The 72,089-nt window shown below is 29.8% G+C and overlaps 5 protein-coding genes and 1 long non-coding RNA gene across 7 annotated transcripts in view; 4 read left to right on the forward strand and 2 right to left on the reverse strand.

Moving 5' to 3' along the window:
* Positions 1 to 1,586: 1,586 nt before the first annotated feature.
* On the reverse strand, positions 1,587 to 3,697 carry LOC137808034 (Bifunctional inhibitor/lipid-transfer protein/seed storage 2S albumin superfamily protein). Its single transcript, XM_068608930.1, has 3 exons — positions 3,059 to 3,697; positions 2,617 to 2,646; positions 1,587 to 1,867 (listed from the first exon to the last, which is right to left on the reverse strand). The coding sequence occupies exons 1-3, from the start codon at positions 3,378 to 3,380 to the stop codon at positions 1,773 to 1,775; spliced, it is 447 nt and encodes a 148-aa protein (XP_068465031.1). The 5' UTR covers positions 3,381 to 3,697; the 3' UTR covers positions 1,587 to 1,772.
* An 11,424-nt stretch (positions 3,698 to 15,121) lies between these two features.
* Positions 15,122 to 16,125, forward strand: LOC137808035 (21 kDa protein). Its single transcript, XM_068608931.2, has one exon. The coding sequence runs from the start codon at positions 15,297 to 15,299 to the stop codon at positions 15,921 to 15,923; it is 627 nt and encodes a 208-aa protein (XP_068465032.1). The 5' UTR covers positions 15,122 to 15,296; the 3' UTR covers positions 15,924 to 16,125.
* A 4,881-nt stretch (positions 16,126 to 21,006) lies between these two features.
* SCO1 (Translation elongation factor EFG/EF2 protein) lies at positions 21,007 to 25,242 on the forward strand. 2 transcript variants are annotated; one of them, XM_068608933.2, is made up of 5 exons: positions 21,024 to 21,396; positions 21,796 to 23,210; positions 23,674 to 24,186; positions 24,747 to 24,927; positions 24,966 to 25,242. In XM_068608933.2, the coding sequence occupies exons 1-4, from the start codon at positions 21,153 to 21,155 to the stop codon at positions 24,912 to 24,914; spliced, it is 2,340 nt and encodes a 779-aa protein (XP_068465034.1). In that variant the 5' UTR covers positions 21,024 to 21,152; the 3' UTR covers positions 24,915 to 24,927; positions 24,966 to 25,242. The 2 variants fall into 2 exon arrangements, with proteins under 2 accessions (XP_068465033.1, XP_068465034.1); XM_068608932.2 differs by having other exon boundaries at positions 21,007 to 21,396; positions 24,747 to 25,242.
* Positions 25,243 to 36,693: 11,451 nt separating this feature from the next.
* On the forward strand, positions 36,694 to 41,100 carry BETA-VPE (beta vacuolar processing enzyme). The gene is made up of 9 exons (XM_068608934.1): positions 36,694 to 37,277; positions 37,357 to 37,521; positions 38,843 to 38,999; positions 39,244 to 39,329; positions 39,420 to 39,619; positions 39,793 to 39,841; positions 39,933 to 40,142; positions 40,296 to 40,502; positions 40,762 to 41,100. The coding sequence occupies exons 1-9, from the start codon at positions 37,053 to 37,055 to the stop codon at positions 40,942 to 40,944; spliced, it is 1,482 nt and encodes a 493-aa protein (XP_068465035.1). The 5' UTR covers positions 36,694 to 37,052; the 3' UTR covers positions 40,945 to 41,100.
* Positions 41,101 to 65,911: 24,811 nt separating this feature from the next.
* The window catches only part of LOC137808040 (NAC domain-containing protein 7), a 6,402-nt gene continuing 224 nt past the window's right edge, over positions 65,912 to 72,089 (forward strand). Inside the window, exons 1-4 of the mRNA XM_068608935.2 lie at positions 65,912 to 66,666; positions 68,728 to 68,910; positions 69,016 to 69,287; positions 71,175 to 72,089. The exon at positions 71,175 to 72,089 is cut by the window's right edge and continues 224 nt beyond it. Of these exons, the coding sequence (XP_068465036.1) occupies positions 68,751 to 68,910; positions 69,016 to 69,287; positions 71,175 to 71,828 (1,086 nt within the window). The 5' untranslated portion in view covers positions 65,912 to 66,666; positions 68,728 to 68,750 and the 3' untranslated portion in view covers positions 71,829 to 72,089. The remainder of the gene's footprint in view (positions 66,667 to 68,727; positions 68,911 to 69,015; positions 69,288 to 71,174) is intronic.
* LOC137808041 (uncharacterized) overlaps positions 71,077 to 72,089 on the reverse strand; it is a 3,631-nt gene continuing 2,618 nt past the window's right edge. The window contains exon 2 of the long non-coding RNA XR_011080642.2: positions 71,077 to 71,816. This is a non-coding gene — a long non-coding RNA (uncharacterized LOC137808041). The remainder of the gene's footprint in view (positions 71,817 to 72,089) is intronic.

Genomic DNA, 72,089 nt, shown 5'->3' on the forward strand with positions numbered 1-72,089 from the left:
GTGGTATTACTTTAGTTGCATAGACTCTTGTTTAGAAGTACCGATCGTGATCGGTACTTTTAATATTTTTAATATAAAAATATATAAAACAAAATAATGATATCAATATATTTATATCAATAATATAAAAACTTGTAAACGCTTATATATTCTTTTAAAAATATTGGGCACCTTATTTATCATGGGCCCTCAACTATCGCACCCAGACGAAGCCCAAGACCAACCTTTATTACATTTATAATAATCAAATTAAAATATTATATAAAAAATAGCCATGATAAAAATTATTTCGTTAACATTCTAGATTTACTAAAATCAAATTAATGTTTTTATAGAAGGTAACCCAGGAGAAGACATATTAGTAATACTAGCGAAAACATACTGGTTATTGAATATGTGTATTTATATCTTTATTAAATTAAAAAATATATAATTTTATGATTTTTGTGAATAATTAATAAAAAACAATATACTTAATATATATGTATATTTTTGTAAAATAGTATTAAATAATTATATATTCGTTATTTAAAAAAAAGTTATTTATCTATTTTAAAATAATAATTATATAAAATTTATTCAATTATTTATTCTATTAAATAAACAAATAAATTATTTTTAATTTATTATAAAGTAAAAAAAAATCAATTAAAATAAATATAAATAATTTTTATAATTTTGTAGACAATTTTTTATTTATTTTGTAAATATTTTTTTTGTATGAGTAGTTATTTTAATTTTAAAAACAATTACTCAAAAATAAAACGATAAGAATTTATATCCACCAAAATGATAAATCCCTTATAAATAAAGATAACTTGTATGTTTTTTTTTTTTATTGTATTATAAAAGTACCCACAATAGAGTCCACATATAATTTTATTATCCGAGTTTGCTCACACACGGACTAAGAACTCTCTCCAACATGGTTGTTTCTTACTGTACCTCCATAGGTTCTTCTCTCCATTATGACTGTTTTTTACTATATTTCCATAGGTCATCATCATACAAAATGTGAAAATATTTTTTTATCATCCCCAAATAATAGCTTCTGGATTATGTAATCCAGATATGTATTTGAAAAATGACTTCCGAATTACATAATTCAAAAATTAATTATACATTTGAAAAAGGCTTATCGATTATGTAATCTGGAAGCTAATTATGAATTTGAAAAAAAGACTTCATGAATACATAATCCAAAATATCCAAAATATTACATAGAGGTATTTTTTAAAATACAAAAATTTATGGAGGTGAGAGAAAAATATATGGAGGTGCAGGAAGAACAGTCCTCCGACATTTGCCCTTCTTTAAAACATCAATTTTATTACGCCCACACTGGGCAAACAATTCCTTCAGTGTTGCATACCATTTTTACTTTATGTATTTCTTAGCTCATTTTAACTTTTAAATAGACACACACACGCATTGTTTTGGTACTAGCTGAGTTACCTGTAAGAAAACTGGGGAAGAGCTTGTAAAGATAAAATAATACTAATAATTCATAACAACAACAGTCCACTGTATATAAATATATGAATGATGGAACCAAAAGCAGCACAAATAAGTGTAGCAGCAAAAAATTGAGAAGAAGAATGAATGTCCATTCCGTAAATAAACTATTTTACTCAATTGAATCATAGGTTCCTAAGGAGGGAAAAACACAAGAAAATACAATAAAATGACTGAATAGTGGAGTGAGGAGATAGTACAAAAGATAGGTCGAACATATATAGGAGATAGGAGGCTCCCAAGGCTAAAATGCCACCTTAATTAAACAGCATAGATACCCAAAACATGAGGAGGAAAGAAATCCCGCTGAATGTCACTTTGCCTGCTCCTCCTTTGTCACCTCCAGTAGTGGCTGCAAGCCCAAAATTTAATGTTTATGAAGGAACAAAATAAATTGTACGGTACAAACTGCAATTTTCAACTACTTCCAAATTTATTATAGATGAGTGCCTCACAAGTTTATTTGACAAATAATCGTTTTGTGGTTACTATTTTTTGTCCAACGGAAGGTTCTGCCAAGATACCCCGTGAAAGATAGTGGGTGAGAAAAACGAGAAAACGAAATTGCATATTTACGCTTTATGGGTGGTTGAGACTTAAATTCAAGCTGATTAATACCTATTGCATTAAGTTAATCTCAGTTCCCTCTTGCAATATCTTTGAGATTTGCCATTTCATTTTAAAAGTTATTTGTCATAATGGATACGTCGAATGGAATGAGAAGGGAGAAAATGTTGTATTAAAAAAAGTGAGAGAAGCGGTAGGTAGGTAGACAAGAATACGCGTCATTTAGGCCATTTCCAAATTCATATTTGACTTTTTCATTTAATTAAATTTTAATCATATTTATCAATTCAATATGAACACTTACCAAATTATTTTACTAAATTCTAAACTAAACTGATCATAATTTTAATTTAATGAAAGTTTACTATGAAATTTAACCGCAAAAAATTCTTCGAAAATTATTAAAATAAAATAACAAATTTATCTGGAAAATAATAAAACATATGTCTGTCAGATTATCGGAAATGTATATTCATGAAGGTGATGAAAGTCTATAAAATGAATAGTGTATCAGATGTTGAAAGACGTTTTTACCTGGGGGTGCGCTTGAACCTGGAGATGGAGCTGAAAATTTGCAAGTAAAAAGAACAGAACAAAATTAGTACCACAGTGCTAGAATAAACCCTAATCAATGCACTCATGCTAAAAGACACTCAATAATACCCATCAAAATCAGAAACGCTATGAACAGAAACTTTGGACAGAGTACAAAAATACCCAGCAACCTTTTTTCCCTTCTAATCTAATAATAATACATTAATAGATCTAAAAGAACGATTCAATTTGTTCAAAAAAATTGTAGGATTATTGGAAGTGAGTAATATTTAAACGCAGACAAGAAAGGGAAAATTGAAGTGGAGAGTAAAACTGAGGAGGCAGAAGAAAGTAAATCAATAACGAAATCATAGGCATGAGAGTGAATTGAATTTTTTGAACGGAGTGGCAAAATAGGCATAGAAAAAAAGGATATACGTACCACCGTTGTTGCAGCTGGTGAGATCACTAGTGACGCCGCAGCGGCGACTGAGAGCGAGAGCGTCATCGATAGATATATTGAAAGTTTGAAGCAGGCCAGGGGTGTAGAAAAGGTTGCAGAGGCAAGCGAGCTCGTTTTCGACGGTTCGTTTGAGTGGGTCGCAGCAAGAACTGGGTGGGGTACTGGTGCTGGAATTCAAGTAGTCCATGCATGGAATCAGTTCTTGGGCGCAAGTGGCGCTAGTTCCAGATTGCGCCTCTGCCAAACTCATCGTCAAGGCCAAAACCACCACCAACGACATCAAACATTTGCACCCTCCCATTTTTTCTTGTCTTTTTTCCCACTCCAACGATTGATCCTGTCTGTGGGAAAGCTTGATTTCAGTGTCTGTGGACTATGGATCTCCTTTGCCCTCTCTGTATTTTACCGTTCGGTTCCTTTTGGGGTTCGTTTTGTTAGGTGAGAGGTGAGAGGTGCGGTTCTTTTCCAGCTTTATAGATCCTGTTGTTGCCTCGCTGGCACGATGATGTACGCTATGATGAAATTCATGGTAAAATTGAAATGTCTACGGTGATGTGAGAAATTATTGGTGGTATGAATTACCCATACTTTATGTCCATGTACGCGTCGCTTCATCCTATCATTATAAAAAGGAGTAAGGATATTTAAATATTTTCAGGGTAGTGTTGATTAAAACACTTTCAAACGATATTATTTTATGACGTTTGAATACACTTTGTAGATTATGTAATTTATTTTAATCTCTTTTGCTTTTTAAATAATAGGTCATTAATACATCAATACATAATAATGTTAGCAAGTGCTTTATAAATAAATGATGCAATAAATAAGCAAAGGTTAAAAATATATAAATGTTTCTCATCAAAATACGCGCTCTGAACACAAACTTTGGATAGGTATAATTGTAATAGATATAAAAATGTTACGTCATCAAAAGATTAAAATGAAAATAATATTAAATTAAAATTTAATATATATTTGTATGCATATTAAATATTAATATAAGATATATTTGTTTTCAACTTTTAGAATGTTTATTTTATTTTTAGTTCAAAACGGTTGCAGAGTTATGCATAGTCGTTTAAAATAGTTTTTAGTTGAGAATTTGTATATGATACATTTTTCAACCTAGGTTTAAATCATTATTAACATAAAAACTTTAAAACTGAGATCTTATACGAATATTTGTTGCAACAATTTTCATTATTTAAACTCTATAATAGATATGTAGAGTTTTATAGATACATTATATGTTTTGCATTTTTTATTATTAAACATATTTTTTTTATCATACAACATTATTGCGTATTGAGAATGGGAATTTGAGAACTATAAACATCAAACCATTTTTTTTATTGATAAAATCAATAATAAAAAATTATTTATATGAAGAAAAATGTTTCCAAATTATCTTTAAAAGGAGAGATAGAATTTATATAAACTTGTACTAGGATCAAGACATGTATTTGTAACATCTTACAGAATATTATATATAAAGTTAGTAAAGTTGGATATAAACTCTAAATCTTAAATTCTCAATATTGAACAAACAATTTATCGGTGCTAAACTCAAATATTACTAGTTAAGACAAAATATGATTTTATAAAGTTGTGAACTTAAAATTGTATTTATTCGGCTTGATTAAAATTGTAGTGCCATTGATATTATTTTTTTGAATGATATTTTTTTTATTAAATTTATTTACATTTTTTTCGATTGATATGGAAAATATATTTTTTTAACTAAAGTGAGATATGTTTATTTATATTAATCAAAAAAATTATTTGTTAACATTAATAATATTTGTTTAACAATATCAAACACATTTTTTTAATTAATGTCAATTGAATTATTTTTTCAATTACTATGGTGGGATTTTTTTTTTAACAAGTAAGTTGAGAATTTTTTTTCAACCAATATTAGTAAGATTTTTTTTTATTGATGTCAATGAGACATTTTATCAATTAATATAATTATTTTTTTTGGCAGAAGTTATTTTTCAGCTAACATTATTTGGAATATTTTTCATCTGAAGCATGCTAGTTTTATTTTTTCCTCAACATTAACTATTGTTTTCTTGGTCAATGTTAACATAATTTTTTTTTCATGTTATATATAATTTTTGCTTTATTTTTTAGTTATGTTGGTAGGGATTGGTTTTCAATCAACTTTACCAATGCCAACTTTTTTTGAAGTTGATTATTTTTTTATAATATCGAATGAGGAAACTTTCAGACAGCCTTGATTAGAATTATTTTGGCCAATTTTAAATTTAATGAGTGATTTTTGGCCAGATCAATTACAAAGTAACTAAAGAATATTAATAAACTATGTCAAATAAATAATCTCAATCAATGTAAATTGAAATAATTGTGATATACATCCACTTAAAACAATATTATTATTTTTTATTAACATTGATAGAAAAGAATCTTCAAACTTTGAAAAAAAAACCTTGATCGACATTTATTGAAAAAAAAAATCATGGTTAAATATTGTTTAATATCAAGATAAGTTTTTATATTTAGTAGTATGGAAATGCTTTTTCGAAAAAATAAAATAAGTTCAATAAATTTAAATTATTTTATTTACATAGAATATTTGAAAAAATAAAATGTAATTCAAATTTTTAAAAAGTATAATCCAAACACATGTTAAAGGTAGAGGAATGTAGTGATAAAAAAATAGTTGGAGTGACATAACCAAAAATGGAAGATGTTTGAAGCTGATAATGGTGATATGATATAGCGGAAATTGGTCCAAGTACGGTTAAACAGGAAACTTGTTATAGTCTTAGATTAGAGTCGTAACTTTTAGTTTTTTCTTTCTTTCTATATGCCTATTCAACAACTATAATTATCACATTGACCAATTGTAACTAAATAAAATAAGAAAAGATTCGAGAAGCCAAGAGACGCGGAAATGAAATTAAAAATGATAGAAATCCATATAAAAGGAATTCTTCCACATCAAGAGAGATAGTTAGAGGGGAGGTTTCATCACAAAACAGTCATGTTGGAAAGGTCTTATGCACAGCCACCTATTGCTTTCTTATTTTTCAAGATGAACAACGTTAATGAAATTTCGTAACAGTATCTTTGGTCATAACGTGGTTTTTTCAGTTCTGTGTGGCGAGAGGAACATTGCATCACATATAAACCAAAAAAATGAGAAAGTAGAAAAGTAAAAACAAAAATAGGACACAGAATAGGAAAGTAATAAGTGCAGTTTAGAAAATTATGACGTGAAATGGTGTGAACAAAGAGAAAAGAAAAGAATGAGGGAAGCGTTTGACATTGACTAAGCACGTATACCCATTAAACTGTAATCAGGTCGCAATCACTTAACGCGCAAACCTCTCTAGCGGCGGTCAACGGTCAACACCGAATGCTGTAACGGCGACACGCCACTAACTAGCGTCCAGCCGTCCAATTTCAACTCCCGTTCCAAAAAAATTCTACCAATTATTTTTTATTCAAATTTTCAAGGTTTCAATAAATTAATGATTTTTATAAATTATCTTCCTTTAACTTATTTTTAAATATACGAAATAAACACAAAAAAACATAATGAATAAGATGGGTAATATGTAGAAAATATGAGAACAAAAGCAAAAATATCATATTAGTGTTGAGTAGATTACTGGAAAGATTGTTATAAATATATTCTTGTCTTTATCACTTTGGTATCTAGAATAACATGGACTATTAAATATTATTATTATTATTATTTGTTTATTTTTTTATCAAAAAATTTATTATAATGTGTTAAAGATCTCAAATTAATTTATAATATATAATTAATGATTGTAAATCTTATTTTATAAAGTTAAATTAAATTTAAAATATACTTTTTTTAACATAATATTAAAATTATTTTAAGGTGAAAATAAAATAAATGACTGTGTGTTAAAGGAGTATCCAAATCCAAGTTAGAGAAGGATAACACAAAAACAAAGAAATTGTGGTTTTATTATTATAAACTAGCCAATACTTCACATGCTTAAATAGTTAGTAAATTCGTATATAATTTTTTTATTATATCTTATAAATATATAATCGAGTATACATAATTTTAATAGTGATAAGGACTATTAGCCTAAATATTATCTTAATATAAACCTTTTTGTTGCCGCATAGGTGCTTTTTCATTACTTTGATTTTGACTGAATCAAATGACTTAATTTTGTAATAAATATTTTAGATATTTTTTTTCTGGACCAAGCTCATATATTTTATTAATTTTTATTTTATTTTATTAATTTAAATTATTATTATATTATTATAAATAGTGTTAAATGTATGTTTTTTTGGTCAAATAAACTTTTTTCTTATGAAAAAGATATGTTCTTGTATTTTTCATAGGCTACAACACTTCACATGCAAACGTTAATTCCACCATGTGCAGTCACACCCTATGAAAACCATCAATTACAATGGAACAAAAGTAGTGTCCCGAGATGCATTACTTTCACACAGGAGAGGTTGGAATTACATAGATGCTTATTTAAAAAATAAAGAATGAGCTTAAAATTGTACTTGGAAAAAGTTAGTAGAATGGAGTTAGAGTCACATAATCGTCTCTCAACTACCTTGTACGCAAAATTAAGACCATCTAAAATAGAAAAGTAATAACTGGTTTTTGCAAAGACCCAAATGAAACAAAGCACTTCCTAAATTTTTAAAATTAAGAACTTTAAACATGCTTAGTAAGAAAAGAAAAAATAACTTTGGTATGCTAATCATATAAGTGTCAAAAAATCTAAATGTGGTTAACAAAGGTAAATAAAAAAATATTAAGGAGTAAACTTGGAGTTTAACTCAATCTTGTAAAACCAACTTATAAAGTGAAGTTCACACCCATTTATATATTATAAAATGTTTTTATTTCTAGTCGATGTGAGATCTTCAACATACTCCCTTACACTGAGATCCTCAATTTATGCATGAGACTATAATTTATGGGTGGTCCGAGAGCAAATGACACGATATGATGAAAACCCGTTCAACCTCGAAACATTCGGCTAAGAAGATTGGAAGCAGGAAAAGGATCTCAGAAGACTCTAATCTCAGGGACAGTTGAATTGATAATGAAATGCTGTACAAATTGGTAGCTCATTTGTCTTCAAATTCTCATTCTCAAGTTTGCACTTCTATTAGTGTTTTGTTTGAATCTTCTTAGAAGTTGGTCACACTTCTTTTAAGCCTCTACCTCTCCTCTTCATTTCATCTTCTCCACACTTCAATTCAACCACTTTCAAGTCCATTTTTCCGCAACATACAAAACTACAACAAAGAAGAAGCCAAAACAAGCTAGTTTTGCATCACGATAAGCCCGACAAACTTTCGATATGATAGACTCTAAATAACTCTGATACCATATTAGGAAATAGACTTTAAACCTAACTCGACCTTATAAAAGCTTATAATGAATCTGATTGGGTTTCTTGTCCCAAGACAAGAAAGTCAGTCACCGATGTCTCCATATATTTCGGGAAGTCTCTTATCTCCTAGAAATCCAAAAAACAACAAACTATCTCCAGAAGATCTTTTGGCAGAGTACAAAGAAATGACTACTACTACCCATGAAATACAATGACTCACCTATCTCCTTCAAGAGCTTAACATTTCATTCACTCAATAGTCATCCAATACTGTGATAATCAGTCAACCATATAGATTGCATCCAGTCAAATTTTTTCATGAATGCACAAAGCACATTAAGATTGATTGTTATCTAGTTCGAGAAAAGCTTAATATTTGGTTGATCAAACTACTCCCCTTCTCCTCCTCCATGCAGACTGCTGACATCTTCACCAAGCTTCTACCTTCTTCTTCAATCAAAATTGGGATTGAAAAATATCTATTCCTAACTTGAGGGAGTGATAAATGATTTTATGTTTGAGCCTTTTTCGTTTTGCACCACTTTGCTTTTTGGACTGCTTGTTTTGGCCCATTTTTTCCTTTACGTTTCTGCTTTTAATATCCTTAATTTCCCAATAAACTTACTTCTTCAACAATACAATTTTACACATTTTCTCTCTCGTTTCTCTTTCTCTTTCTCCATTTATCTATGTGCATTTCTTGCTTAGGGTTTTTATGATTCTTGCTTGCTCCTTATTTTCTTAATTCTTTCTTCTTCATTTCACCTTCGCAAAATAGTTGGCAATACTAAAGATTATCTCTATCCTAAATCCTACATCGACTATAGATTAAAATATTTTATACTATATAAATAACTGCAGACCTCACCTTATAAACTAATTTTATAAGGTTAAATTAGGTTTAAAATTTACTCTAAATACATAATAAATATATAAGATAAGAAAACTATGAAAATAGTAAATCTCTTACCTTATAGACATTATAGACAGTAAAATCTTAATGAATTTGGTCATAACTCTGATCATAGTATTATGTTCTTTTACACGTGACTTTGATGCATTGCTTGTTTTAGGTGACGTTGGATTTATGGAAGCAATATTTGTTGATGTTTGTTTTAGCTGATCAACGATGATATACTAAGGAAGAGAAAAGAAGTAAATTAATTGAATATAATTGACATAATAAAAAAGATGAAATAATAAAAAAGACAATTGACATTTACAATATTACTTTATTATCCTTATTTTATAACACAATACACAAAAAGTTCAAATATTTGTGCACGCTTGGTTCCTCTACCACCAAAGCGAATATATAGAGAAAACTACTGTTAACATTAAATTTCTTCTAGGTATTTAAAATTTGTTATTAATAAAAAAAAATTATAAATGAAAAAAAAAATTATTTTCTTAAAAAAATCATCATCAAAAAGTAAAAAAAAAAAAAAGTGTTGAAAAATAAATAAATAATAAAAATAATAATTCCATATTACTTTTTACACCCCGCATCCTTTTCTCACACTCCTTTATTTTTCTTATTTCTGTTTTTACCACCTCAGCCCACTTTCAACTTCTTCTGTTCACACTCCCTCTCATACTTCACGCATCCCGTAACCCACCTTGTTTTCTTTACTCTTCATACCCCTCTCGCTCACATTTTGCACCCCTTGCACCCACTTGCCCCCTCTCACAAATCCATTTGCTCACTCAAACCCAGTCACTCACTGGATATACACACTCACACTTTTATAAGAAAAAGTAATATTAATAAATTAATTTGTAATATCTTGCTACTTGTGAAAGTATTTTTCGCGATAATATAGAGAAATTTATTGAAGTTTTCTCTGCATTTCTTGAAGTTCAGACTACTCTGGTTGCTGAGTTTGTGGTACATGCTATGGAGGAAGTTCAAAAGATGGGTCTTACTAATGTCTGGATGGAATGTGATTCTGTTTTGGTTTGTGTTGTGTTTATTACTAGAACCAATGTTAATTAAATGTTTTGTAATCGATGAAATATTTGTCTTAATTAGTGTTGGAAAACCAGGTTTAGGGTTACTCATATTTTTCGTGAAGGAAATGTGTGTGCTGATAAGTTGACTAATATAGAATTTGTTCATAGAAAATCTTTTCATTGGTATAATAAGCTACCATCTTGTCTGTTCTTAGAATCTTTTATGAATATATATAGTTTACCCATGTATAGTTTTGGTTAACATATGAGTTTTGGGTCTAGTATCTCCATATTTTTGTATTTTGTTTAATAATATTTTTTTTAATGTGATGACAAATAATTATTGTTACTTGAGGTGTAATCATAACTGAGATGTCAAGTTGCATAGTGATGTCTAACATAAAAGTTTTTATTTTAAAAAATTAATTTGTAATATTAATTAATTTTATTTCTTTAAAAAATATTTATAATAAATATCAGACATTAATATAAAAAATTAGAAGTTATTGTTTAAATAAACATTTTCACCAATTCGGGCTGGTTTTGTACTTGTTTAATAGGTTATTGTCATATTCACACGGATTCGGTGCCAAAAAAAAAAAAAAACACGGAATCGGAAATTTTCCATTCTGTATAAAGTTAAACCAATTCATCCAGTCCGATTTTAATAATAATATGGTCAAACACCAAAGATGGAACTTAAATTGCATTCATTTTCCTTTTTCTTTTAAAATATGATTTATTGTATTGCTTGATGTAATTGTGCAGCAATTGGCGCAAACGCACCATTGAAGAAATTATTATTTTTCTTCTTCTTAAAAGTGCTTATAGAAAAAAATAAAATATTTATATATATATATAAGATTTATTCACAGTAATTTGATATTTGTACCTACTAATTAAAGATTGAAGTTAGATATTCAATTTAGACAGAAATACGATTAAAGATTATTAATTTTAGTCTCTAATGACAGATGAAGAAGAAGAAAAAATAGTTTAATTAATACTAAATAAGTAGCCCCTGCTGGTAATAAAAAAACAATATAAGTAGAGCTAAAGTCTAAAATTGGGCAATGTACCCAACTTTAACTAAATTTGAATTCACAAAATTCCTAGTTTTTTTTTCTCAGACCACTTTGGTGTGTATCCTTTTGTTACAGTCTTTTAGTTTGAAAAAGAATATATATATATATATAACCATATCGTGTTGAAAATGCAAAATGAAATAACCACATGTGTTTTCTTTTATTCTTTTCACATCTTAATCTTGAAAGTTTCTTCTCTCTCCCAAACTAATTTTTCAATTTATCTTGCATTTGTTTTATAAGGATCTTGCGCATTGGAATGCAATTTATTTTTCAAAAACCAGAGTTGAGAAATGGAAAATAAAACCTAATATATACTTTAAATCACTCACCAGATAAAAGAGACGTGAAAATTAATACCCATATAAAAGATTAAATTATTGCATTGAAAAAAAAATTAAAATATCAAATTTGTTTATCTTTCTCTTTATATATTCTTTATCTTACTTTTTTACGTAGGACTTTCACTTTTCTTTCAATTTCTTAACATTTATTTGTTTAATTTTCTCTATTTTAGATATCTTTATCTGCTTATGATTGTCTCAGAGAATTTTACTGATTATGTTTTTATCAGAGAGCCAAGTGTACGTATGAAGTACGAAAAAGAGTGACGATATTATATATTTGTTCCCCTTCTCTTGAGTATCTTAGGATGTGATAAAATAGGGAATACGATAACTCAAAATTGTATAAAGAATAATTATGTAATTAAATTATATAAAAAATATTAAAATAATAATATTAAAAAGTTATAATATAGTTGTATAGAAAATGTGAATTGTGAATATATTATTATCCTAAAATAGCATTTGATTCAACAGAAAATGTAGATATAAATATTGTTAAAAATTATCACACATCATTCAGTATTTAAAAATATATTTAGACTTAACATATTAGTTCATTTAATAAGTACAAATAAAATAATCATAGGTTACTATTATTTTTTTAAAAAAAATACTATAATAGTGAGTCATTATTAAATATTTAAGTTAAAAACTATAGGAAATTTTTTATTGCTAAACAGGTAATTTTATAAAATAAAATAAAAATAATTTGTCAGCAACCGAAAGAATGATTGAAAATTTTATTTCCCCTAAAGTTGTTTTAAATATTCAAGTGTCAATACATAATTATCAAACCAAAATACTAACATGTAAGCTAAGTTAACATATTATAATATAGTTAAATTTAGAAGTAATATAAAAAATATTTTTATATTCACAATTTTGTCATCACATAATTTATTATCACAGATTAGAATCGTCATAAATCATCATAAAATATAAAATATGATTTTTCATTAGTGACTTCTCTGCATACCAAGCACATTTTCTACCTTATAAAAAATAGAGAGAAATGAATAAAATCATTCCATCACTCCATGATTATCCGAAAAACAATATCTAGTACTTAGTATTTGATAATAACAATTAATTTATGATCAAAATATACCTAAATATAAACTTATTCCACAATGTTGATTCCAAATGATAACTTCCGTATAATTATGAGTTCCAACCATTATAATTGTGCATACAGTACATTGTCATATCATAGCTACGAAATAGTCACAAATTTATTCCTTCATCATTCATGCAAAAAATAGTGAATTTGTTGTAATATATTTTCTCAAGTGATATAGATATAATGAAATATCAACTATTTTGTTATTTGCTTGAAATTTTATAAAGGTGATCTAATTTATATTGCGCACAATAAAAAAATATTAAATGATGTTCAAATCAATCACACAGAATCATTTTTATGATTTGTAATGCAATGATCATAACTAAACAAGATTGTTTATTTAACGACATTATACAATTGTTTTACATTTTCAGAAAGTAGTAATTATTTATCTCTCTGTCACTCTCTTCTTATTTATATTTTTCAATCTTAATTTTTTTCATTAATTTTACGTTTTATAAATGTAATTTGTCTGAGAATAATCCCTATGATTATTTTGGTCATGATAGAATGAAAACATGATGAACACATAGTTATGTCACCTTGTATATACCACTTTATACAATATTGCTTTTTTACCTTACAAGAAGACGATGTTTGATTTTCTTTTGATTGTGTGACAATTCACATTTGAACATGCATGCTAATATATTAAATATTCTTAATTGGAATAGATAAATAATATAGGTATAATGTGGTAGATAATATTCTTAATTAGAATTATACCACGATTAAATTCTCAGTTGTCACCGATAAGATGTAATAGTGTAATTTCCTCTCTCCATTTTCATTCTCTTATTTGCGATTACAATTTAAAGAATAAAAGAGGATCAATTGTAGGGGAGTTGTATTTATTCTTGATGAAACTAAAGTAGTATCTGAGGTGTAATTAATTAAGACTGCGGTGTAATTATACTATAATATTAACATTATTAAATAGAAACTCTTTTGTGATCCTTTTATATTTATTTATTATTTATTAATTAAAAAAATCTAAACAGAAATTAATTTTAAAGAAAATAAATTATTAGTTATTATATTAATTAAATTTTATATTATAATAGAATAACAAATTATTGGTATCTAACATAATTTTTATTATTAATAAAAAAATTATAAATTAATTTTTAAATTGATACTAATTAGTTATCAAGATTTTTAACTATTAATTTTAGAACAAAATGTTGTTGATAGGTAAAATTTAAAATTGATAGTTAAAATCTTAGTAACTAATTAGATACTAATTTAAAAATTATTTTATAAATTTTTATTAATAATAAAAATTATAATTTTTTAAGTTTATAACATAATATCTTAATTAATTATTTTTTCCTTTAAAATTTATTTCTAATAATTTTTTTATTAACAATAAATAAAATAAATTAACAGATAGAGTATCCCAACCCATATACATAACCATAAGATTACTACTCCCTTATGTCTTAAAACAAAACACAACCATTCAATGGCTTAATCCCAACCCAGATTTTTTTTTAGTATGATATTTATTATTTTTATTATTATTATTATTATTATTATTATTTTTATTATTATTATTATTATTATTATTATTATTATTTTCTAACATATAAATAAGGAATTAGTGTACTGTAATATTATAGAAATAAAAAATAGAGAATTTGAATTTAAAGAAAAAGAAAAAGGTTATAAAAATAAAAATTAACAATCATTTTAAAGTTTACCATATCTGAATAATTGGAAATATCAAAGTTCCCTCTCTTGCAACTTGCAACTTGCAATTTGTTACCTAGCCTTGTCTACCAAACCTGTTTTTATTATTCCTTTATTAGTTTGTCGATTTGGTCCTAATCCAATCAAACACAAAGTCAGTCAATGCCGTGTGGAGGCGTGGACCAGAGACGTAAATCAGTATTAGGCAGGGATACACAATACAACCTAACAACTGTGCATGCTATTTGCTATTGTTTCCTCACATAGATTTTCTCAAAACAAATTCATCTGCATTTTTTTCAAATATATTCTCTAGATTTCATCAAATATATAAATATTTTACCAACAATGGCTCATTCAAAGGAGCCTTAAGACGGATACAAAAACATGTGGATTCAAATAATGAGAAAAGAAAGAGTATATAGAAGTGCTGGCTTTACCAGTATCCACTGCAGAAAGAAGGGGTGCAATGAATCAGATTACTTCTAAACTCAACAATACAAACGTGGAAAAAAGGATTTCTATATTAGAAAAAAAGTAAAAATTTGGCACTCTTGCAATCCCTATATAAGGGAGCATCACATTGCCATCGTAAGAGCAACCAAACATTCCATTCTTCAAAAAATCATAAGCATGGCAACAAAGCTACTGTGGCTTTCTCTGCTCATTCTAAATCTGGTCATTCACATGTCTAACACAGCAGAATCCGCAACTACGAAGCTATCCAACCCAAAGGCGACAACAGACTTCATCAAGTCCTCATGCAAGGAGACGCGCTACCCGGTGGCGTGCGTTCAAAGCCTCTCAGGCTACGGCAGCAAGATTGGGCAGAGCGAGGAAGAACTAGTGACCACTGCCCTGGCCGTGAGCGTATCAAAGACTCGATCGTGTGCATCGTTTCTTAAGAAGATGGAGAAGGTGAAGGGAATGAAAGTAAAAGAGTACAATGCGGTGCGAGATTGCATAGAGAACATGGATGATAGCGTGGAACGGCTTAACCAATCGGTGAAGGAGCTCGGCCTCCTGGGTAAGCCGAAGGGGAAGGATTTCCGGTGGCACATGAGTAATATTCAGACTTGGGTTAGTGCTGCTATCACTGATCAGGACACGTGTCTTGACGGCTTTGATGGGCTCCACCTTGGTGCTAATTTCAAGGCTGCCATTAAACCTAGGGTTCTGGATGCTTCTCAACTCACCAGTAATGCTCTTGCATTGGTTAATCGCTTTGCCTCCAAATACCGCACTACTCAGACGCCGTGAACATGTCTGCTTAAAACATTAGTTTCTTCAACCGCATTTTCGTGCTTTACCCCCATAATAAGTCTGCATGTGGTTTCATAGGTTCATGTTGCCCTATGTAATGCATGCAGGCAGTGTAAGTGTAAATGGGGCAATATAATTTGTTTGGTTCAATTCTATCGTGATTAATAAATTTGTGATTTTGAAGGCGTTTTGAGTAAAATCAAATGGACTTGCTAATTTCTTCTTAGTGGCTGCTAAAAAGAGCTTCTGCACATGTCTTTTACCTTAAAACGCACGGGATAATGGACATAATTGAAGTATGTTTATGAGAGAATTATTCATTACCTATGTTTATTGGGGAAAATTTATAATGCATTTTGAAAATTATACAAATGGGTAAATGGGTAAAAAATTAAGAAAATTGGCATTTTTGAATCAAACTTGTTAAGAGAAAAAGAAGTTCTTCACCTCCATATGTTTTTGGACATTCTATAAGTTTTATAATTTCAAAAATATTATTTTTAAAAAAAAAAGTTAAAATCTTAGAAGATTTGGTTATCGAGACGAGTTTTCTGTATATTTCATATTATAATTAATTCGGTGATTCTTGGGATTACACAATTCAAAATCTAACACAATCCAAAATTAATTGACTATTCAAAACTTGTTTCCAGATTCGGTAAAATATTCCAGATTAGTCAATTCATAATGCAAATTTATATTTCAGATTATATAATCCAAAATGTGTTTTCAAAAATATATATTATGGATTACGTAATTCAGAAGTCAATTTATGATTCAGGAGTGTTATCCAAATTGGTAGAATTTGGAAGTAATTTTTAGAAAAAACACATTTTGGATTATTTAATCTGGAAGTTTTCTCCGAATCTGAAAAACAACTTCTATATTATATAATCTAGAATGTGTTTTTTTGAAAAAATTGCTTATGGAATCTACAAATCTAGAAAATACTCCCGGATCCTAAGTTGACTTTTGGATTATGTAATCTAAAAGGTTTTTAAATCACGAAAAAAAGTATCAATGCAAGCAAAAGTGAGGAACCAATACAAGAGAAAAAAGAAATACATATTAGAAACTATCGTTTTCCATCACATAACCACAAATGGATTGTCAAATGCTTCCAAAATGTGTAAAGAACCACAAAAAAATCACTACAAGAAAAATCAAATTTATCTACGGAAGAAATCCGTGATAACAGCCAAAATCCGTAGGTAAATCAACACTTACCCACCGACTCCAAGTTCGTAGGTAATGTTAATATACTTTATTTTTTTATTTTCAATTATTATTTGCAAATATTATATATGCTATGACAATTACAGTAGATGGGACTCAAAGCCAAGTTCCTTGAGGAATGTCCATAGAAGCTTTAACCATTACACCAGTCAAGTTTTGTTATCATATTATGATTATTATTATACTTATAAGTATGATTATCAATATTAACATATTTAATATCATTATTATTATTAATATTATTAATACTAGCGGGAACACAGGCACTTACGTGCCTGTGTATCTGTATTTTTTATTTTTACTATTTATATATTCATATAATTTTAATAAATATTAAATTATATGAAGATATGTAAATTATCTAAATGCACCATTGATAATAGTTTTATGTTAATTTTTTTATATTTATATTTTATTGTTTTTTAATATTAAATTTTGATTTAACTTTGGTGTAATCTTGAACTTTGTAAGGTTATCAAGATTAAAATCAAGGTTTAAAAAAAATGGACCAACAAATAATGTCAAAACATAATGCAAATGGTTGTAGGTTGAAAGTTGTAGAATCTATCACTATATCAATTGAATTCACATCTTCCATGGCAAAGAAGTTGAAAAAAATAAAATAATAAACTAAATACAAATTACCAAACTTCCAACTTATGTAATATCTAATAGATCAAAGTACCAGACATAAAAACTTTGCCCGCAAAGCTGGGCTTAGGATTCATACCAAAATATAAAAAAATTAAGAAAGCAATAGAAACAATGAAACACGTCTCTGCTTCGAACGCTTTGGGAAGTGCGAGAAGGAGGAAACAATGGTGGTTGTTGTTGTACAGTGGTGATTGAAGAGGGACTAAGATGTGTGAGAGTAGGAGAAGAACATGGAGCGTGAAAGAGGGTTCAAAATGTGTCAAAATTTATGAGCATTTTTTTTCTTTGGATGCAATGGGTGAAAACTACTTATTAATATTATTAATATTATTAATATTATTAATATTATTAAATATGAAATATTATTAATATTATTAAATATTATTAATATTATTATTAAATATTTTTAATATTATTAAATATTATTCATATTATTAAATATTTTTAATATTATTAAATAAATAATATTATTAAGTATTTTTAATATTATTAAATATTATTAATATTTTTAATATTATTAAATATTATTAATATTTTTAATATTATTAAATATTATTAATATTATTAAATATTATTAATATTATTAAATATTATTAATATTATTAATATTATTAAAATATTATTATTATTATTAAATATTATTAAGTATTATTAATATTATTATTAAATATGTTTAATATTATTAAATATTATTCATATTATTAAATATTATTAATATTTTTAATATTATGTATATAATTATTATGATAATAGGTGGTAGGTAATAAAGATCTGTGAGTGATAGTTCGTAGGTAATAGAGATAATTGGTAGGTAATATAGAACCAGGTAAAAGTTGGTAGGTAATATGATCCGTGGGTAATAGTTCGTAGGTAATGCTAAATTTACCTACAGATTCAGAATCTATGGGTAATGTCCGTAGGTAATATTTTTCGTAGGTAATATCCGTAGGTAATGCTAAATTTACTTACAAACTCAGATCCGTGGGTAAAAATCCGTAGATAATACTAATTTTTTTTAGTGAACCTTCAAAGAGCGCAAATGGAATGTTGGGGGTGCTGCGAGTGATTGGGGTGGGTGCCACGCTCAAAGAAAACAGAAGAAGGAATAAGGTAAAAATGGTGGGTATGATTTTAGACTTTATTTATTTATTAACTAAAGGGCAAAATGATAATTTCACATTTTGTATGAAAGTGTCATTAGAACCTATGGTGGTGCAAAAACAAGCCGTTGAAAAAGAACTTAGTGTATTTGAGGTCCATATCTAAAGGATGAATTTTCCCACTCATACTCTTCGTAAAGATGATTTTTTTTAAATGCATTTCTACCCTTCAATTAATAATTAAAAGATAAAGACTTGTTTAGGGTTTTGATAATGGTAATATTTTACATAATTGTATTCTTTTTATAGTTTATCTTAGAATCTTTGTCTCTAAAAACATTTTATTTACTAACTACTTCATAAATATGACGAATAAGGATAATTTTTTCTTACATATATTAAAATGGATAACATGTGAGATGAATACAACTTGTTCATTTTCTTATTTCAAACATGCTTTTTCATTAATTTCACATGTATTCATCTCTTTCTCTAATAAAAGAACTTGAATCTTGGCTTAAGAATTTTATATGTTTTGGCAATATTCATGTTCACACGCGCTAGCTATAGTTGCATGACAGAAGATCTGTTATGCTTTAGTTAGTGGTGGGTTTATTGTGATGTATATTATGAATAATAATAGGACACAATCATTAACTTGATTGAAATTTTAAATACTTTTTCATGGAATGTACTAAATTAATGCAAATAATATTTCTTAAAAATAACATGACCCTATGTAAATACAAGTCTTCATATATATAGTTTGTTATTTTTATATGTTGTTCTTTTATTTTTTAGATACAAGATAAGGTTTTTGCAATGCTAATAAGATTAAATTTTGGATCAATGAATGATGTTTTGATGTATCTATGGTTGATGATTTATTGATTTTGTAACATGTTAGTCAACTTCTAATTTATAACATTGTTGTTTTTCGTTAACATGAGACATAGGTTTTCCATGAACAAATTGTTCAATGTATGTCATCTCTTTTATTCACTTTGCATAATAATTACATATCAACCTTTGACATTTAAGAAAACATGTCTATATATTAAAGAAAACCCACATGATCGATGACATAAAACTCTTCAGTTTTTGCTATTCTACCTTTTAAGTAATTCTTGATATGAAATTCACTCCATAATTTCCTTCATGCTAATGTTAGTATATGAGAATGTAGTTGTATTGTGACCTTAATATGTTGAGTGACCGTGTTAAAGAAATCTCAATTCATTTATTTCTTAATCACTTGTTGGCTACTATGTTATGAGATTGGACGCAAGAGGCTTCTAGTTGCGTTACAAGTCTATTGTTGCGTTATAAATCTATTGTCTTTGTCTATTGTTGCGTCATAACTAGTATGTCAAATATTAAAAAAGTAATTCAAAATCAATGTAAAAGAATTTTAGAAGACAAAATCTATTTTTTTTTTAAAAAAAATTTAACTATGAAATAAAAGTACATAGGATACGTATAAAAGAAAATATTGTAATGTATACATTATGTGAGACTTCTAAAAAATATTAATAATATACTCTAACGGTTCCTTCTCAATCGGCTCTTTCACAATATATTATCCATTATTAATTGAATTTTATTGTTTGTTTTTAGATTGTATTCTTATTTTATAACTCTCTTTTCTGATTTTATAATTTATAATAAACTTTAATGAACAATAAAATATATATTAAAAACGTTTGAAGCTAAATGACCAATACTCCTAAAAATCATCATTGAAATGCTATTTAACACAAAGTAAAGTAAAGATAAAAGAAAAAAATGATAACTAGTGGTTCATACAAGACCATGAGTTCAATCCTTTGGAATGAGAACCCTACTTAAAGAAGAGGGCCAATTGTTATCCACGTTGCCTTTATTTTCCTACCATGAAAAATAGATAGCTAAATACTCAAACCATGTAAGCTAATTGCTTATTTTGTTTCAAACTACAGATCCTGTTCTCTCGTATATTAAATTAATAAATTTATAATTTTATTTATGGTAAAGCTTAAATTCATAAAATAAAATAAAATAAAACTAGAATTTTATATATACCTTAAATAATTTTTTTATTTTTTTTATATATATTAGTGCAAGGGAATAGAAGACACTATCTTGTGCCTAGGCCTTACCGAAAACTTGAGGCCAGGGTGAGAGTGTGGGTTTGTTTATCTCAAACAAAAACACTGCAAGAACAGAACAGAACAGAGGAAGAGAAGAAGCTCAAAATATGGCGGCAGAGTCATCATTGAGGGTGGCGACGACCACTCTTTGCAACCTCAATGGGTCTCAGAGAAGACCAACCCCTCTCTCTCCGCTTCGCTTCATGGGTTTTCGCCCTCGACCTTCTCACTCTCTCACTTCCTCTTCCCTCTCACACTTTTTCGGGAGCACACGCATTAACTCCAATACTCACTTTCCACGCCAACATGCTCCCAGAAGACCCTTTTCTGTTTTCGCCATGGCCGCTGATGGTATTTATCTCCTTTTCTCTAATAATTTGTTTTATTTTTTTCTAACTTCCTTTCTGCATCGCGACTACTCTAATGTTTTGAAGTGGACTTTGATTCTCGAGGGAAATCGAAATGAATGTTACTGGCACACTTCTTTTTCTACAGTTTCCGGTTTTCGTTTGGTTTGGTTCAATTCTGTATCGTGCTTAATATTTGTGTTATCCTTGAATTTCGGCTTCAGTTGTGATATTACGGAGAAAACCATAATTTGTCTGTTCAATTGAGGTTTTAGGTTAGCTAAGGTGTCTTTAAAGATAATGTTTTTTCGTATTTTGGTCCAATTTTATTCTGTAAGACTGTGAAATGTGGTTTGTTTTCTTTCATCCTTTTGGAAATGACCCTTTCTAACTTTGCTTCCAGAATCAAAGAGGAGTGTTCCACTGAATGATTATCGCAACATAGGTATCATGGCTCACATAGATGCTGGAAAGACTACTACGACTGAACGAATTTTGTATTATACCGGAAGGAACTACAAAATTGGAGAAGTGCATGAGGGAACTGCAACCATGGACTGGATGGAACAAGAACAAGAAAGAGGGATTACCATTACTTCTGCTGCAACCACTACATTTTGGAATAAGCACCGGATCAACATTATTGATACTCCCGGTCATGTCGACTTCACCTTAGAAGTGGAGCGAGCTCTTAGGGTGTTGGATGGAGCTATATGCTTGTTTGACAGTGTTGCTGGTGTGGAACCACAATCAGAGACTGTGTGGAGGCAGGCAGACAAATATGGGGTTCCACGAATTTGTTTTGTCAACAAAATGGACCGTCTTGGAGCAAACTTTTATCGAACAAGAGACATGATAGTAACAAATTTGGGTGCTAAACCACTTGTAATTCAGTTACCAATTGGTTCAGAAGATAGTTTTAAGGGAGTTATAGACCTTGTTAGGATGAAAGCTATAGTTTGGTCAGGAGAAGAGCTGGGTGCCAAGTTTGAGATTGTAGATATTCCAGAAGATTTTCAAGAGCAGGCTCAGGATTACCGATCCCAGCTGGTAGAAACCATAGTTGACTTAGATGACCAGGCTATGGAGAACTACCTGGAAGGAATTGAACCGGATGAGGAAACTATAAAAAAGTTAATTAGGAAGGGAACCATATCAGCCAGTTTTGTGCCAGTGATGTGTGGTTCGGCTTTCAAAAACAAGGGCGTCCAACCGTTGCTCGATGCTGTAGTTGATTATCTACCATCACCACTTGACTTGCCAGCAATGAAGGGCAGTGACCCAGAAAACCCAGAAGCGATAATAGACAGAGCAGCAAGTGATGATGAACCTTTTGCTGGATTAGCTTTCAAGATCATGAGTGATCCATTTGTAGGCTCCCTGACATTTGTCAGGGTGTATGCTGGAAAGCTAAGTGCTGGGTCTTATGTACTCAATGCAAACAAAGGGAAAAAGGAGAGAATTGGTAGACTTCTAGAAATGCATGCAAACAGCAGAGAGGATGTTAAAGTAGCTTTGGCAGGTGATATTATTGCTCTTGCAGGTTTGAAAGATACTATAACAGGTGAAACATTGTGTGACCCTGAGAATCCAATCATGCTCGAACGGATGGACTTCCCTGATCCTGTTATTAAGGTTGCAATTGAACCCAAGACTAAAGCTGATGTTGACAAGATGGCAACTGGTTTAATCAAGCTTGCACAGGAAGACCCTTCTTTCCACTTCTCTCGTGATGAAGAGATAAACCAGACAGTGATTGAAGGGATGGGAGAATTACATCTTGAAATCATTGTTGATCGGCTCAAAAGAGAATTTAAGGTAATATCTTATTCATTTTTTTAGAATTTTCAATGATCGGTATGCCTGGTTGTGCTTTATTAGCTGTTTTTCTCTTTGAAACTTTTAACTCCATCCTTGATGCAGTGCATGAAATAGTAACAATTAGAAGTAATAATAGTAAATAAACATGGACGTCATCACATTAGATTATAACGGAATCTGTTTGCTTGCACTTTGAATTTTCACCATTACCTGTAAAATAAGAACACAAAGGAGTAGAACCACCCTTGATAAAATCTCTGTATAGAGCATTAGTATTTGTCTGGTGTACTATTGCTTTCCTTTTTTTATATGATTGTTCTCTTGGCTTGACCTTTTCTTCCCTTCCCCATTTCTCTCTTCCTTTAGTAGTTTTATGCAAAATTATTTTTACATATTTTAAGGATTATGTAGCAATAAGATAAGTTTATGAAAATCACATTATCTGTATTTGTCAATGCAGGTGGAAGCTAATGTTGGTGCCCCCCAAGTAAACTACCGGGAAAGCATTTCCAAAATTGCAGAAGTGAAGTATGTGCACAAGAAACAATCAGGTGGACAAGGTCAGTTTGCAGATATCACCGTAAGGTTTGAACCCATGGATCCAGGTTCTGGATATGAGTTCAAGAGTGAAATCAAAGGAGGTGCTGTACCAAAAGAATACATTCCTGGGGTGATGAAAGGATTGGAAGAGTGCATGAGCACTGGTGTGCTTGCTGGCTTTCCAGTTGTTGATGTACGAGCAGTACTTGTGGATGGTTCTTATCACGATGTAGATTCAAGCGTGTTGGCATTCCAGTTGGCAGCAAGAGGAGCGTTTAGGGAAGGAATTAGAAAATCTGGACCGAGGATGCTTGAACCTATAATGAAGGTTGAAGTTGTTACTCCTGAAGAACATCTAGGTGATGTAATTGGTGATCTCAACTCCAGAAGAGGTCAGATCAACAGTTTTGGTGACAAACCAGGTGGCCTAAAGGTATGTTTAGTAACTTGGTTCTCTTGGATTATCTTATTAAACTTCTCCTTGTTGGATAGTTCTATTAAATTTGAAGGTACTGCTCGAAAGTTCTTGTGCTGTGTTGTTTGTAATTCTAATTTATGATCGATATTTATATTTTACACACAATTCTACTTTATGGAGCAACACCCAAAATTGCAATAAAGGGAAAGTGGGATAAAAAACCCTCCAAACATCACCCATCATAATCTCACAAAAGCCCCTATGGACATTCCCACGAGGTATGATCATAAAAAAAAAGAGTGTATACCACTTAGGGGACTGCTCTCTTGTTTATCAATGTGGTTGATTGTAATTGAAAACTTTTGCCTATCCGGTTGGTGAAATAGTAGGATTGAGTAGTGTTGATTCGAAGGTCTTGAGTTCTATTCTATCTGAGTCTTAGGAAATTTGGATACAAGTGAATAGGATGAATGAGGACAATATTCATGTTCTTTTTTCTTCAGTGGATTGTTTTGCTTTTATTTGGATTGGAGCTGGACTTATTCCTTTCTTGCTTTTGTTGGTGACAAACGCAGGTGGTTGATGCCCTGGTACCTCTTGCTGAGATGTTTCAGTACGTTAGCACACTTAGGGGAATGACAAAGGGCCGTGCATCCTACACGATGCAGTTAGCCATGTTTGATGTGGTGCCACAGCACATTCAGAACCAACTTGCCTCAAAAGAGCAAGAAGTTGCCGCTTAGTGTATTTGCTTGGTCTCCTAACAAGGAACTTCTTACCTTTTGATAGCTTTATCGTGTCCATTGTCAAATAGTTGGGTTTGTTTTTGGTATTTATTTATTGTATTTTTCCTTGTACAAATACAAGGTTAGCCAACTAAAATTTAAGAAGAAAAATAGGAGACGATTTTTCTTCCATACTGGAGAGAGAATGAACTGCTATGGGGCTAATAATAGTGCATTTTTTGTTGTTTTGAGGGGAAGAACAAAGCGTGCAAACTTGGATTCGCAATCTATTCGGAGAACCCAAAATACCTACCTTTTGTTTTTAATACAAACTACAATTCAAATCTGTGTATAGCAGTACGTACTGAGTGATTTTGAAAACTTAATCACCTAATTCTGGTAGCACTGTCTCCATTTGATGCAATCAATGATAGATAAGCAACATTGTTTGACTAACTAATAGTGTAGAAGTTTGAATTTGAAGGCAAAAATACTACAATGCGAAATACTATCTTAAGAAAAGAAAAATAAACCATAAAATAGCTTAGAATTGTATAGGAAAAATTGTTGTAAAGGAAAAATTGCTGGAAGACTTGTGTTATTTTTATTAGCAATAAAAAATCAATAAATGTTATCATTTCAAGTATAATTTAACCTGTATAAAAAAGAAATTTAAACCCTAAATCTTCTTCACTCAAATCCAAATCACTCTACTATACTTCTAAAAACAACTCACCTGACTCGATCAGAGAACTCACCTAAAAGAACAAACCTACCTATAGAAAAAAAAATCAACAAACCATCCTCATACAGACCAGAGAAAGACTTGGTAGTGACCCACGACCATGACTTTAATTGAACAAAGGCAAAAACTTCTGATCAGTCACTCCCCTTTTAAAAATTACATTGTTCCTATGCTTTCACAACTCACTTACTACTGTAATCCAAACCGCTCCCCACACATCAACTGGAGCATTACTGAGCCTGAAGAGGGAAAATTTCAGCAAATGAGCGTTGTGAGACACTAAATGCATACCAATCCATTCTAAACAATGACTATAAACTAGTCAATCAAATCTACACTCGAAAAACAAATGTCGACAGGACTCCTCCATCCCGCGTAAACTACACAAAAGACTATCTATCACAATCTCACATTTTTCCAAATTGATCCCGGTGACTATCTAATTCTCCGACACCCTAAATCCTAAATCTTAAACTCATCTTTAATTCAACAAGCGTAAAACTAATTTCCTGATTTCGTTTCCCCCTAATGAGAACCCAATATTCATTCCCGCACAAACAGCCAAAACGCCAGACATAGAACTGGTCTATGGTTTCTCAATTCTTACAATACTAAAATCCAAATCAGCAACTACCAAAATTACGAACCTGCTTTATCTAAGTATATTGTACAAATGAAACCAAAACTGTCGTTCCCAAAGAAAAAAAAACTTAATACAAAGTTGGACAGTAACTAATCCGCGACAGAACGCAGTACGCACCAGTAGAGAGTAAAAATAAACTGCATTTGACATGCTCAGAATATGAATTCACCAGGACAAACTTTTCCAACACCAAATTATCCTCATTTTTCAATCCAATCTATCTATTTAAATTTATCAAGTAACTGGAAAATACATTTGTCAGTTATTTCTCTACATGACTGCCATCTTCAATCAAATTCATCTCATCTGGACAATCCCAACACTAATCAGCTTTTGAATTGTGCTCATCACCATTGGTTCTTTGTATGTTCCTGTCTAGCTCTGGAATTTTCCTGGAAATCAATTAATACCTGCATTTATGCCCAAATCTCGTTAACATAACCAGTCCTTCTTTTACATTGCCCAAATCTCATACGGATCTACCTTGCATGTTGTGCACTGATGAAGGAGAATTGTTGGATATCCTCGTTCCCATAAAAAGAAAGATCCACTAGTGTCCTATTTGATTCTCAACTCACACTTTGTGACTTTAGAAAATGTTATTCCACACTAATTCAGTAATCTAGTAATCAACTTATCATCCAAAATCCATTAGGTTTTTAAATTTACAAATCAAGTCTTTTACCAACCAAAAAACACCACGTCTACGAGATGTGTCATCTTGATAAAGTCATCTCGGTTTATCCTATATTTTTTCGCACTTTCAAACAACAAAAGTTTTTTAATAACTTAGTTATAATAAATTAAATTAAATCTTAATGAATCTTTATGAATAGATACAGATTACCTGTTACCTATGTATCAATTTTGTTAATATGTACGTTTTGATTTAGTTTTACCTAAAAAGAAAAACTTAAATCTTGAAATTTTTTATAAAATTCTATTTTCTCCTTAAAGAATTTATTGATGAAGAAATGTTATATTAAACATTCATTTTCTTTAACTTAATAAACATTTTGGTTATAAAAAAATCCTGTATAGTAAAAACATAAATTCTCAATTAAAATTAAACAAATTATTAAATAAAGTTAATTTGAAACATAATTAAGAAAAAAATGTGAAATATTTAAAAGTTATTTACTATTTGACCAAAACTGAAAACAAGATACAAGATACAATAATCACAAAAGACAATTTAAGAAAATCTTATAAAAGATCTTACCATTAGTTATAAGTGAAACGGAACGTGAACCTCTTTTAACCCTTATACATGAAAAAACAACAACAAAGATACATATACTTCACATCTCCAAGTAATGTAAGATAGTAAAATGCAAATTAATAACACAAACTAAGCGCGATGGGGAGACATGGTTTTCTCTTGGATTTTAAGAACACAATTGGTTGAACCAACTCTGGGATATTCCCTTGGTTCAGCCTCCACCAACTTCATTGATAGTTCAAGCAACATATTAGATAGTAAAAAACAAATAAAGGAATTGAAAAAGGTAAAAAAAAAACATATAAAGGGATTGAAAAGTTTAAAAGGAAGAGAAAATAAAGGTGATGATGGTAGAGAATGGGGAAGAAGAGGGAGAAAGTGGTGTTTTTGAAGAATGTATAATGGTGGTGGAGGATTTGGAAGTTGTTGCATTTGCATTCAGAATAAATTTATGAGTAAGAAGGTGATGGCAACAACTTACCTAACCCAAGTTGTAGCCAAGAATAAGCACAGTGGGCCTACACAACTTAAATCAATTACATATTACTCTAACTTAAGCCACACATATATAATAGAAAATCTAAAGTCTCAACAACGCATAGCCACATATAGCCACTTCAAAGTTGAGACTTGAAAGACAAATTCTGATTAAAACACTTAAGGATAACATTCTTTGTTGGATTAGTGGATTCATTCAACACTGAATTGATTAGCCATAAAAATATCTGGTTTAGAATAAAAGACTTGAAGGGTCTCTGTGGTTTCATATAATCGCGTTGTCATTCGTTAACGAAAGAAGCAATATTTTATTGGACACGAAAAAGATTATGAATATCACCACAATTGCAAGTGCTAGATATTTTCGTCGTCCCTATTTTTATTGATTTGGAAGAATCACGACCTCAAATGTATTTACTATCGATATGGGACTAATATGAAGAGTTGCGTGCGTCAACTTGAGAGGTGCATTTTCTTTTACATGGTTTTTGTGTTGTTTATAATCTTTTAGGCTTAACAATTACTTTAGTTTCACGGTTTTTTTTATTTATTTATCAAGATTCATTTTTCGGATCATTTAAAACAGGGTTTAAAATAGTTCTCCAATTGGAAACTATCACTGTTTTGGAAGGGTAACATTGATTTAAATTTAATGAATAAAAACCCAAAATAGATCTTTTAAAAAATAAATGACCAAAATAAAATTTAGTAAAATGATAAAGGATAAAAAATATTTTAACCTATAATTTTTTTTTCTTTGCTAATATTAATTATGAAATAGTGTAAGATATATAACAAATATATTAGCTATTTTTTTATATTATTTCATTTAGATTATAAAAGAAATTGGATGATGAAATTTCCATAAAATTATCTCATTTTTAAGATAATGATTTACCTTATTTTAATAACCTATTTATATTAGCGTTTTAAAATAATTTCTCATATTATTTTACCATTTTATCCCTTAAAATAATAATAATAAATTATATTATGACTACAATTTTTGAAATCTTATTTTACTGTTACACTTCTTTAGATTATCTAATGTATATTTGTTTATTGTTTATTGTTGTTTTAATTTTCAATAATTTATTTACTTTTAATTAATATTTATATTTTTATTCAAAATAATAAATATTTTAAATTAGAATACAAATATATTTTACACAAATATTATTTAATTTTTAATTTATATAAAAAATATACATTTATAATTATTAAAAATATTTAATTACTTAGTATTAACACTAAAAAAAATCATCAAATAGAAACTAATTTTAGAAAAAAAAAATTGGTTTCTAAATTAGTTTTTAAATTGATATCTAATTAGTTATCAAAGTTTTAACTACCAATTATTTAGATAACAAAATTTGGTAGCAAAAATCTTGGTTGAAAATTAGATACCAATTTAGAAACCATTTAACAATAATAGAAACTAATTTAGAAGTCAAAAAGTTTTTTAATCTCTAAAATGTTCTCTAATTTAGTCACTATAATAACTAATTTTTTTTTTTCTAAAATTGTTTTCTATTTCATGATTTTCATGTAAAATTTGATTCTATAATTAATTGTATTTTTATTTATTATTTTACAATTTTAAACTATAGTTTTATCAAATACTTTTAGCTTCTTGTTTCCACCGTAAATTAAATTAGTATTCAAACATAGTTTAATTTTTTTTATTATAATACAGTTAATTTTTTTTTTAATCAAAAGGAATGTGATAGTACTATCTGTTTGTGCTTATCTAAAATTATTTTACTTGATGTTATTGCTAAATAAATATCATTAATAACACACGAAGCAACTTATGCATGTCACTTCCAACCCAAACTTAGTTTAACGTAAATCGTAAGAAGACAAACAAACAAGCAACCTTCTCCTGAATATAAGATTATTAAAATATTAAACAAAATGTTAATTATTAATTATTATTTTTGTCGCACAAAATAATTATAAGAAGTTAATAATTTTTTGTTAATACATAATTAATAACTAAGTCTTTTTTCTTAATTACAAAATCGAGTCTTTAATTTATTATTATTCTCTTAAAAAATAAATTCTTTATCTTTCAAAGTCAGCTTCTTATATTAATTAAAAAAGTTGAAGATAATGTACTGATAATTTAAAATAATTTTACACTTTTACATTTATTTAGTTATAAATTATTATTGATACAATTTTGAAATAATTATTGCGAATTCATCATATTTTGTTATATATTTATAATTGGATAACTATAAAGTTAGTGTATTACGTTTTTCCTGTTAAAAAATAATCTTTAATTTTCTTTAGTTTAATATTTTTTGAGTGATGATGTTTTCATGAAAATTTATTTCAATATAAATTTATATTTGAATGTTCTTTTGTATATTTTTAAATGATTTGTTTTGAAATCCTCTCTCACTAGGAGAACATATTTGTATTGTCATTTAACAAATTATTGTTAAGGAAAATGATAGTTTGAAAACTTAAAGAGTTGAATAATTTTTTATATTAGAAATAAGTATATATAATAAAAAATATTTTTGTAATTAAATAATATGAAAAAATATTAAAATAATAATATTGTGAGTTGTAATGTGGTTGTATAAAAAATACGAGTTGTTAATGTATCATTTACCTTTAGTTATCATCATCTTCTAGTGTTTATGTGAGATTGTTTAGTATATGATAATATCTTATTAGAATATTCAATATATTGTTTTATGCTTATTTTAGTAGTTTTATTTATATTTAAGTATTTTCTTATAAGTATTTTTTTTCAAAATTAAGGTTTGTATTTTTAGTTTTCTTTTAATTAATGATTATTTGGTCTTAATTTTTTTATATTAAAATTTATTAGATTATCTTTCATATTTGTTTTAAATAATGTATTTATTTCAGTTTCATTGTGATAAACTCATTTTATATTTATATGAGGTGAATATATTCAAATTTATTTGTTGATATTCAATTTATTTGGTAGATCGAGATCTTACTTATTATTATACAACCCCATTCTACAACCTCTCAGTCTTGAACTATAAGACTTGCTTAAGGTATGTCACAATTCTACCTATCACTATATAACTCCTCATTCTTGAGCGAAAAAACTTGTTTAAAGTATGTTAAAATCTTACCTATCATTTGGCAATTAAGACTTGCTTAAGATAAATAAAATTTCTACCTATTAGTACATAATCATTCAGTCTTGAGCAATAAAACTTCTTTAGGGTAGGTCTAACTCTTACCTATCAGTACAAAATTCCTGTAAAAAGAGTTGCTTAAAATAGGTCAAAATCATATTTATTGTTGCTTGGTGTTGTTCATCATATTTAGGGTGAGTACTATGTAATCTCATTGGAAAATCTTACTTGATGTAGAATGGACACTAAATTTTCTTACAAAAACTAACATGACATTCACAAGACCACAAAATATCCAAACTTCTAGGTTATCTTTTTTTTTTGTCACCAAATAATTGTCAGTTGCCTTTATGTGTAAAAAAAAAAAGAACCACTAGTACAAAAATCATAAACCACGACTACGAATAACAACACTTGATAGGAAACCATCGTAACAAAAAGTACGCTGGCAATTCTGTAAATAATTTGAATTTTCGGTGCAATATAATGACGATTATAGCTATAACCGTTGTTAATAATGGATAAAGGGAGAAATAACGATGGTTCTCCCACCTAACCGTCATTACAAATGATTTTTTGGGAAAAATAACGACAGTTACCCACTTAAATCATCATTATACAGGTAATTAAAAACGAAAATTTGCGCGCTCTCACACTCACTCACTCTTGTTCTCCAACCCCCGCACCCTCACTTCTTCTTCTCCATCCAACGCTTCGCGTTGTCGCCTCACTACAAGCCTTCTTCCTCCACAATCGCCTTCTCCCTCCGCACTCACTACCTAACACTACAACCACCACATCATCTGAATGGACCCATCTCCCCTCCATGCCCCCAAGCTCTCTTCGGCGCCTCTCTCCCTCTCCACCACAGTCAACATTGCTCTAGCCCTCCTCCACACATCAAACCTTCGCGCACGTTGAAGGTTAGTATTTTTAGGATTTTAAATTTTTGAATTAATATTTGCATGTATGCATTGATTAGTTAATAGTTTAGTTTTTGTGGGAACTTGATTTAATATATATTTGATGGAGGAGTCCTGACATTGAAGAGAAGAGTGATAGATTTGGAGTTGGTAAAAATTAGCATGAAAAAACATCAAACGATCATAACTTTTGAGTAAGAAGTCGGATGAAAATGCGAAAAAAAATGAAAGTAGCTCGAAACGAGGTAACGAATCATGTGATCTGAAGGGGATTGGGGTGGACCAAAATTCCAAAAAGCTACCGCCTACTATTTTTTATTTATTTTTAAGTGTTATTTAGGTATTTTTTTGGTATTTTAAGGCTTTAGTTCCTATACTTTCACTTGTCAGAAACTTCTTAAATTTTGCATGATGTTTCCTAGTATAAATTAGATTTATCAATCATTATGATTATATTATATTCACAAATTTATTACTCATACATTACATAATGTTATGTATTCTAACATGAAATCTTATTATTTCAATGTTTATTTTGGATATAACATGTTGAGTGAGAGTGCAAATGCAAAAAAACTCACTTGAATGCACCTTAAGGTAACCATGTATAATTATTAAACTTTAGGATAAATGAATTATTAGAATGACATAAAATTTTTTCATATATTTATATAATTTTTTGTAGAATGTTATATGTACTAATGTATTGTATGTAGACTTTCATATTACATCATTATCGTGAAAATTTGATATTTTATGTAAGATTAGAGTATATATATATATATTACTAAAACACTTTTTTTTTAAAAAAAAATACATCTATAACGACGATTCCACCTAAAAAAATCATCTTAAAAACATTTATAACAACCATATTTAAAAATATTTTTTTTTTAAAATTTTTTCATTGTTTTCAAAATAACAACAATTCTAAAACCGTTGTTAATATGATTTATAACGACATTTCTAAAATTATTGGTATAAACAATTGATTTACATTTAGAATAACAACTATTCTTTATATACATTTTTCTAGACTAGTGAACTACTTAAAAAAAAATACTTTAACATAAATCACAAAATAAATATATGTATTATACTCCATTCATATACCTTGAGATTTTCATGTATCATAATTAACTTACTTTTAAAGGTATGGATTTGTGTGATGATCTTATCTAAATTTTGGAAGTATGATAATTTCATTAACCATCTTAATATTTATTAATAACTAATCTTATTTAAATCTTTTTAAGTTAGGAGTTATCCTCAATTTGCTAGGTGTACTGGGTTATGCATAAAAGACAATTATGAAGAGTTGGTTGTTTATTGATATTGATAACTGATAAGATAAACTATCTTGCTTATACAGAATAATGACCAAAAAGAAAATATTTAGTGATGGAAAATAATTGGTTAAATATGAGGAAGAAAAGAAAAGAGAAATAATATATAATGTTAATTAAGGACGTAATTATTAAGCTATATGAAATTATAGAAGAAATAACTTTAAAAATAGAAAAATGGTACAGATACATGCATGCCGTCTTTATTTTGGGAAAGTCGCTGCATTAATCATAGAGCACCTAAAGTCTGCCTTTCAGCTGAAAAAAAAATCGACACAAAGGTTTGGTATAGCTGATGCCACTCCAAGCTTAAAAGATAATATATATTATTATAATTTTCTTATGAATTTATCTTAATTTTTTTCTAATTTAAATTAACTGTTTTTTAATGATTCAATGAAATAATATTATAATATGTTTACACTGAATTAATACATAAATAATTTTACCTTTTAAACGCGAATATAATTTGTATCTGAATACAGTCACCTTTTTTTCCTTACTACTTTTTTTTTCTTTAAATTTTAGTTCATATAATTATTTATTTATTTAAAAATATTATTTTTTTTCTATAAATTTAACGCTCGCAAATATATTAAAAAATTAATATCTCAGTTTTAAAAAATCCTTATTAATTCAGTAATTAACTATAAAACGTCTAATGTTTCAGTAATTGAATATAAAACGTCTAATGTCTCATTCAAGACGACTTCAATTATAAAAGTAAGAAAATAAGCATAATTATAAAATATTTATGTTTTAAGTATGATAAGACCTATTCAATTAAAAACATTTTAATTTAAACTAAAGAGATAAAAAAAATCTCAGTGATCAGCTTAGAGACAGAGTTGTATGATATTTTTATGACATCAAAATTTATACATTAAAGATTTACGTGTATAAATATGTTTTAGTTTTTATAGTAGAAATATATGGCTGGTTTAAAAGGAGTTGTTCTTTATTTTTATAATCATAATAAAAATTTATATAATAAATTTGAGTTTTTAGAAAATTAATGTATTTCTCATTTTTAAAATTGTGTTATAATTGTGCTAAAATTGTCAAAATCCAACAAATATTTTTTAAATTGAATATTTCACTAATACGTGTTCTACGAGTATCAGTGTCTCCGATACAGACACACCATTTAAGAGGCGTGTCTAGGCCTATAGATCAAAACACTTGAGAGTTCCATAGTTTTTATCATTTTTTAATATTCATTATTTTTTTTTCATTCTTATCGTATTAATATATTTGAAGTCAATGTTTGAAGAGTGTATCTCTTTCTTTTGTTATATATTATTTTCTTGTAAAATAAAATCTAAACCAGCTCTTTGAAGATTAAGGATGATAGTAGTTTAAGAATCTAAGGAGATTTTTTTTTAAAATTTAACCTTATATTTATGATTTTTTATACTTGAAAAGTAATCTCATATATTTATACTTCTTAACTTCGACGAGAAATACCTATATACCTATATTTGAAAAACAACCTTTGTACCTTCTAAGAATAGTAGGTCTTATTAGAAGTGTGTTTTAATAAATTTTATTAATATTTTTTTTCTTTTTTTTCCTTTTTTGGGTGGTTGATCAAGAGAAAGTGTTGAATGTATAGAGTTTAATTATGAGATCTTATATGAATTGTTTTGAATTTTTGGAAATATTAGAAGGAAGATTTGTTTGTAAGCATCTATATAAGGAAAATTAATAATCACATCTATATAATGATTTAATTGTTATGTGTGTGAAATATATGATAATATAAGATATATTTATAGAGTAAAAATATACATGATTATGTTTATGAAATTGAAAAAAGAATAGTCTAAAGTATGAGTTGTTTAAAATTATGGATACATGTACACGAAAGTATGATCAATTATTTAAGATTATGGATATATGTATACGAAAAAGACTATATGTATATCTTTGATTTTTTTTTTTTGTATGAAATGAATATATATATATATTTAATGATTAATTGGAAAGTTGAAATGATGTAAACATGTTAGTTAATCTATTAGATGAAAGTTTCATTGTATTTTTCTTTGTTTTTTTTATGCAAATGATTGCTTTCAATCGAATATCGCTAAAAAAATCTTAATACTTAAGCAATATTCAAATGTGTGTAATCTTTGTACTCACCATTTTTTGTTGTTCAAGTGACATGTGGATGCTTAAATGGTGGAATTTGTCACTCAAGGCATAACTTATACATTGAACTAAGAAGAGACCAAGATGTATTATCTCTTATGAAAGCATGTCGCTCAAGCGACATTTAAGCGTTTTTGGAAACTTAGAGATTCATGTATATGTGTAACGGTGGTCAAGCCGAAGTTGGTTCCTCCCATGCTAATAATGACGGGTCTAAAACATATGTTTGTCTTTCACACAAATAGAAAGTTGTTGATTTCTTTATGTGAAGGAGACATCACTCAAATCACGTGTTTATGTTTATAATAGATTTTATTGTTATATATAAACTATAATAGTGATAAATATATATTGTTAAGCATGTGTTGTAATTTTTTATTTTTTTTTATATTTAAGACATATAACTGATATGTATATAACGAAATAGTAAATAATATAGTTATGATATAATGTGAATATGTATGTGATATAAGTAAATTAGAACACATATGATAAGAATATAAAAAAAAATTATACATTAAATTTGATGAATAGGTATATAAATTATCTTAACTTAAAACAAGTATTAATCTAATGAAATATACTTAATACCAATTTATCTTCTAAAAAGCATATATAATAATTATACCGTGTAATACTAAAAATAAGTTCTACCCTAACAACGTTTTCGTTAAGACAATTCATTAAGGGTATTACGAGAAATACTTTTATTTGGTTAAGAACGCAAAAACATAACTATTATAATATTACAGAAGGTATATTTTACCCTTCTTTTTAATATAATTGACATTCTTAACATTCATTACTTTTTGGCGGTGGGTTACATTTTAATTTTTATTAAATACTTAAAAAACAATTTAAAACAAACAAAAATACTAAATTAAAAGAACTAAAATAGAATAAGAAAGATCAATAAACAGCCTTTTAGAAAAACCAATATATATCCACATGATTATTGAAAGAGGACGGACTTCTACTTTACCATCCTTTTAAATAATATAATATTATATTGAAGTAATAAAAATAAATAAAATTTGAAAAAAAAATATTATTAGAATCGAGAGTATGTGGAAAAATTAGAGTCTCAAGAAGATAGGATTGTTATATGAATGGGAATAGTTCGCTATCAAAAATCCAACATATATTGGTATAATAATGTTAATTGTGGAAACCGAGGTTAACCAATTGGACATAAATATTTGAGCCGCAAGAGAGAGAGAGAGAGCCACCACGCTCTGAAAGAAAGTGCACGTTTTCCCGGAAAAGGAGAGCAGAGAGAGAGTCAGCGAGGCTTATGCCCCTGCGTCCAAATTCACACCATTTTTGGCAGGGGCAGTCCAACAAGACACGCACCCTCAACCCATAACGTGTCACCTTCTAAATTTGCATGTCATTTTGTCTTTAACCTCCTCAATCCCCTATAAACCTTCTCCTCCTCACTCCTCTGCTTCCCACTCTTCTTCTTGCAACTGTTACGCCTTTCGTTTCAGTGACATGGCCGTTCACCGCTCTCTTCTAAACAAACCCACCTGGTGCAGCGTCGCATTTTGGTGGTGGATGCTGGTCATGGTGATGAGAATTCAGGGTACAAACGGGAAGGAGCAGGACTCGGTCATAAAGCTACCCACACAAGAGGTGGATGCAGAGTCGGATGAAGTGGGAACGCGATGGGCTGTTCTGGTGGCCGGTTCAAACGGCTATGGAAACTACAGACACCAAGTGAGTTGATTTGGTTTGTAAAATCAGCAAATTAGTTTGTGAGTTGGTGTGTTTTAATGGATGGTGTGATGAAGTACAGGCAGATGTGTGCCATGCGTACCAGTTGCTGATAAAAGGTGGAGTGAAAGAAGAGAACATTGTGGTGTTTATGTACGACGACATAGCCACCCACGAGTTGAATCCCAGGCCTGGAGTCATCATCAACAACCCTCAGGGTCCTGATGTCTATGCTGGGGTTCCTAAGGTCATCTTTTCTCTCTGCTTCATCTTCTAACGTATCATTTAAGCTAACATATTTTATTATTTTACTACTTTAACTGGGATTACCTGTGTTCATGCTTAATTAATTCTCCTGCCAACTCAATCCTTAATTCTAAACCACCGTCTCTGTAGCTTTTTGCATTTTTTTAGCTTTAACGTCTTCTCAATTACTCAACAACTGCCAAAGCTTTTCCATCTTATACACTGTTTCCAAATGGCAAACCTTCTTTTCCACCTTTCTTTTTTAATGTAAAGGGCTGCAACGTGTCTGCAGAATTGCAGTACTTATGTATTTCAAAGAAAAACGCGCTTATCAATTAAGCAATTTTTTACGTCTTTGAATTACAGTATTACTATATTAACATTAACTTCTCACCTACAAGTTTGGACCAAAAATTAAACTACCCAAAAAAGGATTTAACACTTACGTCATGGTCTGATTGTGCGATGGAGCATGTAAGTTGAAAGTCTCTTTGATGGAAAGCTACGTTGATAGTCGATCATTATAACCTCTAATTTATGATATAAAAAAAAGTATTTTTTTTCATTTCATTGAAATTTTAAAATTTTAATAAGTTGTCAATATATATTTTTTTTCTTTGATCAATGTAATGATTTTTTTTCTATGTATACTTTTTTAATAAAGATGTTATTTGGGTGAAAAGAAATCGTAAACTTTTTTTTATAAGAAAATGCTTTAAAATTGATGAATATTTTTTTTTATAAGAAACTTTCTTTAATAAGAAATTCATGTTTATGAGAATTACAATGACATTATATTTTATATTTTAATTGATGAGAAATCAGTTGAAGAAAATTTCCATTTGACTCGGGAGTAAATTTTTTGTTTAAGATAAAAAAAAATAAAACTCCCTTTGAAACTTTTGTTGCTGGCGACAATTGATTTAATTAGAACAATTGGGGTGCTTGGCTATCGATCGTGGTGGAGTAAATTAGAACACTGGTAAACGCAATCATTGGGTTGTTGATAGACATTAGATGTGTAAAGTTTTTCGGGTTGTTGTTGATAGACATTAGATGTGTAAAGTTTTTCGCTCCGTGTTGATGATATTTTTCAAATATTAATATTTTAATGGTCAATTCATAAGTTACTTGCTCTATTGTCGAAACAAATTAGTCATTACAGTGACAATTAGAAAACGAATTGTTACCTGTTGTTATTGTTTTTTTTTGTAAATAGAAAAGGATTTTTTACCTATAGTATTAGAAAATTGCTTATTTTGTGCTGCTCTGTTCGTTGAATTTGACACTTTGATGGGATGTGATTTTTAATTTTATTTTAGGATTACACTGGTGAGAGTGTGACGTCCCGTAACTTCTTCGCCGTTCTTCTTGGGGACAAGAGTAAAGTGAAGGGAGGAAGTGGCAAGGTGATTAATAGCAAACCAGAGGATAGAATATTTGTATACTACTCTGATCATGGGGGTCCAGGAGTTCTTGGTGAGTTAAGCTTTTAACTTCTTTTTTTTCCAGTTGTTTAGTCCAAAGGTTGAAATAAAAAATTCTGATCCTAAAGACTTTTTTCTTTCGTTGTTTCTATTTATGAACCTTCAGACTTCATTCATTGAGGTATATAATATTTGAACACAGTTGTATGTAAGGGTGAAAAACTGATCAAACCAGAACTATGTTTATATTAGGTAAAGACATCATTATAGCTTGGTGATTTCTTATTTGATTGTAGGGATGCCAAACATGCCCTACCTTTATGCTATGGATTTTATTGATGTCTTGAAGAAGAAGCATGCATCTGGAGGCTACAAGGAGATGGTAAAAAGTGATTTCTTAAGTATATGATGACTGGAAATGATGCCAATAACTTTAATAAAGTCATGAAGAAGTTACGATGTGGTGATGTAGGTAATATACGTGGAAGCATGTGAAAGTGGGAGCATTTTTGAGGGTATAATGCCCAAGGATTTGAATATTTATGTCACAACTGCATCGAATGCCCAAGAGAATAGTTGGGGAACTTATTGTCCTGGAATGTATCCTCCTCCTCCTCCAGAATACATCACATGCCTAGGGGATTTGTACAGTGTTGCTTGGATGGAAGACAGGTATAACTACATTTTTCTTGTGTTCAAGTTCAACCCATCATAAACATAAAAAAAGCTTTGATGACATTGAAATTACATTGTAATTGCCAGAATTTGAAGTCTTTTAGTGACACCCTAAACATTAACTTTCGCTCTGTTTGAATGGCCAAACTGACTTCCACTTAAATTTTCAGTGAGAGTCACAATCTGAAAAAGGAATCGGTCGAACAACAATACCAATCGGTAAGAAAATTTGAATGAATTGCAATGCTGTGTATTTTCAATATTAGCATTGGGGAAAACAAAAACAGAAAACATAGTTTTTCTTGTGCAGGTAAAACAACGGACTTCAAATTTTGAAGCTTATGCGATGGGTTCACACGTGATGCAATATGGTGATGCCAACATGACAGCTGAAAAGCTTTATTTATACCACGGTTTTGATCCTGCCACTGTGAACTTCCCTCCACACAATGGCAGACTGAAATCTAAAATGGAAGTTGTTAACCAGAGAGATGCAGAACTTTTATTCATGTGGCAAATGGTATGCCTATTTTCCCCTCAAATCAAGTCATCGCATCTACTTCACCCTTTATAAATTTCTCTACATCCTCACTTTCAAGTAATCAAATTTATTGCTCAAATACTATTACAATGGTAATAACATCTATTCACAAAATTGGTTTTGTTTCAACAGTATCAGAGATCAAACCATCTGCCAGAAAAGAAGACAGACATCCTCAAACAGATTGAGGAGATAGTGAAGCATAGGAAACACTTAGATGGTAGCGTGGAATTGATTGGAGTTTTGTTGTATGGACCAGAAAAAGCTTCTTCTGTCCTACGATCCGTGAGGACTACTGGTCTTCCCCTTGTTGATGACTGGACATGCTTAAAATCAATGGTAAACAAAATAACTAAATCTTCTTTTTTCTGCTAACATTCATTGCACATTTTGTATTTTTTTTCCTTAAATAAATTTTCCTCTGTCATTTCTTCCACACATGGTGAGATCCATGCACATGACTCACCAAAATCTATGAGAAGAGGGATTGGACCAATTCTGTCTAAAAATTGGATTGATGTACATATTCCACAAAAGGGAAACATCTTTAAATATTATTATTATTAGCTGATTACTGATACACAACTTGGGGTTGCAGGTCCGGGTGTATGAAACTCACTGTGGGTCTCTGACTCAGTATGGAATGAAACACATGCGAGCATTCGCCAACATATGCAACAGTGGCGTTTCTGAGACCTCCATGGAGAAGGCATGTGTGGCAGCCTGTGGTGGCTATCATGCTGGCCTATTACATCCATCAAACACGGGATACAGTGCTTGATTTTGGGCTGTATACACAAAGCCTTAAAAAAGCCCGGTTGATAATGTAATACTATGAATTGCATTCTCACTACTGGTTTCTGCTGTGTATATAAGTGTAATAATACCCTTTACATAAAATGAGTAACAATATTAGTTAGTGTATTTCGTGCTCTAATTTCTTGGTCCACTCCATTCCTTCAAATCCAGGGCATCTTTCTTATCTTAGTTCTTGGTCTGATCTGTTGCTATCCTTTCATGAAATTAAAACAACATATGTTTAACTTATTTAATCTTGGCACTCTTTCTTTCAATGCTCCTCCTTGTCTTGCAGACTTCTTCCTCAGAAGTTCAAACAGAATGATTTTTCTAAGTATATCTGCAACTTGGTCTTTCCATGAATCACAGTTTGAGATTGAAATCGCAGATTGATTATCAACAAACATCTTTATGCTTTGCTCTTGCCTCAGTCCCAAATCAGTTAAAAATATTTCTTAACTTGATTTACAGTTATAGTTGCAGCTTCGAATTCTGCTTATTCTGATCACCAAGAAAAAAACACTTGAAGCCATACTGAAACAGTACTCTGACATACTTTTCATATCATGTAAGCTACTTGGCATCAGAAAAGCTAATTAATTTGAATTCTTGTACCTCAGAAATACCTTGCAGTCCTTGACTTCATAATTGACTGTAATTTTGATGTATCTTACAATTTTCTTGTTGCCTTCAACTGCAATTTACTGACACAGTGTATGAAGAGAACAAGTTTACTGAAAATATGTACATTAAACACTCAATCAAGCTTCTAAAATCAACTTCAGCAACACTATCTTTCTAGACGAACTTCTCCTTTTGATTCATAGGAGGGTTCTTCTTTTGCACTTATCAAGTTGAAATTTTGAGAATTTCTTTTTGCATATTTTTCTAACAAATAAAGATCTCATTCTTTTTTTGAGTGATTTCCATGCTTAAAAAAATAAGTCATAAGACCAAGGTCATTTCAAATAAATCTTTCATTTCTTGCTTACTTAGCTTCCAGTAACCAAAAGATCATCAAACACCAATATGCTTAACATAAAGCACATAAAGCGTAGCTTTACATACTCAAGTGAAATAAATGATAATTTATTCTCTAATATCACACTCATGCGACTTGCTTGAAGCATTAAACCTCTTTTTTTAAGAAGTATACTTTGTTTTCTTGGCCTTTGATGATAAAACCTCATAAATTTCTTCTTATAGAAAAACAGGGGAAATACACAATAAGGGGAGAGTTATATTTAACATTTCTAAAAATTTCAGAGCTTCTATTGAGACATTTATACTAAAAAGCGCACTGTCAAATAAGTTTTCTTAATAATTGTTTTTGTGAAAAATTGTTAGGTGCAACTTCAAACTTACATATACAGTGTCTAACATATTTTTTAAATTACTTTGTATAACTTCTCTTCTTAAATTAATTACATATTTATAACATGTAATATAGAAAAATAAAAATTAAGAGAGATTTACACCAAATATTTTATATTGATTTATTTGATAACCTATATTACTACATGTACTTATTGATGAACACCATCAAGTTCACTAGCAAACTATCACTACAAGAGAAAACAAGTATTATTTAGACTCAACTAATTCTGTTAAAATCAAGTGTTATTTAAATTCAGTTATTTCAGATAAACAGAGTATTCTTTAAATTTAACTATTCTTGTCTAAAATAACAAATATTCTTTACACGTAGTCACTTCTAACTAAGCACAACTAAGCATACTAAACATCAGTACCTTGGACTAGACCACTCTTAATTAAGCAATAGTATTAATTGAACACAATCACTCATGATTAAACATGAGTATTCTTTGGACTTAATAACTCTTTGCTAAACAATTTTGTTTATGTAAAAATTGTGATATAAAAGATCAAGTTGCTAATTAAAATAGGGATGACATCCTAAGATAAGTACAATATGATGAACACTATTTTAGATAATTATAAATATAAATAGTGTTTTTGATCACACATTAAGACTAAAGGATCGTAAGAGCCTTAATCGTTTGTTTCGTGATTGTTGTCATCAACCTTTTTTTTTTACAAAGATTTTCTTTATATAGATGTTGAGACGAGAAGAGTAGTTGCAAATCCTTTAAGAGTCATTGTGAGTGTGAGGTCTTCTGCAAGTTCTTTTTTTTTTTTTGGTTTGTTTATTTATCTATGTTCAAACTTTTAAATGCATTAAATATATTTCATGCAACATTAAATATGTGTGCCTTTTATACAAATTTATATTATATGACATTGCTCATTAGGCTTAAAATACTTCACTTCTTTCCAATCTCATGTATCATTACCAAAAAAAATTCACATTTTAGAGTCAGTAAAAATTAATTCCCAACAACTTTTATCTTATTGGTTATACTTTAAGTATTCTTTAACGTCTCCTATTCTTACATTATTTGTAACTTAAAGTCCTTCATTAAATTAAGCACATGCATCTTTATTTTTTTATAGCATCTATATCTGCCTCTAGATAATCTCAAATTACTTTTTTCTAATTTGAGAGTTATGATCCTACACCAGCACAAAGACATAATTTTGCCCTTTTTTTGGGGATTTTTTTTTTGTTTACGATTCTTGAAAAGACATCATAATCCTTTTTCACAACTATTTAAAAATCAAATATTTTCAAATAAGATTCATTCTCATTGAAAAAAAATCAGTTTTTCCTATCAAAGAATGGAATAATAACCAATTTTTTTTTTGGGTAAGAATCACTTAATGCAAAACACACAGAGCTCTTGAGAAGACACTTCAGATGCCAATTACTACATGTAACCTGTGCATAATAAATATAATAATATATAAAATAGAAAAATGACTGAAAAGTTATAGAGGAGCTATACCTCTTTGAAATCATGAACGAATGTGCACATGCTTTATTGAATATTTCAGTATATATAAGTTTAGGAGTTTCTGTCAAAACTATTTTAAATAGGAAAAAAAAATCTGACTTGTCTTATTCAAGAGAAACTCTTTCACCAAGTTTACATATTATTCTGTCTAGTTTATATATTAAATATAAATTAATGAATATCTTTTATCTTATTTTTTCTATTTATCTCTTAACTACATTATTTGTCACTTTTATTATTTATAAAAAAGAGTTGATTTCTTTGAGTCACAAAGTCAAACTAAATCTAAATTAGGATGAGTGGAACTATAAGAACATGAATTTTTCACTTGATGGAACAACACACTGTAAGGGGCCTGTGGTAGCTTGGAGTGTGCAGTGTAAGGTTATTACACGTGGATGGTCGAATCCTAAACTTTCTCTGCATCTTCCAAGAAGGGAGTGATTGGAGAGAGTAACTGACACCAAAACACTTCATCTTCTTATTCGCCTACAACACTGACAAATGTTCATTTGGTAGATCTATTGGATCTAAATCCAAATACTTGGATTCCCCAACTTCGTAAACACAATTAATTGGTTAATTGTCTGAAACACCACACCAATTTGAAGACTATGCAGATGGAGTTCTTGTGTGACCATTCTCAGACCAATAGGAGAACTTGAAAGAGAAGAAACTGGAACAAAATGAAGTTGTTTTGTATTTATTGAAGAAGTGTGATTTACTTGGCTGAGTCACTTTGTTGTCATTATTATATGAACTATAATAAAAAGGATAAGCAATAAGGTCTGCATATACATGCTAAATTAAGTAAGTGGATCAATTTACAACTTTTATTATTAATTTAGGTATAAAAAAAATATGAGATTGGGTAAGTTGTGGAAGATGAAAATGATTTTAAGTTAGAATCTCTTGTGTGTCAATTTTTAAATTTTGTTTAATTATATGTTAATTAAGTGAAGTTTTTCTATGAGTGATACAATTTTAGTATAAAATAATATAATTGAAGTTGTCATTCATACACAAATTCAGTTTGATTATGAAAAAAAAAGTTTAATAAGAGAAAAAAATTAATTTTTTTACATATATATATTTATAAATTTTAAAAAGTTATTTTTGTATTATTTTAAAGAGAATGGTAAAATTTGAATTCGTAATAATTTGTTAATTGTAATAATTTGTAGACTAAGATATTAAGTAAACTTAGTTAGTTGAATGACATATAAGTATGGTAAATGAGAATATAAAAAAACATAATATTTTTTTCATAATAGAAAAAATTATTTACAAATGATGACATGGTATTGTCGATACGAGCAATTGCTCTTATTGGTCCTTCATTTTTACATTAAGAGCGTTTTTTTGGTTTGTTTTGATTTAGGTCATCTATTTCATTATGAATGTGTCTAGTATTTTGTCTTCTAGATTTTTTACCTTTCATGTGAAAGTCTGATATAAAATTGGGTCCAATAGTAATAGAACAATAATCTTAATTTTGTAATGAGTGATATTTAACTTCATTCACCCTCTAACCATTTCATAATTGTACTAAATGTTAATAGAGATGTAGGAGCATTTGAAAGTTTTTTTTTGACTTTAATTTTATAACTTTTAGTAAGATATAAATTTTAATTATGTATTAAAAATATTTTAAAAATTGTATGGTAATAAACATGATTATTTGGGATGTTACATTGTTTATTTTCAGATAAAAATTAAAGTGTAAAAAAGTTTGATAATATACCTTAATTTGTTTATGGAATTTAAATTAGAGCGTGGCTTTATTTCATCTATTAGAGAAATTGTTTTTTCAAATGAGAATTAAAGATTTAAATTTCAATGTTATTTATCCAAAAACCTACAAAGTATGATTTTGTTATACAAACTCTTCATCAAAATTTCATGACACAAGAACCATTTAAGTAAAGAATCTTTCAAATCAGATTGACGAACAAATGGTAATTTGAGATATATTTTTTTTTTAATTTCAAGGAGTTTTTATTATTAACAATGTCTAATCTATTTTCTTTTAATTTCAATTAATTCCTAACAAAATTTTGTTTTCAAAATCTTCCTGCAGTGTTTGTCATTTTATATGTGAAGATCAAGAGAAAGATTTAGAAAAAAAAAAAAAAGGATGATGAGAGAAGGTTCTTTAGATGAGGAATTAGAAGGGGAGAAAGAAAAAGGAAGCGCTTGAGACTCAATTCCCTAAACTCTAAACCATTTACATCTTTATTTCCTTATCTAGCACCCTTTTGTTTTTATTTCCCTATCTAGCACTCTTTTATTTTTTATTTCCCTATCTAGCACCATTTTAAAAATAAATAAATAAATAATAATTTTTTTTATAATTTTAATTTTGAATGCATTAAAAAATAAATATTTTTAATGTTTAAAATAATTAGAAATATAATTAATGAATAAATAAATGAGTTTTTACAAAATAAAAATAAAAAAGTAATAAATTAAAAATGTTTAGTTTAAAATTATTTTTTTTAAAAGTGAAGAAAATAAAAAATTAAACTATACAACAACATAAAAGTTGAATCTATAAACATAAATTAACATTTTTTTTATTATTATTGATGATATAATCATGTTAATTTCAAGTAAAAAATACAGGACATAATTATAAAAAAACCAAAGTCAATTAGTATTAATTAATAGTGAACACATAAATAATATTGAAGTGTCTACCCTAAATGCAAAATTCTAAAAAAAAGCTAATGCAAATGCTACACTTAATGCTTAAAAATGAGACCAAAAAAATACAAAACTAAATAAGTATAGAAAATAAAAACAGCAACAATAAAATAAAAACAAAAAATAAATATAAATAAAGAATGACAGAAAAAAAATAACAACTAAAAACATAAAAGATATAAAATAAAGGCAAAACAAAATAAGATAAAGATAAAAGATATAAAAAAAATTCAAACAAGATAAAGACAAGAGATATAAGGCGATATTAAATAAGTATATGTTGATCATAAAAAAGAAAATAAATAAAAGATGATCATTCATTTGATATTTTCTTCAGTGGTACATTAAATAGTTTGTGCAAAATGAAACATAATTAATGACGAGAATTGCACAATTCCGTAATTTTTTTTATAATTTTAATTTTGAATGCATTAAAAAAATATATTTTTAGTATTTAAAATAGTTAAAAATATAATTAATGAATAAAAACATAAATAAAAATAAATAAAGAATGGCAAAAAAAATAATAATATTGTCATACAACAGGACACACAAAAAGAACGTGTCCCAACATTACTAGACCGTCTACTTTTCGTCATTAATTATGTTTCATTTCGCACAAACTATTTAATGTACCATTGAAGAACATATTAAATGAATGATCATCTCTCATTTATTTTCTTTTTTATGATCAACATATACTTATTTAGTATCGCCTTATATCTCTTATATTTATCTTGTTTTGATTTATTTGATTTTTTTTATATCTTTTATCTTTATCTTATTTTGTTTTTCGTTTATTTTATACCTTTTATGTTTTTAGTTATTATTATTTTTTCTGTCAATCTTTATTTATTTATGGTTTTTGTTTTTATTTTATTGTTGTTGTTTTTATTTTCTAGACTTATTTATTTTTGCATTTTTTTCTTCTCATTTTTAAGCATTAAGTGTAACGTTTGTATTAGTTTTTTTTAGAATTTTGCATTTAGGTAAACACTTCAATATTATTTATGTGTCCACTATTAATTAATACTAATTGACTTTGATTTTTTTTTATAAATATGTCCTGTATTTTTTACTTGAAATTAACATGATTACATAATCAATAATAATAAAAATAAATACTAATTTTTGTTTATAGATTCAACTTTTATGTTGTTGTAGAGTTTAATTTTTTATTTTCTTCATTTTAAAAAAAAAATTTAAACTAAACATTTTTTTTATAAAGTTTTCGTGTTAGGCATCATTATGCAACTTGACATCTCAGCTAAGCTGACACCTCAAGTAACAACAATCATCTGCCATCACATGAAAAAAATATTATTAAAAAAAAAAAAAAGAAAATACAAAAATATGGGGGGACTAGACCAAAACCCATATGTTAACACAAACGATACATAGGTAGATTATACTTATTCATAAAGAATTCTAAGAACAGACTAGCTGGGAGTCTATTATACCAATGAAAAGATTCTCTATGAATAAATCCTAAATTAGCCAACTTATCAGCACACGCATTCCCTTCACGAAAAATATGAGTTACCCTAAACCTGATTGTCCCACAAAAATTAAGACAAGTATTCCATCGATTCTGAAGCATCCACGGAACATTAGTCCTAGCAGTAAACGCAACACAAACCAAGGCAGAATCACATTCAAGCCAGACATTAGTAAGTCCCATTTTTTGAGCTTCCTCCATAGCATGTATAACTCCATAAAACTCAGCAACCAAAGCAGTTTGAACTTCAAGAAACGCTGAAAAAGCACCAATAAATTCTCCCATACTCCCACGAAAAATACCTCCACAAGTAGCAAGACCAGGATACCCCCTAGCAGCCCCATCAATATTAATTTTGACCCAGCCTGGTGAAGGAAATTCTCATCTAATAGGAAGAGGACGAAGAACTTTACCACTACGAGTCTTAATACCGAAAAACTTAATCACGTTGAAGTCCAACATATCATTCTTCATTGAAGCTTTAGACGAATTTCCCACTAGACAAGTTAAATCTTTAATTATCGAAATAGCCTTAGAAACCCCAATCTTATCCTGAAATCTAGCATAATTCCTCATACGCCATATCATCCATATAGAAAAGGTTATCATTGCAAGCTTAATCAATTTAACCAAAGGACTACCATCACTCTTAATAAAAGAAAGTAGATCATCCTTATTAGAGAAATGAGAAGTAAGAAAAATTTGTCGTACCCAACTCCAAATATGCAATGCGTTAGAACATTCAAAAAATAGATGTTGAATAGATTCCTCTTGCTTTTCACAAAGCGAACACATAGAACATATATGCAAACCCTTATTCTGAATATGTTGATCTGTAGGAAGTCGCCTATGAAAATTTTTCCAGAGTACTAGAGTTTTGGAAGGCGGAATAGATGAAGACCAAATGAATTTACCCCAACCACCTGGAACCCCTGGTTCCAAGAAAAAAGTCCTAGCCGATTTAAGAGTGAAATGACCAGACTCATTTAGAATCCAATTAAGAATACCCTGTTCCTCTCTAATCATGATATGATTAAAAAAAAGAGGCATCTGCTGTAAAGAGAAGGGAATATTCCAATCACAACCTGTCCAAAATTGAGAGACTGTATCCGGAATGCTAACACCATCAGATAACCCTGCAATATTTGCTAAAGAAGTAGTAGAGCACCATTTATCATTCCAGAAATTAATAAAAGAACCTGTACCAACAGTCCAATAAGTATAGTCAAGTATGGTAGAATAAAATTGCTTAATTCCAGGCCAGAGAGAGGAAGATCTATAAACCGTTCGAAATTCATATTTTGATTTAAGAACCCTGGCTTTCAAGAGTAAAGATCAAGGTTTGTCGCTATAAGCAAAGTTCCAAGCAAGCTTAAGAAGATATGCATTATTTTCATGATGAAGATTAATGATATTCAAGCCTCCATCCTCAAGAGGTGAACAAATTTTCCCCCAATTAACAGTAGCAATACCTTTTTTCAGAATATCACCGGTCCAAATAAAATTCTGACACCACTGCTCAACTTGCTTAATAAGTGAAACAGGCCACTTATACATATTAAAACTATAAGCTAGAGATCCAGTAATCACTGTATTGACCAGCTGAATTCGACCCATCATGCTAAGAGATTTACCTTTCCAAGATGCTAGCTTCAATTTAACTTTATCAGCCAAAGGTTGAAGAAATCGACACTTTGGAGCACCAACAAAGATAGGCACTCCTAAATAATGGAAAGGCAAACAACCATGACTACAGGAAAGAATATTTTGAATTTTGGTGACAAATCTTGGAGAATTATCCATGGTGAAGAAACTACTTTTAGAGTTATTAATATATTGACCAGAAAAATCACCATATGTTTTAAGAAAAGAACTCAAATTTCTAAGAGACTTAATATCCCCCCTACAAAAAATAAATATGTCATCAGCATATAAAATATGAGAGGGAGTGAGATAACTGTGCGGACTGACCATATTTAAAATCTTCTTATCATTCACAAGCTTAGAGAGACCTCTACTAAGAACTTCCTCTGCAAGACAGAAAAGTAAAGGAGACAATGGATCACCTTGTCTTACCCCTCGAATGCAAGGAAAAAACCCTACCAAACTACCACTTATTCTTATAGAAAGCATAGCTGAACGGAGAATTGTACTAATCCAATCGACAAATGAGGGGTGAAAACCAAAGCGTTTTAAAACTAATAATAAGAACTTCCAACTTAGAGTGTCAAAAGCTTTATGAATATCAACTTTGTAAGCCACATTACCTCCTCTAACCTTTTTAGAAAGCAGGTTAATAGCTTCAGAAGCAATACCAATGCAATCCTGAATCTGTCTACCCTGCACAAATCCATATTGATTAGGAGAAATGATTCTAGCAGCCACAAGTGCAAGCCTATCCGCCAGTATCTTGGAAATAATCTTAAACTTGAAGTTAGCAACAACAATTGACCTGTAATCTTTAATGGAATCAGCACCCTGAACCTTTGGAATAAGAGATACCACATTACTATTCATTCCAGGGAGAACCCAGTTTTGTTTAAAAAACTGTTGAACAGCATTGCAAACATCTGTCCCAATAATTTCCCAGCAAGAATGATAGAAAACACCACCAAAACCATCAGGACCAGGAGCACTATTACCGTTAAGATTAAAAACAACATTTTTAATTTCAGAGAAATCTGGACACTTAATCAACATCATATTCTCCTCAGAGGAAACCATCGCAGGAATATAAGTACCAATAAAATCTTCCATATTATCAGTATCCAGAACATTAGAAATAGACTCAGCATAAAGATTTTTATAAAAGTCCAAAATATGATCCTCAATGATTTTAGGATCCTCTGTAACCTCATTATCAATCCGTAGACGATGAATCCCACTAGAATTATATCTCCTTTTGACCACCGCATGGAAAAAAGCAGTATTTCGATCTCCATCCTTGAACCATAACATCCTAGCCATTTCTTTCCAAAACAAATATTGACAGTGAAGAGCATGATCAAGCTCCTCCTTAGCAATCTTTTCTTGACAGAGAAGTCCGTCACTATCAGACAAACTAGCAGTCTCTAAGCTTTTTCGAATACCAAGAAGGATGTCCTGCTTAAGAAGAACTCCATTATGAACATTACCAAAAGAATTTTTATTCCAGTCTCGGAGCTCAAGTTTCAACCTTTTTAACTTATGTTGCAAGATAAACATAGGACAACCAACAACTTGATTAGCCCAAGAATCATGAATAAGCTTTAGACACGAAGTGTCCTGAAGCCACATCGAAAAGAAACGAAAATTGCTAACCTTCCGCAAAGAATTACTAGCAAGACTAGCAAGAATAGGGGAATGATCAGAACAATTTTTAACAAGAACCTGATAAGAACAAGATTCCCATTCATCCAGACACACTCCATTACATAAAGCCCTATCCAGTCTTCTGTGAATTCTATGCAACCCTCTCCTTCCGTTACACCAAGTATAACAAGATCCAGTAAAAGACATACAAGAAAGATCATTAGTATTAATCCAGTCCAGGAATTCATTACAAGAAACCTGATTAGGAGCCACCCCCCCTTTACAGTCATCCGCCGAGAGCACAACATTAAAATCTCCCAGAATACACCAAGGCCCTGTGAAGAAACTAAGATCCCTCCATAAAAATCGTCTAGACAAGTATGTGGTAGCACCATAAACACCTGCAAAGCTAAAACTCTTATCCTCCAGACGACAAGTTACAGAGATAAATTGATCATTAACCAAGAAATTTTGGACAAGATTAGGAACCGACAAACACCAAAGCTTAGCAACTTTATTAACAATAGGAGACGTAGCCACCAAATGCATATTAACAGATTTGAAAAGGACGTCGAAAGCATTAGTGTACGACATCATGGGTTCAGCAAGAAAAACCAGGAGAGGTTTATGTAGGTTAAGTAAACTAAGCAACATCTCCACAGTTTTGTGGTTCCCCAATCCTCTGACATTCCAAAAAAATGAAGAGACACCTTCATTGCGACGTTGTAGAGAGAATTGCCTTAGCAGTTTTCCTGGATTTACCAGTCCCCTTAGGTGGTCTCCCTGGTTTTCTTTTAGTGCGAACTGTTTCCTCCCCATTATCACTGTCATCCTCCTTCATGTCATTAGAGTCAGTCCAAAATTTTGAAACAACCTGATTTTCAATATGATCAGAATTAATTCCAACAATGGTAGGCGGAATAGTTGACGCTCCAATATGAGAATCAACTCCCACATCTGTAGTTTCCAAACCATCAAGAGAAGAAAAGTGATTTTGAAGGACCAACGATATTGCTTTAACATCCCTAAGATATTTAGCCTTTCGAGGGGAGGGATGAGGCGACTGAGATGGTACAGTCACAATAGCAGAGACCTCCACATTAGGAACTGGAGCATTAGTATCCGCATGTGATTTAACCCTATGAGGAGAGGTAGTACGCAACGGAGATGGTACAATCACAGGAACAGATACCTCCACATGATGATCATCAATAAAAGTTGTTGAATTTGACTATGAGTCCTTAGCTTGCATAACAGCAAGTGAGTCCAAAGTGGGAGTGGACAACCCCTGCTTGGGTGAGGACCTATCATGATCTGAAGCATCCTCAAGAGGAGGCATATCTACAAAAGCATCCTCCCCTCCACCTGTTTCATCAACTTTCAACTTATCAATGAGGCCTTCCACGAGTTTTGTCTCCGGATTTTTTTCCTATATTCTTTACGTTGTTTAGGAATCACGGTCCTCCCTTGGTCCCGTTCATCAGAAGATGCCTTCTGAGAAGGTTTATGTTGAGGCCCAAGAACACGACCCTGGTCATGGATCGCCCGACACTGAGCAAGCTCGTGCCCAATCATCTTACAATGAGAGCAAAAAGGAGGGAGCCATTCATATTCCACACCAGCTACAAAAGCAAAGTCTGGACGTTCAACCAAAAGTTGATCGGAGAGAGGGGACAGAAGATCAATATCCACCAACACTCTAGCAAACATACCCCTATTCTTTCTCATAGTATGCTCATCCAAAGACAAAGGAGTACCAAGGCCTCTAACGATGGAATATATTGTATTTGATTTCCAATACTCCAAAGGCAAATGGTAGATTCTAACCCATGTCTGAGTTTTGGTATTCTTCATGGTAGCTGGGACAAAGTCTTTTGTCCAGGCAAACAATCTCAATAAACCAGGAGATAACTTGAGGGAACCCATTCCGAGGGCCCATCTCATGTCTTCTATAGAAGCGAACTCAAACTCATAGAAACCCTTTCCAAGAGGAATTGCTTTCCATGGTCCAAGAGCTTTCCACACCGGCTGCAACTTTTTAGTTAAATCCAGGTGTGTGAGAGGTTTATCCCCCTTAGATAGAATAACCCGACCATGGAGATGGGTTTTGCAATCCTCAAGACCAGCCAAGTAATCTGCCTCATCAATCTGGACAGCAATCATGTCACCCTTAATACAAGGGGTAGGTAGTTGGGACAAAGGAATATCACATGTATTTCCCAAAGCCTGAGCAAAAGTCTTCCTTTGACCGGACATGGAATATACTTTATTATCAGGACAGACTTTTCGATCGATCAAACAAGTCCATGGAATGAGGAAACCCGCAGAGCCCTCCACCATTTTAAAAGGCTAACACAAGTTGCCGCCAAAAACTTCCGCAAAACCCTAAAACCCCCAAATCTTCAAATTAGGGTTTTGCTGGCGGTGCTTGGAGCTCCATCAATTGAAGTCTCGTTTCAACCAATCACCTTTGTGCTGGACTGCGAAGGTGTTGATCGGTGAGGTTCCGATTTGAGGAATTAGGGCACCACTTTTTCACATTCTCGGTGGAGAGAACCAGCGCGGCGCACGATGGGTGGACCAGCTGCGACACGCGATGGGACAGTCGCAAAAGGACGAACCACTCGCAGGTGGCTGCAGCAACACGGCGAGGCGCACGACGCACGTATTCCTTCTTCGTATTCTTTTCTCCGAGAAAATCTTTAAACTAAACATTTTTAATTTATTACTTTTTTATTTTGATTTTGTAAAAACTCATTTATTTATTTATTAATTATATTTCTAATTATTTTAAACATTAAAAATATTTATTTTTTAATGCATTCAAAATTAAAATTATAAAAAAATAATAATTTATTATTTATTTATTTATTTTTAAAATGGTGCTAGATAAGGAAATAAAAAATAAAAGAGTGTTAGATAGAGAAATAAAAACAAAAGGGTGTTAAATAGGGAAATAAAAACAAAAGGGTGCTAGATAGGGAAATAAAGATATAAATGGTGCTAGATAGAGAATTGAGCCATATGAAGGCAGTTTGTAAAATTATTTGAGAAAAACCAATTAAAAGCAAACAATGAGATCCATCTTCCATTTTTTAATTATATATAAATATTAAATTGATGAAAATCATTTTTTCATAGTTTACTACATTCAGATATATCAAGATTTTTATATCAATTTTTTTTATATATTTTTATATAAATTTATTTAAATTCCACTCAGGCAAATGTACTTCCACTTTACCAATTTTTTTTCATTCAACATATTTCTTTATTCTCAATCCAAAGCAATTAGAAATATATATTAATAATAATATTGATAAAATACTTTTTAATCACTTAATCAAACGCTTCTAATTGTTCTTAAAACAAACTCCTCTAACTTTTATTTTGTTTTATTTTTCACTTGAGCAATTTATACTCTCCAGGAAAATTATTAAAACAAGTATCGATAATATTTTAAATAAATATTTTATTTTAGACACTTAATTGGCCACCTTAAACTATTAACTAGTATTTTTTTAAAAAGAAAACTAGTTTTTTTTCAAAAAAGTAAAAGGCATTTATATCTGTAATTATTACCCATCATGCATTTGCCAACAAACGATCCATGATGTTGTGCATGTGTTTCCGTGCCATAACAGTTACTGACCAAGTAGTAGTGAGTATCTGAGAATTCTTTATGCATAGTTTTTTTTTATCTAAAATAGTTTTTAATTTTTGTAAATGTAAAATAAATAAGTATTTCTTCAAAATAAAACGTACACACTTTAAGCTTCTCATTTTAATTGATTGTTATGATTAATGTATACACTAGTGACTAGCTTTAATTATATAAACTTGTTTTCACAACACAATTGAATTTTTATCACAAAATTACAAAACAACATTTTATTTACTCCATAAAAAAATCCCTTCACAACGGGAAGACATTTTTAGAATTAGAGATGAATAAATATTTTTAATTATAGGACTTTTCTAAAAACAAATTTCTCTATATAAATTTTAATAAAACTAAAAAGCAAAACAAATTTAACTTTTCTACAAACAAGAATTAACTTATACACGAGTTAAAAATTTTAAAAATTATAGAAAAATAAATTTCAAATTTTTTTTTTCCACTTTTTTATTTTTAGAAAGAACTTATAGAAAAGTTCGTTGAAGTATACTCCTAACATATTTTTATTTCATGAATTGAATTTCTAAACCAAATACTTTTTTTTATATAAAAAACTGGTCGAATTGATTTCGAACTTTTTTGTGTGGAAAATGAGTTCTAAAAATATATATTGTATAAGAATAATTTTAAAACTGATCAACTGTGTGTTAAAACTATGTTAATTTATTTTGAAATTGATTAAGTTATTTGTATTTTTTAATTTGAATTAGTTTAAATGGTAAACTTTTAATGACAAACCCTAATACTAGTAGTGATGGAAAAAATATAGTGTGGTGGGTAGTTCATTAATTGAAATCTTTCTAGGCATGCATTGGGTGTTTGTTTAATTTAATTATGACAATAATACAAATTTGTGTTAGTTACTAGAGGTGTAAGGTAGGATCCCCAAATTGGGTGCATTCATTACAAAATTCTACACAAAAATCTCTCTCTTAGTGAAATAAACAGCATTGATATAATGTTGCAACCAAAAGTAATTCCATTTTTAGTTGCTCACATAATATTTAATTAATGGAATCTATCTTACGTGTGCTAGGTGAATAATGATGACAAATATATTGCCAAATTTATCGAGATCCCTCACACACCACTAAACTTCGCCCTTCATCCTATTACTATTTGCTTAGATGATGAATTTAAAATCATGAGTATGGACAGCATATGCTCACAAATGTGTGATTCTAAAACTTTGTTTTATTGATGAATTTCAAAAAATGGGTATAAAGTTCACAAATAAAAGTTGTTTGATACCTAATGTTAGAAATAAATATTTTATTATGTTGTATTCTGTTGCTTAGTGTAGTTAGCAACGTGTTTATAAATCTGAAAATATGATGGAAATGTTGTAGGTGAATACCTGTTTTTTTTAATTAAATTTGTTTATTTTTTTTTAAAAAGAAAAAAAAGTAAATATGAGTTTGACCTTTATAATTTTAGGAGTGTTAGTTTCACTTATCACATCAATCGCATTGGTTGATTCAAATTTTTTTAATCTTCGATTTAAGAAGTCCAATTTCAATTATGAATTTGTTTAAGTAATTATTTTTATGAAAAATAATTATACTTTTATAAAGGTAATTATTTTAACAAAAACATCCTTTTATATACGACAACTGAAAACCTGTTTTTCAAACTTAATGGACAGGTTGTAAAGGGCCAATTGATCCTAGTGTATTAAGGTAAGTGTAATTAACATAAAATAAAATAAGTTATATGAAAAATTAAATAATATAATTTTAATCATGATACATATTTTAATATTTAATCTTTACTCAACAATAAAATAGCACAACAAAACTTCATAAATATTTATAACAATCGACATAAATAATATATCTCATTTTATGATAACATTTATTGTATATTGAATATTTATTCAGATGACTTCTGATAACCTTTCACATATCTATTTTCCATTTAAAATCGAAGATAAAACAAGTAAAGTCAAAATTAAGAAAGACATCATTAAGAGAAAGGAGTTAGTCTCTCATCTCCCTTGTAAAAACATTTTTAATTTTAACTTTTTACCCAATGATTAATTTATTTTTTATATTCACTTATTAAAAATACGTAACAATTATTTACTCTTACAATGTATAAACTGGAATGCCCAACTTAAGAGTAAGAGTCCCGCTCTCTGTAATCTTTGAATTAGACATTTTTTTCTCTCTCTCTTTTCAATGCGCATCTCACTCTCAAAGCCTTAAATAAAAAAAATGCCTTCAACTATCATAAATATACAATTTCTTTGATCTCTATATGTGTGCTTGATTTTTGGATCACATATCCTTTTAATCGATCATATTTTATCTTTATCTCTAATTGAATCTTGACATTTTAAAAAATGTCAATAGTTAAAAACAACTTTGTATGACAACTTAAATTATATCCATCTTAATTCCAAAATATAATTTAAATAGTTTCATTGTCGTTAACCTTAACTATAATATTTTTTTGTTACGTTGACAATTGTTACTCTAATAGAAATTTATATATTATAAATTTTATTAGAATAAAATAAATATTTATCAATCATTTAAATTATAAAAATAATTCATAGTAAAGGTTTTTTCTGCTGAATTGAGTCATTTATTTGTATTTTAAAAAATATTTTTTTCTTAATTTTTAAATTGATTAAAAATAAAAATATTTTATAATATATAAGTGGATATAAACTTTAAAAAAATTAATTTAAACTTAAACTTATATTTATAATTTTTTATTTCTCCAACTTTAGCTTTATTCTCTATCTTCCTTAATTCTTAAGACATTGTGTCCACCCAAAAAGAAAAACACACTAAGAATGGTGAGGAAAGCTGAAAAATTACAAATTTTGTCTCTTCCATGCAGTGTGTGAATAGTTGAGAAAATTAGTATTAACCTGTGCTTTTAAATTTTTATCCTTGTTTTTTCAAAGAAAGCATGACATTGAATAGTGTTATAAAAAAGGCAGAGAAGTGATTTTTGAAAGAAAACAGTATAACAATTTAAATTATACAACCTTCAAGACTGATTACCTTTTATGCAACAAAGATTTCAGCTTTAACTGTGATAATAAATTAGTTTATATTTTATGATTTTTTTTAGTGATAAAATAAAATAAGAGTCATGCACAATATTTTTAAAATTAAAATGTTATACTATTTTTGTTATATTTATTAAATATAATTAAAGATGTCAAAATGGAGCATCCCGACCTGTTTTGACCCGACCAGCCACTGGTTTACCAAAAGCGGGGTGAAGCGAGCATGCTGGCCAAGGGAATACAAGTTGAAATTAGTAACTGGCCCGTCAAATGGCGAGTTGGTGGGTCGCCCACCATTTTTTCAAAACAAATTCAATTATTTTTGTTACTTTTTTTGGATCTATTTACTTGATTGTAGTCTTTAATATTACTTTTTGGACAATAAAAATATAAGAAAAAATAATATTAATCAAACTTTAATATTTTAATAAAAAAAAGTTTAATGTCTAACAAAATAAAATAAATATCAACAATACTTTAATGAATCAAATGATTTATAAAGAAAATAATGTAAATAATAAAACATTGACCACTACCAATTTTAATTCAAAAAAAACTTGAGATTTCTCTTTAATATTATCAAAAATAAAGAAAGATGGATTGACGGACTAGCCCGTTCCACTCTACATTTGGTCCGCTGGATTGACGGGTTAAACGGACTGGACGAATGAAGATTAACAGATTCAAAAAATTAATTAATAAAGACGGATTGATGGATCGACCCACCAGACCCATCCGCTTTGTTATCCCTAAATACAATACAGTTCTATTAAATTTGTCATCAAACTAACATTTTAATTTTTTTTCTTTTAAATAAAATCGTATTGTTTTTTTTTTATCACATATTCATTTTATTGTTTATTTGTCCCTTTTTACAAAAGATATCACTCTAAAAAGCACCATTAACATCTGAACTAAGTTCGCAAGAATTATATGATTTTAGAGAATATGAATAATTTTTAAGAAAAAAAATTACAATAAATGAAGAACCCAAAATTCATGAAATTAAGAAAACCTGTACTCGCAGAAACCAAACCTATATGTTTTAAAAAAAGTCCTGAAAAATACAAAAAAGATCGACTTCAACCAAAATATTTGTCCATTTGTCTTTTCCAACCATTTAAAATCCTTCTAAAACTCATTTTTTAAACAGAAATCCGTCTAAAACTTTTCTGTTTTTCTTATACCAATGAATTATATCCCAAATAGGTCTATCAGTAAATTCAAACTTGAACTTCTCATGTATTCCTGATCATGTTTTATTCATTTCGCGCGCTTCTAATTTCATCTATTTTCTTCACTGCATTTAAAACACACCTGTAGTACAAAAGATTAACCTAAATTTGGAAATTTTGGTGGCGTGATGTTGGACCAGGCTTTAGAAACGTGGAATCTTAGCCAGAGGAATATAAAATAGGAACTCCCAGTTCTCTCCGTAATGCGTTATATATAATAAAGGTAAAACAGTAAGTTAAAGAATTCCATGGCATATAAACAGGTTAAAGTGAAAAAGGCATTTGATAATACTCATAATGATATGTGTATGGTTTGGTTTAAATTAAAAAAGTTGAATCAATTTTGTAGAATTGAAACATTTTAGAAAGACATTGAGAAAAGAATGATGATGAGGAAAAGTTGATTGATAAGGAGGAGAGGAGTGTATGGGATAAGCCAGGGAATGTTGGAGTAAGATGGGAGGTGCAGATGGTGATGCAGAAAGGGATTGAGAGGTTTTTCCAATTTTTATAGAACGCTTTTTGAGGTGTTGGGCATCCCCAGTTGAACGTGGGGAACCGAAACAATAATGTGTCTATATCAGCAATCATTATCTATCACACCCCACTCTTTCCCTCTGCTGTGCCTTCCACTTGTTCCTCCCATTACTTTCGGGCTAATGTTGTGGGAAAGAAATGAAATCTTCTCATATATATTAATGGAGGTTGAAGAAAGGAAGGGTTGCAGAAAGCGCGTAGCCATGGTGGCATGGTGGGACAGGATGACACTTGGATAACGTTTGAGACTTTTGCTTCACTTCTTTGCTAGTTTCAACTTACAGACATACCATTCTCCACTGTAAACACTCTTACTTTAGCTTTTATCATACCCTTTAATTTCTTTTCTTTCCTTTTTCCTTCCCACTTTACCCGGAACCCTACTATGGCTTAACGTACCGGCATGCACACCCACCAAACACTTTGCAACACGTGTCATTCTCAAACCCCTAACTCTTATCATCTTCACTAACTTAACAACTAATCCATGCTCTACATCTTTACTTTTCCTTCCACCATCTATTTCTCTGTTCTCTTTTACTCTTACCACACTAATATTTACACATTTAACTTCTATTTTTTACTTTTACTTTTACTCTCTCTCTCTCTCTCTCTCTCTCTCTCTCTCTCTCTCTCTCTCTCTCTCTCTCTCTCTCTCTCTCTCTCTCTCTCTCTCTCTCTCTCTCTCTCTCTCTCTCTCTCTCTCTCTCTCTCTCTATCTATCTAACACATTTTCACTATTTATCTGTCCAGTTAAAAGAATTTATAAACAGAGAACTCCATCTTGCACAATTACATTTAATAATTAAAATTTCAAACCAAAAAGTATATTTTGCTTAATATGATTTAAGTTTTTTAGCAAACAAAATACTAAGTATCCTCAATGCTAAGTATTTTTTTTTTCAATGTAAGTATGATCACTATAAATACAATTTTTTCTCTCTCTGAATATTTAATGTAATAATTACATACTGAAGTTAAAACAATTTTGTGTAAGTAAACCAAGGTGTAATTAAGATGAATTGAATTAGTACCAAATCCAACCATTTCAAACAAAACTTTAACTCAATTATTTTATTAATTTGTCATTAAACTGGACTGTTTGAATCAAATTGACCATAACTTGTGAAATCAGTAAATATGTTCTAGAATAAAAAGCCTACTAAAAGTATATTAAACTACCCTAAAATCACTCAGACAATTTAAAACTAGTTTGGAATTGTTCAATTTTATTGTCTAAGAACAAAGTTCAATTTGTAACAGTTATCAAATTCAATTAATTAATTTGAATAGATATAGAACTTAGTTCACTTTAATCCGTTTGTAGACGACAGATTATTTGTGTGATCCAAAAATTCAAAATGGTATAATTATTAAAAGTATTCTTAGGTATTTTGAAGTCGTGTAAGGACTTAAGATGAATTTTCACAAGAACAAGATTGGAGGATTGGGTATTGAACTTTTACCTATTTAGGTTTGATAGAGGCGCAAACTCAATGAAATATAACTTTTGACATCATATTCTAATACTATATAAAAATTATTAAATAGATTAATTTTAAAAACAAAAATAATTAGTTACTATATTAACTAAGCTAGATATTATTTTATAAACTAAAAAATTATTAGTATTTAAAGTAGTTTCTAATATTAATAAAAATTTATACACTACAATACAATCCTAAAATAGAAACCAATTTTTAGAGACCAAAATAATTAGTTGTAATAGTAACTAAATTAGAGACCATTTTAGAAAAAAAAAATTGGTTTATAAATTAATTTCTATTATTGTTAAATAGTTTCTAAATTGGTATCTAATTAGCAATCAAGGTTTTAACTACCAATTATTTAGTTTCTAAATTTGGTAGCAAAAACATTGGTTGCTAATTAGATACAAATTTAAAAACTATTTAACAATAATAGAAACTAATTTAGAAACTAATTTTTTTAGTTTCTAAAATTGTCTCTAATTTAGTTACTATTGCAACTAATTATTTTAGTTTCTAAAAATTGGTTTTTAGTTCATGATTCCTTGTAGTAATAAATTAATATCTAACATTAAATACCAAAATTTTAAATACTAACTATTTTTTTTTCTAAATTAGTCACTATATGAAAAAATAATATGTTCCGGAAGACATATGGTATGGAAATGCTCCCCTCATAATAAGATTTCTAAGACTATATGAAAATACAAATTTTAAAAATTAAAAATCTAAACGAGTGGTGCCTATAGTGGAGGATGATATGGTTTGAATGGGAAAAACTTCAACAATAAGTCTTGATGTAGGAGTTAACAACAAAGACCTTGAATATGGAAAGAGAGGATTTTTGGGTAAGGAGCGACAACGGAACCGAAGTTCACCCAACATATAAAAACTATAAAATAGCATAGGAGATAAATATGTTGATATATACATTTTTTTTTCTAAAAATAAAGGCTTTATTGTTTTCATAAAGTTTATCTTGTAGAGTAATTTTAAGCAAGGTGCCAAAAAAGATAACATTTACAAAAGGAGAACTATACAAGAAAATAATGTGTGTTATATGTAGTTTGAAGTTGAATTTGTCAATCAATTGATTTTTACATGTAAGATAGCGAGCCAAGTAGGAATATGTGTAATACTTGGTTAGGTATGTGTACAAAAAATCATTACCAAGAAAAACATCACTTTCAAAACTTCAACATAGTAGAACCTAGCAACAAGGATAACACGGTGTAGAAATGTGTATGAGTGACAATTATATAGAATATATGACATCAAAACAACATTATTATCTTTAGGAAAGGGGAAAAAACGTGGAAGAGGAGTTAGTGTAGCACAAATAAAAGTTTGAGGATGAATAATAAATAAGTTTCCCAAAACAAAAGTTTACATACTTTGGTCGACATTTTTCCTAGTAGCATACATACAATCTCTGCAGAAATAGGATGGGAAAATATGTGTTAGTATGAGAATTAGACAAACAACTAACTTATTAATGAAAAGAAGGGAGTTGGTCTCATATGGACCAAAAATAAGAAAATGCTAAGAGGATTTGAATATAAGTTAGAGTGCTCTAAACATGAGGTAAAGTAGTCAAATATTATGATGGTTTGGTACTAAAATTCTACATTTTGTATGAAAGGGAGCAGAGACATTATAATAACATGTAGAATTTGTTTGGTAATAGGATGTTGTCCATCAAACATATTGTTTTGTAATTGATTTTTTAAGGACGGGATAAGATCAAGTACTATGCTACTTTTCGTATTTCTCATTGTCTTTTTTTCTCAATCTTCTCTATCATATTCGATTAAGGGTTCTCTCGACTCTCTTAGAATATTCGGTGCGAGGTGGGTATCTTCAAAGATACTCTGATACCCAAGTCAGCAGTGATGTATTTAAGTGAGTTATTAATGTTGACATTACCTACCTTGTAGTTGTTCAATAAATGCTCTATTTATACTTGTTTTTTATGAGCTTGGTGGTGGATCATGAGCGGTATTAGACCTTTTATGGATTTAGATATTTCTTTCTGACCCAAACGATATAATCTTTAAATTATATGAACATATCTGTTGGACATGATTTATGGAATCAATTCTTGTTTTTCAAAATTGAAAGACCGAGATGGTTGCAAACTAGTTGTCCATTCGAAAGATATTGATCAGATATCAAATCAAGAGACTGAGAGACCGAAGAATAAGATAATTACCCATATTTTATGATCCTCTTTTTTAGATATAACGGGTGATGAAAGAAGAATTTGTAATTTTCAAAATGTAATGTGTATGAAATTCTTTAACCATTCTCGTTATATTAGGTTTTAACAATTCCCAAAAGGTTTTTATAAATTAAAAATTTATATCACCTGATACCAGGCTTTTGTTTCCATCATAGTTCCAAACTACACTCTTATTTCGTCTTCTCCAAACCTGTCATTCAATGCATAAAGCTTCTCCTCGTCAAGACTTTTAAAAGGGACACATCAAGTTTAAGTTGCCAGTCATTGTTTTCTAAAATTTACCTTGAAAGAATTTATTGACCTATATTGTCCTTCAAATTTCCCTTTTTAAAAGTTCTTCTTCACACTGTCATTCCACTTGTATCCAATTTATTAATGAAGGGAAGAAACTCATGTTGGAGTCTTCAACCTTTATCCATCTACTTTTACACTTTTGATGTAACAATGAATCATTTATTCTTGCTAGTTTCCAAAATTCTAGTAAGACTTCTTTGATTTTAAACACATCCGAATCGAAAGTAATATTTTCATTAAAAGAAAACACATTTTCTAATCTAAAAAATCTGTAATAGATAAAATCAAATACAAAATTCGGTTTTCTTTTATGAAATCACTCTCCACTATAGTATTTTCAGAGGCGTAAAACAAAGAGCTAAAGTCCAATACATATTGTTTTATATATTTGATCTATTGAGATTAATATAAAAAAGTTTACAGAATTTAGAGTTATGCGAAATAATTAAGAACATTCCAAAAATTCGCCAAAGCAAATAACGGATTGGGAAGCCAAGGAAGCCAATAGATTGGAGAAGCCGAGTTCGGCTTAGCTTAGCAGAGTCGTCCACAGAATTGATAAATAAGAATGTGATTTTTAATGTTATCTTTATACCAGAAGCTGTATTTGGAGAGGTGTCGCTGTCGTATTGCCTACGGTCGGTTCGTGGGCCCTGCTCTCTCGAGGAAGCTTTAACAACAGATTTTATTTCTTTAATAATATAATGTAGAAAAGGAAAAAGAATTCCACACGGCGTCAGATATTTAAAATAAACAAAGTATTGCGGACCAACCAACCAGAGCTCGCGTGCTGTTTATGCAACTGAAAAATAATAATAACTATTATTATTTTCCAAAACCTTAAAATGACGCAGCATTTGTATTAGTGATTAATTTATTTGCACTTTTTTGAAGAGCACCGGCAGCAGACTGCACACTGCTTCGTTTAGCACCTCATTTTCACACAGCAGGGGCTAGCAAAATGTGGACCAACTAACTTTACGCAACACTTAGATTTCTTAAAGCCCTGGTGTATTTTAGTCACCAGAAATAATTAACAAAATCAATGGATGTACGTATTGGGAACACAAACACATGTTTATATATAAGAACCACAGTTTTAGGATTAATGTTGAATATTGTCAGACCACATTAACAAAACCTCTTTAAGAAAATGCTAATACATGTGTATGTTTTCATTAAACTTGTTGAATTAAAGTTGAACACACCAACCGTAGAAAGAGTATTAAGTTCTTTTTTCAACTTATTTTGGTCATATTAGCTTTAATTAATCCCAATGAGTGAACAAGAAGTTTAGCTCACCTTTTGAAACCAATCGATCAATCTTAGCTCATACTATTCATGATCGATTTGTTGTTGCTAATAAACGATTATATAAATACAATGAGTCAATTCTTTTGGGAGAAAGCATAACACAAGGTCAAGAGGGAAGAAATTAACGATACTGTATTACTTATTACTAAATAACTAAATCTGATGGTGTGCACCACGCAGTGGGTTGGATTAGCAAGCGGATTTGCATCATCCTCGACAGTAAAGATTAAAAAAGAATGGTTAAAGATCTAGAATGAGTTTTCTAATTTTTTCTAGTGTGAATTTGAATCCTCTTAATGCCGCTTTTTATCTGTCTCAGACAACCTTAGAATGAAATTTTTAATGTTCAAAATCCAGTGAAGTAACTACAATTGTTTGCGATTTGGATCATGTGGTCTTTTGTTGGCTCTTTTAACAGTTAGAAATTAGTCAAGTAATTACAATAGTTTTAAAGTAAAAACTGTTTGTAGTTTGATTCTGTTTACTAGTTCTTGAAGTTGTCTTTTATGGGTAATCTCAGCATGTACTACTGACATCTTATGGGAAATGTCTTCTTATTTTATCACTTCTTTTGGTAAAAAAAATGGATTAGAAAAATGGGGACAAAGGGATTGTGTAACTTTTGGAGGGAGGGAGGATGTTATAGTTGCAAGCATTAAGGGTCACCACTTAAACAAAGCAAAATAAAAACCTTATAATCGATTGTCTATCATTATCATAATTTGTATTCATTATATATTTGAACATCTAGGCATCTTAAAGAACCCAATTCCATTCGTCCTCAGGATTTGATCTTTGTTGTGTTTTCCCTTCTCCGGTCCCGGCCACCTCAAACTTTAACACCACATCATTCTCTTTAGGTCTCTATCAGTTGCTGGTGGGTGGACTTAGACTTAGAGGTTGACATATCTTTCTCTTTCTCTCTCATTCTCAAGCCGTTTTAGCGCCACCCTTTTATCACTCAGCTTACAGCAATCTAGCTCCAAAACGAACAAGAAGAGAGAGAGAGAGGGATTCATGAATGCTTTATTAGGGTTCTCATATTTGCTTCCCTTCATCCACTACTGCTCCTGAAACCTCTCCTTTTCTTTCCCTTTTCTCTCTTCTCATTCTTTCAATAATCCTCGGGATCTGATCTCTTTCTCACCTTGCGGATAGAAACTACTACTAGATGCAGTTGGTGAAAGCAAAGCAGTTTTGAGGACAAAGAAGAGGAGATTGAGTTCAATTCCCGAGGAAAACAGTTAACTTTCTACTTTGCTTTTCCTGTCTGTTTTGTCCGCTTGTGTCTCCCTGCCTTTCTTTCAGTGCTGTTGTTTTGTCTGGTTCTGTTGGATTTCCTTTGACCAAGTTACGACAAAAAGGTTGTTGATGAAAGAGAGCTTGAACAACTTTCTCATCAACCCTATATACCTCAACATTTAGTGCAGCGAACCAAGTTTTTTGTTTCATCAGATCCGTTCCGGAATTCTACTTGGAGTCTATACGTAGTCATATCTTCAGAGGGAGCATTATATCAAGGTTGTTCTTTGCCCTTAATTTTCTTAACATCCTCTTTATGTAGTGCTTTATACATTTCTATACATCGATCTGCTATATCATATGGGGTTTGGCTTCTTGCTTTTTAGTTCATGCTCTTTACTATATATTTATCATGTGAATGTTTCTAAATAATTAGCATTGTTAAAATGGTGGATCATTTAATATATTCTATTTGTTAACTTTTAACAAACAAGTAAGACAAGAAAAGACAGACAAAGGAGAAACCCGAGTCAAATGGTAAAACTCATAAAATCTTTGACAAGACTGCGATCTGTGTTCGGCTGGTGATTGTATCGCATCAACACCACCTCCAAATCATGGTTTAACCCCCTCACGCCGGTCTTCTTTTTGGTTTTACACCTAACCATACAAGGCATTTGCATATATATCCAAGGGTAAACCGAACAAACCACTGTTTCTGGTAATTGATGATGTTTTTTCTTTTTCTAACTATAATCGCTTGAACAAGAAACTTCTAAGTCGTGCTATTACGCCATTATGAAAATGTGACTACCTTTGAGTGCTCTATCAACCTCTTTGTAGGCTGAAAAAGCTGAATGTTTGGTGCTACAGTATACAACATCATTCACTACTTCATCCTACCCCATAATTGCTTTGTTAAAAGTGTGTCCTCTCTGCCGTGTTCCCCAGCTTAATTTAGTTTTTCTTCTTTAAGGAAAATGAGTCAACGTTTCACAAAGTAAAGTTCTGGAACATCTCCTATGGCTTCTTCGTGAAGCTATTACTCAGACCATCATCGATAGTATTATTTTCTTTTCGTTTGTTATTCATTTTTATAACTTGAACTTGATGTGTGTGAGTGTAGGAATATCTTCTTCAGTACTTAGTATTGTTTAATTTTCATTTCATTCTTCTTTTATTTCGTCTGCTTTCTGAGTTCATTCCTTGGATCTTATTAATCAAACCTAGCTGGATTCGATGTTGAAAATATGAACTTGGGAAAGACGAGAAATTTCATGTATAGTTAAAAAAAATTTGATGGCGTAAAGTTGTTTAATTTTGGAGCAGATTTGTTTGACGAAGACTGGGGATGCTTAGAAGTGGTTTCTCATTGTCCAAGTATGAATGAAGAATGTTAATCCAGTGCTTTTTCAATCCCTAATGCTGAATTATAAATGATTAACTGCAAAAGTTCCAACTTGCTGATATATACGTACGATGTGGTCTCTGCCATTAGTAATTTTGTTGATTCAATACATGTTATAGTCTATGGCCTTTTTTATAGCATGAAGTCTATAATTTTGTCAAATAAAGATATATTACATACTGCACAGCAACTAAGTGGAAGGATAATTAACATATGTGTTTTCCAGTACAATTTTACAATTAATTCATATTGACTTTGTATTACTCGTTTTCTTTTCCTCGTTCTTTGAAAGTTACAAGGGACGTGTTTTATAACTACCCAGTTTTTCTTTCTTGCTAGTTATTACACTGGCTTATCGGTAACTCAATCTTGGACACGTTTCCGTTAGCTGAATTATGTATGACTGTGACTAGTCTCTATTGTTTATGGGTACATCACAATGGTTTCCTTATCAATCTTGTTGCTTTATATAAAACGTTCATTAGATAGATATAGAAACAAAGCAACTGTTTTACGTAGTGTCTAAGGCATGACTTACTCTTTTCCATTTGCTTTGCTTTTCTACTTTTCGTTTGTACTCTTTAACTCGTTACTTTCTTTATTTAGACTCGTTAAAATATCTTGAACCTTCAATCACCTCTATCAGTACTCATGTTCTACCTTTTTTTCTGAATAGTACTAAGCATGTCTGATGTTTTGTCAGGAGGATTGGATCACTTTATGTTCTTATTCTTGATCATGTACTTTCTACCCTAAACTAAACGATCAATGTATATCATATATGTATATATTATTGCTATCTGCATAGCATTGATGCTTATCATCATTTATGGACTGGTCAACTGTGAACAATAAATTATATATGTACGAGAAAAATGTGTTAAACGTCATGTTTACTAATTTTGGTGTGTTTTTTTTCTCAAATGGTACAGGTTTTAATTCTTTGAGAGCGGAAATGAACACATTTTCGCATGTACCTCCAGGCTTTCGGTTTCATCCGACAGATGAAGAGCTCGTAGGTTACTACCTTAGGAAGAAGGTGGCGTCTAAAAGGATTGATCTAGATGTCATAAAAGATGTAGATCTCTATAAAATTGAACCATGGGATCTCCAAGGTACGTAATTATTACAAAGTTAAAATTAAGTAAGGCATGCATAAAAGAAGATGTATAGTATGCAAAATAGTATAATGATGAGATATGTTACTATGATGTAAACAGAGTTATGCAAAATAGGAACAGATGAACAAAGTGACTGGTATTTCTTCAGTCATAAAGATAAGAAATACCCAACTGGAACTCGGACAAATAGAGCTACAAAAGCAGGATTCTGGAAAGCGACAGGAAGAGACAAGGCAATATACTCTAAGCATTGCCTGATTGGCATGAGAAAGACTCTTGTGTTTTACAAAGGAAGAGCCCCAAATGGACAGAAGTCTGATTGGATCATGCATGAGTACAGGCTAGAAACTAATGAAAATGGAACTCCTCCGGTAATTTCCTTTCAAATTCATATACAGTTACTCATTTATTATATCTTTACTCACTCATTAGGTTATTGCTTATTATAATTTTCATCTAATAATATGTCATAATTTTTTTTATTTAAACAATAAACTATTCGACCAAAATTCAAATATATATAAATATTACAGTAATCAAAATCTCGGGATTTCTTTTTTCTTTTTTGTTATTTTTTTAACGATTCGCTGCATGCTGTCAAGTCCATATAGGTTCATCAAGTACTATTCGAAATAGATATTATTTCATAATATTTTCAAGTATTTGTAAATTGTCTAATAAGTAACACAAAATTATTCTGCACGCAAGAAATCAAGCAAAAATCTTATAAATATATATATATTTAGAACTATGTTAAATATATTTTTAATTCTTACAAATATAGGAAAACAATTTTTAATTCATTAATTTTTGAATGATTTAAATTCTCATAAAATTTGAAGATTTAAAAACTTATAGTTATCATGTTTATTTTTATTTTTATGCATACAAATATGTTAAGATTACTTTAAAGTAGCATGTAATGCTAAATGCATGTAACTTCTAAATGCATATACCTCATCAGTGATGATAAAAAAAAAAAATTACTGCTGATAGAAAAAACGTTTTATGGCTAGTATAATCATTAAAATTAACAAAACAAATTGCAAATCAGATTTATTCATATTTTATACCCCTTTACATTTTTGTATGATTTTATTTCTAATGTCCTCCATCTTATATACAATTATGAAGCCTATTAATTACATTGCAACAACTTGTAATAAAACACTTTAAATCTAACAAAATTTTAAAATTACTCAGGTACATGTGCATATTGGATTTTTGTGAAGTGGAAAATTGCGTTAAATTGACTTCATCTACATTAATTATGTGAACTTTATTTTGTTTAAAATAAAGATAGTAATATATAGTATTAAGAGTCTAACCTAGCTAGCATACAAATATATCAAAAAAATATCATCCGATAAATACTCCAATTAATTTTATTATATTATTTGCTTATTTAAAAAGAAAATCAAGCCCCTTTCTACTTTCCACACCGGGTCAATGTACACTCATTTGAGAACAAAAAGTGTTTTTTTTTAATTGAGAAAGAATAAAATATATTAAGAATAAAGAGTGTAATTCCCTTAGATGAAACTAGAACCAAACCTCACCTTTTGGTTGAATCATAAAACCTTTCCAGCCAGCCTAGTTGCTCCCTTTCCCAATGTTTATTTAGCATTAGCCTAAATACAAATAGAATGCTCATTAAGTTCAGTTTAATTTTTTTCTGATAAAAAAAAGTTCGGCTTAATAGTGGGATTTGGAATAGTCTACATAAGATTTTGGATTCAAAACTTTGTTGTCTCTATTTAAAATAAAATAAAATAAAACATAATCCAAATAGAATAGATCATTGTTTTTTTTTCAAGCTTTCACTTTTTGGGTACGATAAATGTTTCATAATCAATATCAATGATATATTCAAAGAGAATAATGTTAAACACAGCAGTTTCACAAACACAACAGTTTCACACTCAAGGTGTTAATCTCTTACAAACACTAATGTAATGTTTCCAGTTCTTTGGGAAATTTCAGAGAAAATAGTATTCTGCTTATTTGCATGCATTTATAACATCCATTTCTGTTAAATTGCTTCAGAAAAAAAATCATATCTGCTTAAATTTGCACCGATTTTCAACTCCACACATAAAAGTTATTCATATTCATATCAAGTTGTTATAAAATAATAGTATATTACCAGCATGCTGTTCATTTTTGAGACCTTGTGTTGATTACTTAAGTATGAATATATATTTAATTTGGACATAATTTGTAGTTAGGGTTTAATCATTAACTTTTGAACTGTTCAGGAAGAAGGCTGGGTTGTGTGTAGAGTGTTCAAGAAGCGAATGACTACAATGCAGAAAGTGGGAGAGTATGATCAGTCACCCTGTTGGTACGATGAGCAAGTTTCCTTCATGCAAGATTTTGAATCCCCCAGGCGCATTTCTCAGCCTTATGCATCATACCATCAGCACCATCCCTGCAAACCTGAGCTCATGGAATTGCAATACAACAACATACCCCACGATGCATTCCTCCAACTTCCACAACTTGAAAGCCCCAAAGTTACTCACTCAGCAGCCAGTTTGAGTTGCAGCTCAGTTGTCCCATTTGGTTATGAAAGCAGCAATAACAAAAACAATGGAAGCACCTTGCAGTTCTCATCACTCACTCAGGAAGAACAGATACAATACTGCCACCAACAAAGTCAAAATTCCCTCTATTGTACCAATGATAATGCGGTTGACCAAGTCACAGATTGGCGAGTACTTGACAAATTTGTTGCTTCTCAGCTCAGTCACAACCAAGATGTTTCCAAGGAGACCAGTTATTCCAATGCACCTATTTTCCACGTGGCTGAACAAATTTCTGTGGTAGCCAATGGATCCAAAAAGGAGCAAATTTCCCAGGAATATGCTTCAACATCTACCTCCAGTTGCCAGATTGACCTGTGGAAGTGAAAGTTTATAAATATATATACATATATATATAGTAACTAAAAGATATATGATGCATAATACTAATTATAGGAAGTGCGTATAAGTGAACCTTGGAAAAAAAGACAATAGTGTTTCTACTGGTTATTGTACATAATAAACCCAGATGTTTTATATATCATTAGTTGTTGAACCTCTGGAAGCTGGAGTATAGACTGCAATGCATCCATTAATTAGTTGCAATTCATCTCTCCTATATATAGCAAACAATAGTGCTTGAAGGTC

This window comes from Phaseolus vulgaris, chromosome 3, assembly GCF_051622355.1.
Source record: "Phaseolus vulgaris cultivar YP4 chromosome 3, ASM5162235v1, whole genome shotgun sequence".
Lineage (NCBI taxonomy): Eukaryota > Viridiplantae > Streptophyta > Magnoliopsida > Fabales > Fabaceae > Phaseolus > Phaseolus vulgaris.

What these genes read in the sequence shown, in the direction of transcription:
- LOC137808034 (XM_068608930.1), bottom strand. Translation starts at nt 3,380, where the DNA reads ATGGGAGGGTGCAAATGTTTGATGTCGTTGGTGGTGGTTTTGGCCTTG. An exon ending in CACCAGCTGCAACAACGGTG is followed by an intron (nt 2,647 to 3,058) that starts GTACGTATATCC and finishes GCAAATTTTCAG; the next exon opens with CTCCATCTCCAGGTTCAAGC. An exon ending in AGGTTCAAGCGCACCCCCAG is followed by an intron (nt 1,868 to 2,616) that starts GTAAAAACGTCT and finishes TTGGGCTTGCAG; the next exon opens with CCACTACTGGAGGTGACAAA.
- LOC137808035 (XM_068608931.2), top strand. Translation starts at nt 15,297, where the DNA reads ATGGCAACAAAGCTACTGTGGCTTTCTCTGCTCATTCTAAATCTGGTC.
- SCO1 (XM_068608932.2), top strand. Translation starts at nt 21,153, where the DNA reads ATGGCGGCAGAGTCATCATTGAGGGTGGCGACGACCACTCTTTGCAAC. An exon ending in TTTCGCCATGGCCGCTGATG is followed by an intron (nt 21,397 to 21,795) that starts GTATTTATCTCC and finishes CTTTGCTTCCAG; the next exon opens with AATCAAAGAGGAGTGTTCCA. An exon ending in ACAAACCAGGTGGCCTAAAG is followed by an intron (nt 24,187 to 24,746) that starts GTATGTTTAGTA and finishes TGACAAACGCAG; the next exon opens with GTGGTTGATGCCCTGGTACC.
- BETA-VPE (XM_068608934.1), top strand. Translation starts at nt 37,053, where the DNA reads ATGGCCGTTCACCGCTCTCTTCTAAACAAACCCACCTGGTGCAGCGTC. An exon ending in GTTGCTTGGATGGAAGACAG is followed by an intron (nt 39,620 to 39,792) that starts GTATAACTACAT and finishes TTAAATTTTCAG; the next exon opens with TGAGAGTCACAATCTGAAAA. An exon ending in TTTTATTCATGTGGCAAATG is followed by an intron (nt 40,143 to 40,295) that starts GTATGCCTATTT and finishes TTGTTTCAACAG; the next exon opens with TATCAGAGATCAAACCATCT.